The sequence below is a fragment of the Schistocerca gregaria genome, chromosome 6 (genome assembly GCF_023897955.1).
Source record: "Schistocerca gregaria isolate iqSchGreg1 chromosome 6, iqSchGreg1.2, whole genome shotgun sequence".
Taxonomy (NCBI): domain Eukaryota; kingdom Metazoa; phylum Arthropoda; class Insecta; order Orthoptera; family Acrididae; genus Schistocerca; species Schistocerca gregaria.
Genome location: NC_064925.1, coordinates 94,780,333 through 94,852,421, shown reverse-complemented (window position 1 = coordinate 94,852,421; position 72,089 = coordinate 94,780,333). Strand labels below are relative to the sequence as shown.

The window sequence follows — 72,089 nt, the reverse complement described above, 5'->3', positions numbered from 1 at the left end:
CTGCCACCTAACTTCACTAATTCCCACTATATCTAACTTTAACCTATCCATTTCCCTTTTTAAATTTTCTAACGTACCTGCCCGATTAAGGGATCTGACATTCCACGCTCCGATCCGTAGAACGCCTGTTTTCTTTCTCCTGATAACGACATCCTCTTGAGTAGTCACCGCCCGGAGATCCAAATGGGGGACTATTTTACCTCCGGAATATTTTACCCAAGAGGACGCCATCATAATTTAATCATACAGTAAAGCTGCATGCCCTCGGGAAAAGTTACAGCTGTAGTTTCCCCTCGCTTTCAGCCGTTCGTAGTACGAGCACAGCAAGGCTGTATTGGTTATTGTTACAATGCCAGATCAGTCAGTCATCCAGACTGTTGCCGCTGCAACTACTGAAAAGTCTGCTGCCCTCTTCAGGAACCATACGTTTGTCTGGGCTCTCAACAGATACCCCTCCGTTGTGGTTGCACCTACAGTACGGCTATCTGTATCGCTGAGGCACGCAAGCCTCCCCACCAACGGCAAGGTCCATGGTTCATTGGGGGGGGGGGGTTCCTAACTAAAAGGAATAATAATCAATAGTTCACTTTTCCTTATTCGATCGTATAAATTACAGAACATCTATATTAAAAATGGAAGAAACGGGATTTTTCCTCACTAAACGAAGAATGTAGATCGGCTAAATAATTACCTATAAGATCATAATGCTTTCCTAGATTCAAAGAGAACTACACAATTGAATGGTGATGTTAGTGTGAATCCATTCAATGTTATTGAGAAAAATCCTATCTACACTCCTGGAAATTGAAATATGAACACCGTGAATTCATTGTCCCAGGAAGGGGAAACTTTATTGACACATTCCTGGGGTCAGATACATCGCATGATCACACTGACAGAACCACAGGCACATAGACACAGGCAACAGAGCATGCACAATGTCGGCACTAGTACAGTGTATATCCACCTTTCGCAGCAATGCAGGCTGCTATTCTCCCATGGAGACCATCGTAGAGATTCTGGATGTAGTCCTGAGGAACGGCTTGCCATGCCATTTCCACCTGGCACCTCAGTTGGACCAGCGTTCGTGCTGGACGTGCAGACCGCGTGACACGACGCTTCATCCAGTCCCAAACATGCTCAATGGGGGACAGATCCGGAGATCTTGGTGGCCAGGGTAGTTGACTTACACCTTCTAGAGCACGTTAGGTAGCACGGGATACATGCGGACGTGCATTGTCCTGTTGGAACAGCAAGTTCGCTTGCCGGTCTAGGAATGGTAGAACGATGGGTTCGATGACGGTTTGGATGTACCGTGCATTATTCAGTGTCCCCTCGACGATCACCAGAGGTGTACGGCCAGTGTAGGAGATCGCTCCCCACACCATGATGCCGGGTGTTGGCCCTGTGAGCCTCGGTCGTATGCAGTCCTGATTGTGGCGCTCACCTGTACGGCGCCAAACACGCATACGACCATCATTGGCACCAAGGCAGAAGCAACTCTCATCGCTGAAGATGACACGTCTCCATTCGTCCCTCCATTCACGCCTGTCGCGACACCACTGGAGGCGGGCTGCACGATGTTGGGGCGTGAGCGGAAGACGGCCTAACGGTGTGCGGGACCGTAGCCCAGCTTCATGGAGACGGTTGCGAATGGTCCTCGCTGATACCCCAGGAGCATCAGTGTCCCTAATTTGCTGGGAAGTGGCGGTGCGGTCCCCTGCGGCACTGCTTAGGATCCTACGGTCTTGGCGTGCATCCGTGCGTCTCTGCGGTCCGGTCCCAGGTCGACGGGGATGTGCACATTCCCCCGATCAATGGCGACAACATCGATGTACTGTGGAGACCTCACGCCCCACGTGTTGAGCAATTCGGCGGTACGTCCACCCGGCCTCCCGCATGCCCACTATACGCCCTCCCTCAAAGTCCGTCAACTGCACATACGGTTCACGTCCACGCTGTCGCGGCATGCTACCAGTGTTAAAGACTGCGATGGAGCTCCGTATGCCACGGCAAACTGGCTGACACTGACGGCGGCGGTGCACAAATGCTGCGCAGCTAGCGCCATTAGACAGCCAACACCGCGGTTCCTGGTGTGTCCGCTGTGCCGTGCGTGTGATCATTGCTTGTACAGCCCTCTCGCAGTGTCCGGAGCAAGTATGGTGGGTCTGACACACCGGTGTCAATGAGTTCTTTTTTCCATTTCCAGTAGTGTATATAATAAATACGTCTAGAAGAATGATTGTGCTATCTACTTGAGAAAACAACAATGAAGTTAGTGCAATCTATAATGAAATAATTCCGAAAGATACACTTATGTTTGTAGTAATGTACGGCAAAAAGAATTTGCGATATGATTCGCTGCATAGAATTTGGAGTGAAAATTTTTGAAATTTTTATTTTGGTGGGATTGTTAGTTTGAATCCGTTTATAAAATGTGTTAGGAAGTAGGTGGCTAGTGTGTTCAGCCAAGCCGTATATAAGAAAATAAAAAATATCGTTAAATTATCTGCAAGTGCACTCAACCTACTCACTTACAACTGTAATCCCCGCATCCTGACATTAACAATGCGACACGGAAATTGCATCGCGATTGAATAATAGAGAATTCATGGTGGCTTCACTTCAAGCAACCAACGTGGCTCAGGTCACTATAAGGAACTTCTCCTGGAAATCAAGTAGCTTGTTTTCGATTCACCTCAGACAGTTTACTTTAAGCCTCGCACCTTCACAGTGATGATGCACCACATAAATTCCGTTGCGATTGCATAATACAGGCTTGATGTTGGCTTCTCCAGAGCAACTGGGCTACGATTACCATAAATAACTTCTCCCGGTAGTCAAAAATCTTGTTCCCAATGAACCACTGACAATCTACTTAATTCTCGCGCCCTCACTTGGGCGCCAACACAGAAATTTGGTCGCGACTGAATCTTACAGACTCCACAGCAACTTCATTCTAAGCGACTAAAGCACAAACGGGCACTGTATGTAACTTCTCCTGGGAGTCAAAAAGCTTGTTTCCGATGCACCACTTTCAGTTCACTGTAACACCCACACCCTCAGAAAGTGCGTCGTGATTTCATAACACAGGCTTGATGTAGGCGTCTCCCAAGCGACTAATGGGGCTACAGTCACCATAAGGAACGTCTTCTGGGACTCAAATATTTCGTTTCCGATGAACTTTTGATAGTTTACAGTACCTCTCGCACCCTAACATTTACGACGAAACAGAGAAATTGCGTCGTGATTGAATAACAAAGGCTTCAAGCTGCCTTCTCTCCAAGCTACTAACGCAGCTACGGTTCGTGTACGGATTCTCTCGTGGCAGTCAAGCAGCATGTTTGCGATGTACCACTGACAGTTTACTGTAACCCCTGCACCATCACATTGACGATGCATCACAGAAATTGTGTTGCGATTGAATACTACAGGCTCCCAGACGATTTCTCTCCAATCTACTAAAGCGGCCAAGCGTCTTCTTCTGGGAGACAAGTAGCTTGTATCGGATGCACCGCTACTAGTCCGCACATTCACTTTAACGATGGAACCAGATATTGCGCCGCGATTTTATATTACAGCTTCTATGCCCACTTCATTCGTAGCGACTACCAAACAGTGGTCCCCGTATTGAAATTCTCCTTGGAGTCAAAAAGCTTGTTTCCGACGCACCACTGCCAGTTTACTGTAACTCTCGCACCCTTACATTTACGAGGCAACATAGAAACTGCGTCGTCATTGAGTACCACAAGGTCCATGCCGACTTGTCTCCAAGCAACTTACGTTTCAGGGGTCATCGTATGGAACTCCTCCTGGGAGTTAAGTAGCCCGTTTCCAAGCACGACTGACAGTTTTCTGAAACCCTTGCACCCTCACTTCCTTGATGCAACGCATGAATAGCGTCAAGATTGAATAATACAGGTTCCAAGCCGGCTCCTCTTCAAGTGACGAACGCTGCATATTTAACCGTAAGGAGGATCTCCTGAGAGTCAAGTAGCTTGAATCCGATGCACCACTACCGGCTTACTGTAACCTTCGCACCCTCACATTTACGATGTAACACAGAAATTTCGTCGCCATTGAATACCACTGGCTCCATGACGTCTTCTGTTCAGGCGACATACGCGGCAGAGGTGACTGTATGGAAGTCTCCTGCAAGTCAAGTAGCTTGATTCTGAATCACCACTGACAATTTACTGTAACCCTCTCACCCTCATCGAGGATGCAACACAACATTCCGTCGCTCATTAATAATACAGGCTTCACGCCGGCTTCTCACCAAGCGTCTAACATGGCTCAGGTCACCGCAAGGAACCTCAAGTACCAATTTTCCGATGCTCCACAGCCAGTTTGCTGTAAGGCCTCTCACCCTTAAATTGACGATGCCACACACAAATTTCGTCGTGATTGCTTGATATAAGCTTCTTGCCGGCTTCTCCAAAGCGTATAACGGGGCTACCATTACCGTAGTTAACCTCTCCTGGGAGTCAAGTAACTTGTTTCCCTTGCACCACTGCCAGTTTACTGTAACACTCGCACCCTCACATTGGCGATGGAACACAGATACTGCGTTGTGACTGAGTACCACAGGATCTATACCCTCTTCTCTTGAAGCCAATTACGTTTCAGCGGTCTTCGTATGGAACTTCTACTGGGAGTCAAGTAGCTTGTTTCCAATTCACTACTGACAGTTTACTGTGACCCTCACACACTCACACTGACGATGCAACACAAAAACTACGTCACGATTAAATATTACTATCTCCTTGATAACTTTTCACTAAGCGACTAATGCAACTGTGGATCTTCTAATGCGAGTAAAAAAACTTGATTCCGATGCGCACCACTGACAGTTTATTGTTATCCTTGCACTCTCACAGTGATTATGCAACACAGAAATTGCGTCGCTATTACTACATCCTCCATGGTAACTTTTCTCCAATTGACTGAAGCAGTATCGGTCCCCGTAAAGAACTTCCCCTGGGAGTCCAAAATTTTTTTCCGATGAACCACTGACAGTTCACTGTAACTCTCGCACCCTCGTATCCGCGATGCAGAACGGAAACTGCGTCTTGGTTAAACATTGAGATGCATCGAAAACAAGCTACTTGACTTCCAGGAGAAGTTCCTTATGGTGACCTGAGCCACGTTGGTTGCTTGGAGTGAAGGCATAATGAATTCTGTATTATTCAATCGCGATGCAATTTCCGTGTCGCATTGTTAATGTCAGTATGCGGGGATTACAGTTGTAAGTGAGTAGGTTGAGTGCACTTGCAGATAATTTAACGATACTTTTTATTTTCTTATATACGGCTTGGCTGAACACACTAGCCACCTACTTACTAACACATTTTATAAACGGATTCAAACTAACAATCCCACCAAAATAAAAATGTAATGTTCAACTTATCTACAAGCAACTAAAGCAGCTACGGTCAAAATATGGAACTCCATCTGAAACTCAAAAAAGTTTATTTCCGATGCATTTTACTTAAACTTTCTCACCCTCACATTGACAACGCATCACAGCAAGTGCGTCGCGACTTAATATTACAGGCTGCATGGTGACTGCTCACCAAGCGACTAACGCAGCTACGATCACCATATGTAAGCTTCCCTGTTAGTCAGCAAGCTTGTTTCAGATGAAGCACTGACTGTTCACTGTTACCCTCGAACCCTCACATTGACGTTGGAACACAGAAATTGCGAGTTAATATTACATCCACCACGGCGCGATTTCTCCAAGTGACAAACACAGATACAGTCACCATGTGGAACATATCAGGGAGTGAAAAGCTTGTTTCCGAAGCACCACTTCCATTTTAATGTAACCCTCGACCCTCACATTGACAATGCCTCACAGAAACGCGTCACTGTTAATATCACAGAATTTATGCCAGCTTCTCTGCAAGAGACTCACGCAGCTCAAATGAGTGTAAGGAACTTCTACTGAGAGCCAAGAGCTTTGTTCGATGCACTGCTGCCAGCTTACTGTAACGCTAACGCCCTCACATTGACGATTTATCAAAGAAATTGCGTCCGACTTAATAATACGGGCTCCATGGAGAATTCTCTAGAAGCTACTAAAGAAGCTACGTTCACCATATGGAACTTATCCTGGTAGTCTAAAAGGTTGTTTCCGATGTACGACTTCCCGTTTACTGTAACCCTCATACCTTCATATTGCCAATGCACCACAGAACTTCCGTCGCTATTGAATCCACTGCTTTGATCCCAGCTTCTCTCCAAGTCGCTGTAAGGTACTTCTATAAGGAATCAAAGAGCTTGTTTCGGATGCACCACTGAAATTCTACTGTTACCCTCGCACCCTAACATTTACGATGCAACACAGAAATTGCTTCGTGGTTGAATACCGAAGGATCCATGCCGACTTCTCTCCAAGTAACTTACACTTTCAAATTCTAAAGGTGGCAGGGGTAAAATACAGGAAGGAAAAGGCTATTTACAATTTGTACAGAAACCAGATGGCAGTTATAAGAGTCGAGGGGCACGAAAGGGAAGCAGTGGTTGGGAAGGGAGTGAGACAAGGTTGTAGTCTCTGCCCGATGTTATTCAATCTGGATGTTGAGCAAGCAGTATAGGAAACAAAAGAAAAATTCGGAGTAGGCATAAAAATCCATGGAGAAGAAATACAAAATTTGATGTTCGCCGATGACATTGTAATTCTGCAAAGACAGCAAAGGACTTGGAAGATCAGTTGAACGGCAAGGACAGTGTCTTGAAAGGAGGATATAAGATCAACATCAACAAAAGCAAAACGAGGATAATGGAATGTGGTTGAATTAAATTGGGTGATGCTGAGGGAATTGGATTAGAAAATGAGACACTTGAAGTAGTGTTTGGGCACCAAAATAACTGATGATGGTCGATGTAGAGAGGATATAAAATGTAGACTGGCTATGGCAAGGAAAGCGTTTCTGTAGAAGAGAAATTTGATAACATCTAGTATAGATTTAATTGTCAGAAGGTCGTTTCTGAAAGTATTTGTATGGAGTGTAGCCATGTTTGGAAGTGAAATATGGACGATAAATAGTATGGCCAAGATGAGAAACAGAAGCTTTTGAAATGTGGTGCTACAGAAAAATGCTGAAGATTAGATGGGTAGATCACATAACTAATGAGGAGGTATTGAACAGAATAGGGGAGAAGAGGAGTTTGTGGCACAACTTGACTAGACGAAGGGACCGGTTGGTAGGACACGTTCTGAGGCATCAAGGGATCACAAATTTAGCATTGGAGGGCAGCGTGGAGGGTAAAAGTTGTAGAGGGAAACCAAGAGGTAAATACACTAAGCAGACTCAGAAGGATGTAGGTTGTAGTAAGTACTGGGAGATGAAGAAGCTTGCACAGGATAGAGTAGCATGGAGAGCTGCAGTCTCAGGACTGAAGACCACAACAACAAAAACTTACACAGCAGCGGTCACCATATGGAACGTCTTCTGGGAGTCAGCAACTTGTTTCCGACGAACCACTGACAGTTACTTTAACCCTTGACCCTAACATTCACAATACATTACAGAAATTACTTGACTATTGAATACCACAGGCTGCATGCCAACTTCCCTCCAAGCGACGAACGCGGCTCTTGCGACTGTAACGAATTCGTATTGCTATCAAGCAGCTTCTTTATGATCAACCTCTCACAGCTTACTGTAACCCTTGAAACCTCACATTTTCGATGCAACACAAAAATTGCGTCGTTACTCAATACTACAGGCTATATGCCTTCTTATCTCCAAGTGACTAACGTGGATTGGTCTCTCTACAGATCGTCTCCTGGCAGTCAAGTAGCTTGTTCTCGACGAACAACTGACTGTTTACTGTAACACTCGCACCCTCACACTGACGATGCAGCACACAATTTGTGTTGCGATTGAACACTACAGCTTCCATGACGATTTTTCTCAAAGCTTCTAATTCGGCTAAGGTCGCCCATTGGATCTTCTCCGTGGAGTCAAGTAGCTTGCTTCTGTTGCACCACTGCTAGCGTACTTTAATCCTCATACTCTCACATTCGCGACGCAACACAGTAATTGCGTCGCGATTGGATATTACAGACTTCATGGGAACCGCTCTCCATATGACTAACACTGCTACGGTCACTGTATGGAACTTCTCCTGGGAATCAAAAAGCTTATTTCCGATGCACCACTTCCTTTTCACTGCAACACTAGCCCCACCACATTGAAGATGCAACACAGAAATAGTGTCGCGATTGCATAATATCGGCTTCATGCCAGCTTCTCTCCAAGCGAAAAACACGACTTTTCCTGGGAATCTCGTAGCCTGCTTCTGATGAACCACTGACAGTTTACTGTAACCCTCGACCACCACACTCACGACGATACACAGAAATTCCGTCGAGACTGAAATTTGTAGGCTCCATAGGGACCTTTATCCAAGCAACTAACGCAGCTATGGTCAGCGTATGGAACTTCTACTCGGAAAGAGTAAGGTAGTTTCCGATGCACCACTTCTTGTTTACTGTAACCTTTGCACTCTCATATTTACGATGCATCACAGAAATTGCATCGTGATTGATTACCACAGGCTCCATGCCGAATTCTTTCCAGCGACTTACGCGGCAGTGGTCACTGTATGGAATACTAGTTGGAGTCAAGTAGCATTTTGTCGATGCACCACTGACGGTTACTGTAACTCCCGACCCTCACATTGACGACGCAACACAGAAATTGGTCGCTATTGAACACCACAGGCTCATGCCAGCTTCCCTCCAAGCGACTAACGCTTCTCAGGTGCTCATAGCGAATGGCTCCTGAAAGCCAAAAGCTTTTTTTCGATGCACCGCTGGCAGTTTTCTGTAACCCTAGCACCTTCAAATTGACGACGCATCCCAAAAAATGCGTCGCGATTGTATAATACAGGCTTGATGCCAGATTCTCCAAAGGGACTAACGGGCTACAGTGACCACAAGGAACATCTCCTGGGAGTCAAAAAACCTGTTTTCGATGAACCACGGACAGTTTACTGTAACTCTGGAAAGCTAACATTGACGATGCAACACAGAAATTGCGTCGCGATTAAATAATACGTGCTTCATGCCGGCTTCTCTCAAAGTGACCAACGCGACTACTGTCTCTGTAAGGATCTTCTACTTGGAGTCAAGTAGCTTGTTTCCGATGAACCACTGACAGTTTACTGTAAACGCTGCACCCTCTCATTGACGATGAAATAAAGAATTTGCGTTGCGACTTAATATTGCAGGCTCCATGGCGACTTTTCTCCAAGCAATTGACGAAGCTACGGTCACCAAGTGGAACTTATCCTTGTTGTTATAAAGCTTGTTTCCGACGCACCACTTACAGTTTATTGTAACCCTCGAACCCTCATATTGACAATGCATCACAGTAATTACGTCGTTATTGAATTCCGCTGGTTTCATGCTTTCTTCTCTCCAAGTGAGTACTGCGTCAATGGTCACTGTAAAATACATCTCTTGGGAATAAAGGAGCACCACTGCAATTTTACTGTTACCCATGCACTCTCTCCGTTTCGATGTAACACAGAAATTACGTCTCGATTGTATATTACAGGCCTCATGCCGACTTCTCACCAAGAGACTAACTCGGGTGCTTTCACCATCTCCTGGGAGTCAAGTACCTTTTCTCCGATGTACCACAGCCAGTTTACTTTAGCCCTCGCACCCTCGCATTAACGATGCAACACAGAAATTGCGTCGAGAATACCTAATACAGGCTCCATGCCTACTGCACTCCAACTAATGATTAAGTTCCTTTAACTGCGGTACTTCTACCGCCTGTCATTTTTTGTGTATGATGTATGTTGCCGTGCAGACAGCCTTGACATGCCACCTCACTGCTACTGCTACATCTAGGTTAAGTAAAACAACGGACATGTATTGACAATGTCCCGTCAACATTGCGCTACTATTGGACTGCTTGACGTGGGAAGTGACTGAACACGGCGAGGATCTGCGCCGAGAAATGTTAGCTTCCATTAGATCAATGATCCGATTGACACAGCAGTGAAAGTGCATCATCTGGGATTTGACATGGTTCCTCTTCCCCATTATCCTCTTGGCTAAGCCTCAACTTACTTTCTCCTTTGATCTAACATGAAATGAAAACATCATTAAAAAAAATTTGTATCAGACAAACAAGTGACAACTGTCGTGAACAATAATTTTTTGAAAAGCTTTGAAAACCAACATCTCTGTGGGGGATGAGTAGCGTTTAAGAAAACTGGGGTGAAGATGCAGCCACTCAAAGTGACTATACTAAAGTAAGTTCTTGATGTACTATCATACATTAGTGTTCAGTCATAAAAATCATTCTATGCTCCTATCAACATCTGAAGGTCCCACTAGTGGCAGTAGACAACGTGTGTCGTTATCATTGGAATTTCTAATCTTTCAATTTGGGTTGTAGCCCCTTACTGGTCTCACTGTTGAATTACCTACCGCAAATAAGGAAATATCCCCCACATTACTCTCCAAGAAGAACGTAAGTCCTTGCAGATCAATAAGACATATTATTGTTTGGCACGAATTCCATTTTCTGTGCAAATATCATAATCTCAAAGTAGCACCTGTAACTTAGGTCGTCAGTTACTTGTTTTATGTATTCCACTCTATGTATTCCTCTGCAGTTTGCACCCTCTAGAGCTCCCTTATCCTGTCCCTCCTTCTTGTCAGTGTTTTCAATATATTCCTTTCTTCGCAGATTCTGCGGCGCATCTCATTTCTTACCTTATCAGTGCACATAATTTTCAATATTCTTTTCTTCCACCACATATCAAAAGTTCGATTTTGTTCTATTCCGGTTTTGCCAGTCTATAATCAAATGTTCAATAGGCTCCGAGCACTATGGGACTTAACATTTGAGGTCATCCAGTCCTCTAGAACTACTTAAATGTAACTAACCTACACACATCCATGCCCGAGGCAGGATTCGAACATGCGACCGTAGTGATCGCGCGGTTCCAGACTGAAGCTCCTAGAACCGCTCGGCCACACCGGCCGGCTCAGTCTATGATTGATTGTCATACCGAACTGTGCCAGAAATGCTCGTTATCTGAATAGAGAATCGATTCCTGACGTTAACGTCGTAGGGCTGCTAGTAGCTATCAGGCGCGAGGTTTCCGGACCAATCATTAACTTCACTGATCCCAAAGTTGTTACAACGTCAGTGACTACTAGTGTTACAAGACATGTTAAGAAAGATAGAACAACAACTAAAAGACCCTAGCTTCTCATATCAAACAGTACTGATGAGGGCATCGGTGATCATAAGGCTGTTACAGCAGCAATGACTGCCCTGTTACAGGGAATGTTAAGAAAGACAGAGCACCACTTTTGCTTTGTTAGGTTGATGAAGATGTTTACCCATAAATAAAGGTCTTCAGGTCGACGCCGTGTTCCTTGATTTCTAGAAGTCTTACTTATAGTTCCGCAGTGCTTTCCAGTGAACTCAATACGAGGATACATAGTATCAGACCGGGTAACAGAGACCTAAGGCTTGTCGAAACACAGAATCAGTCCAGTCGCGTGGTACGATTTCACATTCAGTTATGTACATCTGCCCTCACAGTGAAAATCCTCCATCTAGACAATAAATAATGTAAAGCATCGAATGCGTCTCTTTTAGCAACAGAGTAACTATAGTTCTATTTGAAAAACAAACGGTTCTGTACGAACACAATTAAGTGTAAAGATAGTTAGTTTATATGTTTTGATGCGCTAGTATGCAAGTATGAAATCTGTGACATAAATCGCCTTTTTTCTCTTCTACAGTTGACATAGACGCTCAAATGACTTGCACTGCCAAAGAACGGTAAACCGCAATGTCTGACATAAATTTCAAGTTCATACTCCTATCGATTTGTGAGCAAAAGGGGGTCTGTATAACGAACAGACAGAGAGATGGGCAAGGGTTTCGTTTTTATCCGCTGAGGGACGGCACCCTAAAAATCGAAGTTTATATCGACATCTGCCTGGTTAATATAGGTGTGAGATGCGGGTACAAGTCGTTTAATCAGGAATTCCTCACAGTTCATATGAATGGAAACGGAACTAGGATATCTTAACGGGGTGCGGAAATATTTGAGGTGAACAGCTTTTCATTATTAAGGAGTAGGTTCTTGGGGATTCTACTCAAAGTCTGACTCCAATAAATCACCTCGGTGCAATCAACTGCCCTCTAGATCAACAAACTATGTATTTCTTATATTTTCTGCATGCAAAGTTGTGATGAATAAACACACAGTTTAGCAGATCTCCACTTGGTGGTATGTTACAAAGAGTATTTGAATTCGTGAAATGAGTTCTGTTTGAATCGATTTGAGCATTTCATCAAAAGTATTAAATACTCGTCTTTTGGAAAAACAACCACATCTAAAGAGGTGTGTGAGTTAATTTACCCTCGAAATGAAACAGTCAACCACTTCTTACGATTTTATTATTACGGATACTGTTCTCCTTTCTGCAACAACCAATTATTTTTGGTCAAAGCTATGCTAATAAACAGTCTGTTACCATAGGAGTTCTAGCAGTCTTTTACATATCACATCAAGTATCACACACAAATACATCTATACACCGGATCAGTGATCTTCCCTTACATTCATGTTCCGCCAGATATAATAGAACACAGTTGAGACAGGGTTTAAGGATTCATTACAGGTGACCAAGTCTCCCACTAACAATATATAGTCCGTGGTACAAAGCCTTCATGTTCAGAAGAGTAGAAAAGTCACTCAATACAGTGACACTGCCGACAATTTACAATTCACATACAAAGAATTTTGATTTTCAGCTGGGACAAAAAAGAACGTTCTCCATGAAAAAATATAAAATAGCCTCAGTCCACAGAATACAAGCAACATTTCTGAGAGGTTTCCCTTGGCTGTCTAGCAAAAACCTTGATTGGAGAGCCCCTCCCCTCTATTCCTACGGTATCCTCCAGATATCGAAACTACACTCCTGGAAATGGAAATAAGAACACATTGACACCGGTGTGTCAGACCCACCATACTTGCTCCGGACACTGCGAGAGGGCTGTACAAGCAATGATCACACGCACGGCACAGCGGACATACCAGGAACCGCGGTGTTGGCCGTCGAATGGCGCTAGCTGCGCAGCATTTGTGCACCCCCGCCGTCAGTGTCAGCAAGTTTGCCGTGGCATACGGAGCTCCATCGCAGTCTTTAACATTGATAGCATGCCGCGACAGCGTGGACGTGAACCGTATGTGCAGTTGACGGACTTTGAGCGAGGGCGTATAGTGGGCATGCGGGAGGCCGGGTGGACGTACCGCCGAATTGCTCAACACGTGGGGCGTGAGGTCTCCACAGTACATCGATGTTGTCGCCAGTGGTCGGCGGAAGGTGCACGTGCCCGTCGACCTGGGACGGGACCGCAGCGACGCACGGATGCACGCCAAGATCGTAGGATCCTACTCAGTGCCGTAGGGGACCGCACCGCAACTTCCCAGCAAATTAGGGACACTGTTGCTCCTGGGGTATCGGCGAGGACCATTCGCAACCGTCTCCATGAAGCTGGGCTACGGTCCCGCACACCGTTAGGCCGTCTTCCGCTCACGCCCCAACATCGTGCAGCCCGCCTCCAGTGGTGTCACGACAGGCGTGAATGGAGGGACGAATGGAGACGTGTCGTCTTCAGCGATGAGAGTCGCTTCTGCCTTGGTGCCAATGATGGTCGTATGCGTGTTTGGCGCCGTGCAGGTGAGCGCCACAATCAGGACTGCATACGACCGAGGCACACAAGGCCAACACCCGGCATCATGGTGTGGGGAGCGATCTCTTACAATGGCCGTACACCTCTGGTGATCGTCGAGGGGACACTGAATAGTGCACGGTACATCCAAACCGTCATCGAACCCATCGTTGTACCATGCATAGACCGGCAAGGGAACTTGCTGTTCCAACAGGACAATGCACGTCCGCATGTATCCCGTGCCACCTAATGTGCTCTAGAAGGTGTAAGTCAACTACCCTGGCCAGCAAGATCTCCAGATCTGTCATCCATTGACCATGTTTGGGACTGGATGAAGCGTCGTCTCACGCGGTCTGCACGTCCAGCACGAACGCTGGTCCAACTGAGGCGCCAGGTGGAAATGGCATGGCAAGCCGTTCCACAGGACTACATCCAGCCTCTCTACGATCGTCTCCATGGGAGAATAGCAGCCTGCATTTCTGCGAGAAGTGGATATACACTGTACTAGTGCCGACATTGTGCATGCTCTGTTGCCTGTGTCTATGTGCCTGTGGTTCTGTCAGTGTGATCATGTGATGTATCTGACCCCAGGAATGTGTCAATAAAGTTTCCCCTTCCTGGGACAATGAATTCACGGTGTTCTTATTTCAATTTCCAGGAGTGTATTTTCGGAGTGTTTTCCCTACACCCCGTCGACAAAGAGATAATGTACGACTACGGATGTCGATGGCAGGAAACAAAAGAAATGTACTTTTCATAGAGAAAATATGTTCCATAGAGTATATACTAGTCCATCTCAGAGAACATCGGCTTCGTATCAAGTCATGTTTCCTCAGGTTGGATTGCAATACAAATACTCTAAGATGCGACAGGCCACCAGCCACGTTTCCAGACACTCCAGATTATCTTTGATATAGTAAAAATAGTTTAAAATATATAAATATAATAAGTAATATAAATAATAATTTAAATAATATAAACATGTAGATAATATAAAGAAATAGCGTAAAACAATGACGAATACGTACTGAAAAAGTGAAATATTGATACGCAATTACGAATATATCACAGATAATTTAGTAATCAAAACATCTGCTGCATACTTTATGGAAATTTATGCCTCTAAATGCTAGAAATAGCTGGTTTAGTAGACAACTAAAACGATAATGAAACGAGGTATCACAGCCCTGACGTAAACTCGTTTCCTCTTCTTTAGCAGCCAGGATAGGCTTCCTGTTAAGGAGTCAAGAACTACAGCCCGTTAATCATTTCACGCACCCATCAGAGAAGTGAAATTTTCATTGCTGACACGTCAAAGGTGCAACATAAGTGTTATTTGAAATTCATTTCTGACATAATAAATGATTCTTCTACTGGCTTTACTGTAGAACAGCATATAAATTTATCACTGGCCTTTCAGTACCCTGCATTCTCTCCTTCCAGTCGAACTCCCTAGCATCCTGTAAGCTGTTCAGAGCGTGGTGTAACTGATTGTAAACTGAATTATCTGAAGTACTTTCTCTGTGGCTCGAAATCAGCACCACTGATCATAGTTGCCACCAAACAAGTTGAACTGCTCCTATCATGAGCATTACAGAGCTGAAACACAGAAGTAAAAACCTCAACAGTGAAGATCGCTAATTGCAATTTTTACACGACCCATTTCAGAAAATGTAGTTTCCTACCACCAGATCTGTAAAGCGTACAGCTCGGAAATTGCAAGCATAATCAGGTCACATATAATAAGCTGACGTACATACTTTCACAAAACGGATGTACACAACATCCCTTTTGCAGATGCATCCAAATTAACCTCCATCATAAGTACAATATGTAACGTCAAGTCGTAATACGCTATTCAAGGAATATGACCATGGTGATGCATCGGCATTTCAGTAGCAGAACAAGTTTTGCATAAGACACTATGCACGTTTCACAGACTGCACAAGTTCCTGTCCACAGAACAGATAAAAGAAGACTGAGGATCACAAGTCAAAAGCAAAGATAGTACTGACTATCAGCAGCAACTCAGTCGTTGAACCACGTAGAAATACAATCGTAGAATATAAATCAAAAGAGAGAAGTTAAATCCAAGAAGTACATAAACAATGCAACATATACAATTCTCATGTAATAAATAACACATGTAATCCAAAATAGAGTATACTGGAATAAAAAGTTCTTGTCTTTTTTTTAATTATTAATTTTTATAAAATATTGGATTTCTTTTAATTAGATTCGTAAAAGCACGTAATCAGGTATATCATTTGTACTACTCTGCAGCATCTATAGTCATAACAGTTATAAGGCAAGTAAAGTATGGACAATACATTGTCACTGAATAAGATTAGGGTGTAAGCAGACAGCTCTTACGGGATAAGAATACAGAAACAATGAAGGAAGTACATGTCGTAATGTATGCAAGTAACAACTAAAATATTGCATTCTTAAAATACCATACACACACTACAGCGTTATAGACAAAAACCAGCACAAGCTCTACGTGCTAACGCAACATGGTACTCACAATTACGTTTGGTGTAATAAGCATCTAGCATTACCTAGACCTCGAGTGATCTTCTGTACGTTCATTCAATGTCGAAATACTTTTCAAAAGGAAGTGGGGGTTTTGTTATTACAATATAGCCTGTTGTGGTCTACTTGTGTAATAGAATTACGTAGAAAAGGTGTTCCTTCATCTGTTGTGTAAAGAAGTGCTTGTGCAGTCAGTGTATCATTCATGATATTTTATGTAGGACTTGTTTTACTACTGACATGCCGATCCATCACGTTCTTCATGTTCGACTTACTACTATGTATTGTACATGTGATGCAGATTACTGAGGTGTGTTTACATTAGGTAAGTTGTACCTACAAGTTTTGTTCAAATATTTGCCCCACTTTATTTTACCTGGTCTGATTGTGTATGCTTTACATATCCGTTTATTGGAACTTGGATTCGCCGAAAAAATTGTAATAAATAATATTGGTTATTGAAGGTTTTCTTTCTGTATTTCATGTTACTCTAGACCGATCCCGCACATAAGTGTTCATCAAACTCCAGTGGCAGCAGCTACAACAGAGTAGTTTACTGTTGAGATTCCGAACACGTACGTTCCTTTAAGACCCTTGATGACGTACAATTACTGAATATAGCAGGAAACTGGCCGAAGTGGGTCGAGATGGTGGTGTCATGAGAAGAACCCTCCGCGACATAAGCAACTGCAGATGGCTTGCTAAATATAGATATGTATGTGGGAGTCTCCGCCAGTCATATTTTCGTTCAACCGCTGTATAAGAAGAGGACACATGGATGCTGCCTAGCGGTGTATTAAAGAAAACTGCAGAAAAGAGGAGCACTTACACGAATATTGAGAACTGAGATGACAAGCCAATTCTAAGCAAACAGGGAAATTTGAAAAATGTGTAGCAGAACTATACAAGGGAAATGATCTGTAATGCAGTATTATAGAGTGAGAAGAGGAAATATATGAAGGCGAAATAAGAGGTATGATACTGCAAGGGAAAGTTGACAGAGCGCTGAAACGTGTAAGATGATACAAGGCCCTTAGCACATGGTCATGATAAAGCTATTTCACCTTGTGTGCAAGGCATATGGTATTGGTAAAATAATCGAAGACTTGAAGACGGATGAAATAATTCCAATTTCAAAGAACACTGGTGCTGAAAGCAGTGAGTAAGACCAAGCTATTAGTTTAGCAGATTACTCTGTCAAAAAACTGACACGAGCTGTTAGAATGCAAAACTGGCAGAAACAAACCTCGGGAAAGGTTGGCTTGGATTCCACAGAGAAGTAGAAATACATCAGCCCATACTGACTCTACGACTGTCCTAGAAGAGAGACTGGAAAATCAAACCTGCGTTTTTGGCATTTGTAGATTGTTGTTGTTGTTGTCTTCAGTCCTGAGACTGGTTTGATGCAGCTTTCCATGCATTTGTAGATTAAGAGAAAACTTTTGAATATATATACTAGAATACACTCTTTGAAATTCTGAAGGTACCAGGGGTAAAATACTGGAAGCGAAAGGCTGTTAACAATTTGTACAGAACGAAAGTGGAGTTACTATATAACATTGGATTGTCGTGACAGAGGAGCAGTGGTCAAGAACCCAGACACATTTTGGACCCTATCGAACCCGTTATTCAATCTGGACGTTGGGCAAGCAGAAAATGTAATAAGGAGAAATTTATGACAGGACTTAAATTTCTGCAAGATCATTGATAGTGGCTGATGACACTGTCACTCTGTCAGAAACTCAGAGGGCATGCAAGAGCAGTTGAACGAAACAGATAGTGTCTGCCAAAGTGGCTACAAGTTCGATATGAACAAAAGTAAGACAAGGATAATAGAATGAATTAGAATTTAACAACGTGATTCTGATAAAATTAGATTAGGAAACAACACACTAAATGTAGTCGATGTGCTGTGCTATTTGGGCAGCAAAGTAACTGATGACAGCCGAAGTAGAAAGGTCACATAATTCACACCTGCTATCAGAAAAAAGCATCTGTGAAATACATTAATTTGTTAACATCTAATATACATTCAAGTATTAGCAAGGCCTTTATGAAGGTATTTACACGAAGAGCAGCCTTGTACGGAAGTGAAACGTGGACAATAAGCTGTTGAGACAAGAAGAGAATAGAAGCTTTTGATATAAGGTGATACACAGGAATGCTGAAGAATAGTAGGAATATGAGTAACGAATGAGGAGATGGCGTATCGAACTTAAGATATTTGTGGTGTAACTTGATTAAATCCAGAAATCGGTTGATGAAACACAAACATGAGGCATAAATGCAACGCAGATTTTGTAGTGGATGGAAGTGAGGTGATGAGGGTGGTGGTGGTGGAGATTGTAGAGGGAGACCAAGAATCGAATACAGTAAGGAGGTTCGAGTGGACGCAGGTTGCTGTAACTACGCAGAAATGATGAGGCTTGCACTGGATAGATCAGCGTAGACAGATGCGTAAAACCATTCTGCTGACTGAAGATCACTTCAGGAACAATAACAACGCGCAAATCCCTTTTGTAATATAAAATACTTTTCATTTAAAATATGCCACCTTAGAAGCGAGAGACTTTACAGAACTTCGCTATGGCGACTAAGGATGGGCGTTATAAAGCTATCTTTCAGCCAGATGAAAGCTAAATATTAAGCATGCGCGATAACCCACAACCTGATGACATAATACTTTTATAAAACCCCTGGTAGATTAAAACTGTGTGCCGGACCGAGACTGGAACTCGAAACCATTGCCTTTCTAGGGAAAGTGCTCTACCAACTGAGCTACCCAACCACGAATCACGACCCGTCCCCACAACTTCATTTCCTCCAGTACATCGTCTCCTACCTTCCAGACTGTGGCTAAGCAATGTCTCCGCAATATCCTTTCTTCCATGAGTGCTAGTTTTGCAAGGTTAGCATGAGAGCTTCTGTGAACTTTGGAAGGTAGGAGACGAGGTACTGGCGGAATTGAAGCTGTGAGGACGGATCATGAGTCGTGTTTGGTACCTCAGTTGATAAAGCATTAGTCTGCGAAAGGCAATGGTCCCGTGTTCGAGTCGCGGTCCGGCACACAGTTTAAATCTGCCAGTAAGTTTCATATCAGTGAACAATCCGCTGCAGAGTGAGAATTTCATTCTGGAAATAGTGATATAACGATAAGAAAGGGCCTTAGAAGTCTGCAGTTAATTCACGTGTATGTACGGTATTTGACAAAAGGTTTTGGTAATATGAAGGAAAGGTTGGGAGGGCAGTATAACGACATTAGTGAGTAAAAATACTCTGTTGATACAAATATAAACAAGGACGACATGTTTACATTTAACGAAGGTGTTGAACATGCTGTTTATAAACTGAACACGGTGGTTTAACAGAATTAAGTGTTCTAGTACTTTTCAAGGCAAAATTAAAAGAAGAGAAGCACTATTAATAATATTTTCAGAGCCTAAATTGAAATAATCGCGTATTAACTAAAACGACTGTAGTCATAGTTCTTAGTTCCGGGTTATTACCAGAAAGATATATTGACAGCTTGCGAAAATTTAAATAGTGCATGCAGGACTACGCTAGGAAAGTAGAATGATGACATTTGTAGGAAATTATTTTGAGACTACGTATTTGTTGCTAAAAAGATTCTCTGAGCTTCTCCCATTTTGCACTAGTAATACCTACTGTATTGCTAATGCAGTCACAGTGCGGTGGAAGTGCATCAGGAAATCCCGGTGTTTGAATTGCATACGGCAGAGAGATATCAGGCACCTGGATAAGCGAACATTACAAAATGTACGGTAACAGACTGAACACAACAATTAAATCTTCCGCTTAGAAGGGATGAGACACTTGACAGTCCTCTTCCCATTGCTGAAAGGCATTCAGTGTGGCCAATTGGTACTATACAGAGAGTGAAAGAATGAGGTAGATGAAAGTTTCAGATTTTGTGGTATCTTTAGCTAGAATATGGACTTCTTTATTATGGATTTTCCCGCTATGTGATGTAACTCACAGGAATTCTGTCGTCTGCCTCTAGATTTCACAGTAGATGCATTGAAAAATGATTGCTTAGATGAAGTTGCTGGTTCTTATTCCTTAGAGATCGTAAAACCGACATACACTACTGGAAATGGAAATAAGAACACCGTGAACTCATTGTGCCAGGAAGGGGAAACTTTATTGACTCATTCCTGGGGTCAGATACATCACATGATCACACTGACAGAACCACAGGGACATAGACACAGGCAACAGAGCATTCACAATGTCGGCACTAGTACAGTCTATATCCACCTTTCGCAGCAATGCAGGCTGCTATTCTCCCATGGAGACGATCGTAGAGATGCTGGATGTAGTCCTGTGGAACGGCTTGCCATGCCATTTCCACCTGGCGCCTCAGTTGGACCAGCGTTCGTGCTGGACGTGCAGACCGCGTGAGACGACGCTTCATCCAGTCCCAAACATGCTCAATGGGGGACAGATCCGGAGATCTTGGTGGCCAGGGTAGTTGACTTACACCTTCTAGAGCACGTTGGGTGGCACGGGATACATGCGGACGTGCATTGTCCTGTTGGAACAGCAAGTTCCCTTGCCGGTCTAGGAATGGTAGAACGATGGGTTCGATGACGGTTTGGATGTACCGTGCACTATTCAGTGTCCCCTCGACGATCACCAGAGGTGTACGGCCAGTGTAGGAGATCGCTCCCCACACCATGATGCCGGGTGTTGGCCCTGTGTGCCTCGGTCGTATGCAGTCCTGATTGTGGCGCTCACCTGCACGGCGCCAAACTCGCATACGACCATCATTGTTACCAAGGCAGAAGCGACTCTCATCGCTGATGACGACACGTCTCCATTCGTCCCTCCACTCACGCCTGTCGGGACACCACTGGAGGCGGGCTGCACGATGTTGGGGCGTGAGCGGAAGACGGCCTAACGGTGTGCGGGACCGTAGTCCAGCTTCATAGAGACGGTTGCGAATGGTCCTCGCCGATACCCCAGGAGCAACAGTGTCCCTAATTTGCTGGGAAGTGGCGGTGCGGTACCCTACGGCACTGCGTAGGATCCTACGGTCTTGGCGTGCATCCGTGCGTCGTTGCGGTCCGGTCCCAGGTTGACAGGCACGTGCACCTTCCGCCGACCACTGGCGACAACACCGATGTACTGTGGAGACCTCACGCCCCACGTGTTGAGCAATTCGGCGGTACGTCCACCCGGCCTCCCGCATGCCCACTATACGCCCTCGCTCAAAGTCCGTCAACTGCACATACGGTTCACGTCCACGCTGTCGTGGCATGCTACCAGTGTTAAAGACTGCGATGGAGCTCCGTATGCCACGGCAAACTGGCTGACACTGACGGCGGCGGTGCACAAATGCTGCGCAGCTAGCGCCATTCGACGGCCAACACCGCGGTTCCTGGTGTGTCCGCTGTGCCGTGCGTGTGATCATTGCTTGTACAGCCCTCTCGCAGTGTCCGGAGCAAGTATGGTGGGTCTGACACACCGGTGTCAATGTGTTCTTTTTTCCATTTCCAGGAGTGTAGAATTCGGAAAAATGAGCACTTTGGAAACCTAAATGGAGCAGACTTTTATTAACACGTCTAGTATAGCCACAGCTTTCAGGGGAAGAATCGAAGTTTCCTTCTGCATTTGAAACATTTTTGAGACTTGTATCTACATCTACATCCATAATCCGCAAGCCACCTGACGGTGTGTGGCGGAGGGTACCCTGAGTACCTCTATCGGTTCTCTTTTCTAGTCCAGTCTCGTATTGTTCGTAGAAAGAAGGATTGTCGGTATGCTTCTGTGTGTGCTCTAATCTCTCTGATTTTATTCTCATAGTCTCTTCGCGAGGTATACGTAGGAGGGAGCAATATATTGCTTCAGTCTTCGGTGAAGGTATGTTCTCGAAACTTTAACAAAAGCCCGTACCGAGCTACTGAGCGTCTCTCCTGCAGAGTCTTCCACTGGAGTTTATCTATCATCTCCGTAACGCTTTCGCGATTACTAAATGATCCTGTAACAAAGCGTGCTGCTCTCCGTTGGATCTTCTCTATCTCTTCTATTAACCCTATCTAGTACAGATCCCACACTGTTGAGCAGTACTCAAGCAGTGGGCGAACAAATGTACTGTAACCTACTTCCTTTGTTATCGGACTGCATTTCCTTAGGATTCTTTCAATGAATCTCAGTCTGGCATCTGCTTTACCGACGATCAACTTTATATGATCATTCCATTTTAAATCACTCCTAATGCGTACTCCCAGATAATTTATGGAATTAACTGCTTCCAGTTGCTGACCTGCTATTTTGTAGCTAAATGATAAGGGATCTAGCTTTCTGTGTATTCGCAGCATATTACACTTGTCTACATTGAGATCCAATTGCCATTCACTGCACCATTCGTCAATTCGCTGCAGATCCTCCTGCATTTCAGTACAATTTTTCATTGTTGCAACCTCTCGATACACCACAGCATCATCTGCAAAAAGCCTCAGTGAACTTCCGATGTCATCCACCAGGTCATTTATGTTTACTGTGAATAGCAATGGTCCTACGACACTCCCCTGCTCCACACCTGAAATCACTCTTACTTCGGAAGAATTCTTACCATTGAGAATGACATGCTGCGTTCTGTTATCTAGTAACTCCTCAATCCAATCACACAATTGGTCTGATAGTCCATATGCTCTTACTTTGTTCATTAAACGACTGTGGGGAACTGTATCAAACGCCTTGCGGAAGTCAAGAAACACGGCATCTACCTGTGAACCCGTGTCTATGGCCTTCTGAGTCTCGTGGACGAATAGCGCGAGCTGGGTTTCACACGACCGTCTTTTTCGAAACCCATGCTGATTTGTTGACAGAGACATGAACATCCCAAATTTTCTCTTTCTTTTAATTTGGAGCCGTTGGCATACATGTATAGAGTGTGTGGCTGCTTTTTGGTAAACGAGGGACATTGTATCACAACAGACGAATGGATTTTTCTGTTAGTGATGTGACGTCTAAAAGTATGCACCCTTCATCTGTGAGGACTAAATAACTGTATTGATACGGAGCGAATATTTGCTGAGAACTTACGTCAATAGTTGATACCATGAAACTTCCTGGTAGATTAAAACTGTGTGCCGGACAAAAGTTTCAGTTCAGGATCTTGCTTTTCGCAGGCAAGTGCTCTACCGACTGAGCCACCCATGTACGACTCACGTCCCGTCCTCAAAGATTTGTTCCTACAGTACCTCATCTCCCTTCTTCCACACTTCACAAAGTTCTGCGAGACTTCTGCGTCTAACACCTCTGGAACAAACAATGTTGGGGAGACATGGCTCAGCCACAGCCTGGAGTATGGTTCCATAATTAAATTTTCACTATACAGCGGATTGTGCGGTGATACAAAACTTCATAGTAGATTAAAATTTTGTGCCTGACTGACACACGAATGGGAACCTTGGCATACTTGAGTGGCTCAGTTGGTAGAGCACTTGCTCGCCAAAAGCAAAAATAAAGAGTTTAACCATTGGTCCGGCACACAGAACGTTATTCTCCCAGGGAGTTTCATATCAGCGCAAACACCACTGGACGGTGAAAAATTACTTCTGGTTGACTCCATATTCAACGGCTAATCACCAGAGCAAGGGGCATGCGCTAAGGAGAACATTCTTATTAATGAAAAGGAGGGCCTTCAATTCAGAATGCAAAGGATGACTTCCGTAGAAATGTGTCTGCCAGCAGTTGCCTTCTGATATGTCAGGGTATTTCATGAAATTCAATTGATAGTGTTCCTAGGGGTAGTGCCCGTAGTGCTAAACCACTGTCGAATACACATAAACTTAAATTCGATCAGTTTCCTCAGCTTGTCCTTTCGCATGGTATGGAACGCCACACTACCGCCTTCATAGAATTAGAGCTTTGTGCAGCGTCAATGAAGGGTGGTATCAGAGCCCCATAAAAGTCGGCAGACTGATCGAATAATATTTAATGCTGTTCATCAGTGATTTCTAACATGTTTAATGTAAGAGACCCATGGAAACCGAGAACCAAAGGACGTGAAGACTTAAGACTTCAGTGACACTTGGTAACGTTCAAAATCAAAGATAATTCTGCAGGGTATCCTTGTAATGTTTCGAAAATGCAAAATGATGTAATTTATCAGCTGAGCTTCCGTACTTTGGAGTCAGCTTTTCACATGGGATATGGCACAGGAAAGTGGAGCTTCACATTTCACAGAAGAAGTGGAGTGACAATACGACAAAATATCGTGTCCGTCCTGAAGTATTTGAGTCGACGTGAGAAGAGCTGCTTTCAGATCCAGAGGGTACACGGCATGTAGCAGGGTACTGATTATTCCGTCTGATGGGAAGCTAGTTGAAACACTGCATGGTTCCTCATTTTGCCCTAAAAAATGGAACCATTTTTCGTAGAACACCTATAGCTCTCAGTTTGAGGAGCAACAGATGTATGTTTACATGTCTTTGCTCCCCCGATAACTAGAAACATAACTGGCGTCTTTTCGTTCTTCTAAACGGCGACATAGATACACGTTCAAATATGATTGTTTGTGTATAGGACTACGGCATATTATAACTTCTGGCGCATCAGGTAGGGCTTAGGAATACTATTTCAAATGTGTGTACTTCCCCACGTTTTTGTAGAAACAACCACGGATCCGTCAGAGAGTTTCGCATTTCAATCCTCCCAGCTGCTGCTTACTTCCCAAGGCCTGAATAGAAGCGTCGGTCATTCACACTTCGTATAGATAAACACCCTCATTCACGGCAAATAATGAACTAACTCGCTGGTGGGGAAAATCACAATATCAAAAAATAAATAATGTAGAATAATAATTTAGGATCATATTCCTGTAGGTAACATATTTCAGTATCCAACTTTGAAAGATTACAAGTTAATGTATTTGCGAGATAAGCCATTGGAAAGGTGGGGTTGGGTTGTTTGTGGGAAGAGACCAAACAGCGAGGTCATCGGTCTCATCGGATTAGGGAAGGAAGTCGGCCGTGCCCTTTCAAAGGAACCATCCCGCCCTTTGCCTGGAGCGATTTAGGGAAACCACGGAAAACCTAAATCAGTATGGCCGGACGCGGGATTGAACCGTCGATCTCCCGAATGCGAGTCCAGTGTGATAACCACTTCGCCACCTCGCCCGGTTTGCAAAAGTGAAATGCTAGTACATTAATAACCGGTTTAACAACCAGAGCGATGACTGCAAGCATGCAAACTTGCATCCGTTGTGTTATCGGGTACTGGATTTCACTTTGTGGGATTGGAGTTCCATCCCTGTTGGACTTGGTCGTTCAATACAGGGATGGTTGATGCTGTTCGTGACAATCGAGCTGCCGTCCGATGAGTTCCCGTAAGTGATCGAATGCAAGGCAACATGTCGACACTCTGTAGAAGATGCTCGGTTACAACAGCAGCATGAGGTCGAGCGTTATCCTGTTGGAAAACACCCCCTGTAATGCTGTACATGAATGGCAGCACAATAGATCGAATCAGTTCCCGGTCGTTTCGCATTCAGGGTGCGTGTGATAGCCAGAAGAATACTCCGGCCGCGATTCTAAATCACACCACACAGCACAACTCCAGGTGTAGGTCTTGCGTGTCTAGCTCGCAGACAATTTCGTTGCAGCCTCTCAGATGCCATCACTGGCACCGAGGCAGAACCGGTATTTATCAGAAAACGCAACAGACCTCCATCCTGCATTCCTATTAACTCTCGCCTGACACCGTTGAAATCTTAAATGATTGTGGTTTGGGGTCAGTAGAATGTATACTACAGAGCGTCTGGCTCACAGCTGTCCTTGCAGTAAGGTACCTGTAACAGTTCGTTGTGTCACTGTGGTGGCAACAGCTGCTCAAATTGCTGCTGCAGATGCAGAACAATCCGCTAGGGCCATGCGCCAAACGCGATGGTCTTCCCTCTCGGCTGTGCCACGTGGCTATCTGGATCCCTACCTTGTGCTGCCAGCAATCAGGTACAGTGGCAACATTCCTGCCTAGTCTTTCAGCAGTGTCGTATAATGAACACCCATCTTCTCCTAGCCCTATTACACGATTTCGTTCAAACTCATTAAGGTGTTCATAACTGCGTCCTTTTCACCTTAAAAGCTTTCTTGAGTAAAATCAATTCGCCATGTGCAACCTCAAAGGTAACTAACGCTCACGAACGTTCGAGCGCGTATTTAAAACAGACTTGAATTTTGTTGTGTGAAAATGGTGTCCCGTAACCGCCGTTTTGACTCTTGGAAATAGAAAAAGTCGCATGGAGCGATATCTGGTGAACAAGGTGACTGTGGTAGTAATGAAATTTGTTTTGACATTAAAAATTGCTGTACTGACACAGAACTATGGGATGGCGCATTACGAGCCTTTTTTTCACAAGTCTATCTTATACCAAGATCTTCAGTTATTATTAGACGAACCACTTCTTGGTTGATGTTCAGTTCTTCTACAATCATTTTCACAGAAAATCTTCTATCAGATCGTTCGAGTTCAGGCACCCTGGCCAAGTTGTTATCCGTTCGTGAGGTTGACGGTCGTCAACTGCGGTCTTAATCTTCAACATTCTTTCTGCCTTCACTAAACGTTTTATGCCGACGAAAAAATTGAGCTCTTGACATAACCACCTCTCCAAAAGCCTTCTGAAGTTTAATGTAAGACGGCTGTTGTGTCCAAGCAGTTCTAGGCCCTTCAGTCTGGAACTACGCGATCGCTACGGTCGCAGGTTCGAATCCTGCCACGTGCATGGATTTGTGTGATGACCTTAGGTTAGTTAGGTTAAAGTAGTTCTAAGTTCTAGGGGACAGGTGACCTCAGATGTTAAGGAATGTATGTGTGAAATCTTATGGGACTTAACTGCTAAGGTCATTAGTCCCTAAGCTTACTCATTACTTAACCTAAATTATCCTAAGGACAAACACACACACCCATGCCCGAGGGAGCACTCGAACCTCCGCCGGGACCAGCCGCACAGACCATGACTGGAGCGCCTTAGACCGCTCGGCTAATCCCGTGCAGCTGTCAGATGTTAAGTCCCATTGTGCTCAGAGCCATTGGCTACCATAAGTTGTTATCGCGTTTTAACCAAATTTAATGCAAAAAGAAATGGCGTTACGCTTGCGCAATATTATGCAGTTCCATTTCCGTGACGAGAGACACAAACACGTGCGAACTTATTACGGCACAACTAACGACTGAGCAGTTGCATCGATGTGCTGCTTGGACTAGAAGCAGCTGATAGACCAAGGACGAACACATTGTACCTACGCAAGCATGCAGGGTTGCCACGTCTAGCAAAAAAAAAAATAAAACAGTCTCATTACTTTATTGTCGCACCTCGTACATTGTACTCTTGGAAGTTGGAATCACAGAGAATACATTTTTAATAAACTAAACATTTTATTCGCAGAGACTAACGACTTGTCACCCATGCAACAATTACCTCTTTTCAAGAAACGTAGTTTTACACTTCAGAAAGTGTCCAATCTCCAGCATTCCGCTCAGTCCAATGGTCGGGAAGCTTTCCAAACAGTATTTGCGTCGCTGTATGGGGAGACTAAGCTGGGCAACCGTCGTGTTGGAACGACATACCACTGTCGCTTGTCTGGTGGTAATTCTCCTAGGAGCGCAGATAGAGTGTTCGTAAGACAGTGCGTATACGTATTTCCGCTTTACATGCCTGTGGTGAAGTGAGGTCTCGCAATGGAATTTCCTGTGATGCATCACTATACGTTTACATTTTATGGTCCTTGGTGCTGTATCTATGTCAACGTGGATTTTCAGCTGCCTCGTAGTGAAGGTTATGTGAACTGACAATTTCGTGTTACGGTATGTTGATATTTATTACTTTGGCACCATCTCACCACCATGAACGCATCACAGTTTTCGTGTCATATACGATTCGCATCTATCCTTTGCAAGGCATCTCCAGTAGGAGACTACGTGGATGATAACCTACACGTTTTATAGGAACTCCTTTGTTATAGCTCTTCCTCTGCTGATAACTGCATTTTTAAATTTCGTTTTTATACTAGACCGCACTAGGAACTGAACACACTGAAGATGCCTTGCAGAGAGTAAAGGCCAAACGCGTACGTAAAGAAATATGTGTGTTATACAACTGCGATTATTCTTTCCCTAAAGTAATAATCATCAACATACCACAATATTCTACGCAACAGAGGACGAAATGAAGGTAAAACTCGAAGAAGTCACACAGCCGTTGTTCGAAATCGTTAACGTCATCGGTAAGGAGAACACACGTAGCGTTGTCTCGTCGTCGCTGCAGAGGGAACTGACATAATTGTTTACGAAGATGGAAATCATGTCCACTGGTTGCCTGGTGTGATGACAGGTGATACGAGTGCAGTAATGTCGAGGCAGAATGCGAGAGACACTCGTCTGGCTGATGCGACACATCTTCGCAATACTTCCCCTGACACAATGAGGAACAACTTCTTTATCTGGTCTGTAATTTGCAGTCCTCGTCCTGTTCCTCTGTCTGACGTTGAAGCATCCTGTCCTTACTAGCGACCTATTAATTCGTGCAAGTGCCTGGCGCATCGGATAGTCACAATCAGGATAGACATCCCTATACCGCCATACGGTTCCGAATACAATGCTTTAGCGTTTGCAGCATAAAAGCAGAACGTCTAACTACTCCTCACTGGTGTACACATCTGCATGCAAGAAATGTTGAAGGAAACACAACCTACCGACAAACGACATAATTCCTGCTAGTTCTGCAGTGCACGCAAGTAAATACTAAAAAGGTTTAATACTAGGATGTAGCCCTGCAATAGTGTGTTTACAACGCAATAAATGTGTCTCGGACTACTTAGTGAAGGGTTTCAAACCCAAAACTAACTACTTTTTTTTATCACTGTGCTCGTCTGTTAAAGGGATTTTGGATGACGTTAATAAATTAAATATTTCTAGTGTATTACTATTAATCGAAAACTTCCTTTCGATACCTGATTCCGTCCACGAAGTAAAAGGAGTGATCTGTCTTAGATGGCTCCCCAACTATGAATAGCATTGTGAACAGGGATAATGTGATGTTTCCCAGTTCCAAACACAAAACAAAGGAGTAGTTCTCCTTTTGGGTCGACGAGTCACCTAGGTGGGGTTCAAAAATTCTTCCTGGCCCGTATGTGATTTTTAATTTTTTTTTATTGATTCATATGAAAGCTATTAACAGTAGGACTTTTGTTTCATTATTTTGACGACACTTGTATCTGCAGAATAGATTTTTTTCGTAATGTAGTGTATATGAACCAGATCAACTGGATGCTGTGATGCTTTATGTGTTAATGAACTGTTCATCTTACAAAAGGAAATACAAATGAAGCAATATATGATTTTGGTGTCGAACTGTGAAAATGGTGACATCATTGTTAATCGATGAGTGTTGATTTTGGTAGCTTAGTTAGATACGCAACATTCAGGTAATCAGAAAATGGAAACGAAGGCATGGCGTCAATGGCCGGGAGTTCCCAGACAAGACGTTCGGCCGCCAAGTGTAGTTTTTATGGATTACGACGCCACATTGGGCGACTTGTGCATCGACAATGAGAATGAAATGATGATGAGGACAGCACAACACCCACTCCCTGAGGGGAGGAACTCTCCCTCCCCAGCTGGGAATCGAACCCGGGCCCCATAGCGTGGCAATCCAACGCGCTGACCATTCCGTTAAGGGGCGGACCAGGTTATCAGAGCAAGGTGCAGTCACAGTCTGCACGTAGTGCCATTCCGCATAATGCTGTGATCTCTGGACATAACAGGTCGGGTTGGGTTACGTGAAAGACGTCGTGTGTAACTTGCCTGTACGTGACCTTGCCGATCTCCGAAAAAGAACTGTGAACCCAACACGCTCCATCACCTCAGACATGATTGAGCACACTTTTACTGAGGTAGAGATTCGACATTTCATTCATTTGTTTTTTTTTTTTTTTACTTAGTTACTACTGAAGGGGATCTTGTTAAAGTCATCAGATCTTCCCTTACACTGATCCCGGGTTTCTCACGTACATACATTTTTTAGATCATAGGTATCTAAGAAATAACAATTTTAATATGACAGCTAGTATTAAAATGATTTGAGTGTGCGAAGTGGCAGTATGAGTTAATTATGCTGACTATGACCTAATAAAGTTAATACTAGCACCACTTGTCCGACTGAAACTGATGCCACTAATAGTGAAAATAGTAATAGCAATAATAATAATAACCTGAATGATAGTGGCAGATACAAGAAACATTTATAAGTTTACAAAATAACGTTTTCTGGCACAGTGACTTCTGAGGATACGAAATTTAAGAAGGCTACATGGTTTAGAACACTGGGAAATGAGGTCGATCAGATGGGAAAGAAGAATGTACAAGAGTAACGAGTGTGTACAGGTACAACAGTAACATTGTCGGGTTAGTAGATGTTTCATTAGTGTCCTCTGAAGCTGGAAATATTATTCGGTTCGCTAGTGTAATGCAAGAGGTGATTTCAGTGTCAGGTTCCTGGTACTGAGAAGCACATTGAGAAAGTGGCTGAAACATGTATTGGGATAAAAAAGGTTTTAACCCTGACAGATATGGGTGTTTGTGCCATGTTGCTCAAGCCAGAGCAATAAGATTGAGGAGAGATATGAGAGGCTATCCAAGATAGCGGCCGTGACGGCTAATGACACATGTTCTGTTATCCAAGATAGCGGCTTTGGCGGGAAGTTTGAATTTTGGTGGGAAGATAGGTGAATTGGGCTACCACCACTAACCTAAACCCCCCTCCCCAGATAATTGCGGTAAGTTCAAATTACATTAGGACAATGAAACACACCATGGCTTCCGCTATTAACCTAAGAAAATAGGGGAAAAATCGGTCACTTGGGCTACCTCCACTAACCTAAGTCATCCAGACGCCACCTCTTCCTAGGAACTGGTTATTATTTTACATAGCCATGTGACATCAGTATACCATTGAGAACCTTTTTGGATGGACTTGTGATGGTTCGTAGCTACTGTGACGGTACGTCACATAAATATTGACATTTTTATCGATTGTAAACCGTAATTAAGTATTTTGTGAATACAATTAGTGTAAAATATATAGTTAATGTTCTTGAAACAACTGATATGTAGTTGTTAATTAAAGAGTAGCATATTTATTTAATGTCTATGAAAATAAAAAAAAGGATCAAAAGAGACACGATTGTACGGCCGAGGAGGAAGGACGTATTTTGTGGGACACACACTGTTTTGTTTCGCTATACGGAAGGCAGCCATTGAACAGCTACTCATATTTTATGTAAGTTATTCGTATTTATTGCTGAAATAAACTTGTTATTATTATTACAAAATGAATTTCTTTGTAATAGTCGACTCCTCAAATGCTCGCAGTTGCTAAGTGTTTTTAATAAGCATTTTTCAGTAGTTTGGGCTTTGAGAAGCTCATCTTCCGATGCAGCCTCTGGTCGGCCATTACGGGCCAAAGTATTCATAATTTCCCAGTATTAACAGTAACTGTAAATGCGAGAGATTTCGTTATAATAACCTTTTTAAATTGCAACAGATAACTAATTTACGTTAAAGTTCATGTTTTTAAACTATACAGATTCCATGAGTTCAGTAAGTTTTATCTTGGCCGCTCCACGGCAACAATCGAAATTCTCTTAAGGCTTGCTTTGCAATCAATAAATAGAAATGAACAAAATTACATTCAATTCAGTTAAAGGCAACTATATTTTAGTCATCACGTTCAAAATCTAAAGTTAGTACGTGAAAAACTGAGACCCTTCAAGAACCCGTTTCACATTTACTTACCCACGTAAGTAAAAATGATAAGAAAAGACAATATCTCTGCGAGAAAGAATCATGCAGATAAATTAAAAATAAAAATCAAATATAAAATATGTACATGTAATTTCCTTTGTATATGACGTAACGAATCCCAAACAGACGTCACACTACGCACGCGCATTTTGTGACAACGCATCAGTCTCCCTGAGCTGGTAAGCAAGCGTGTATGCCTAGATGCAGTTCTAATGTCCTGTTAGGATCGAGAGGAAGAGAAAGCAGCCTGTGCTATTCTGGGAAGCAATGAAACAGATCTCTTCAGCATTTGCGAGGTGAGTGAGGTCGCGTCAGCAATGGTGCCTAGGTGAACACATATTTCGAGAGTAATTTCTCAGGTGTCGAGTATGAAAGGGATGTCGCCGCCTCATGCTCAGGCTAGGCAGCTGACGGTCGCATCACCACTACCTGGGCATTGCCAGTGCATCCCAACTTCTGGTAGTGCATACAGGTGCATCCTGCGCTGTCAAGTGTCAGGGGGTGGTGGCTGGTGTGTGTGTGCAGTATTTGCTAGTCTGTTGCATTATTTCGTGAGCAGATCTGTAGGCTTTTGCTGTGCATTATTTGGACAGTTTACGAGTAGTGAGCATGTCGGCAGAGCGTTTTTCATGCGTTATTTTGATAATTTAGGAGTTGTTTTCGTGACTACACTTCAGTTCACATAATTATTTCATGATTTAGGAGTAGTTTACAGGTCTGTATGCTGTGTGCTGCATTATTTCGGTAATTTACGATTTGTTTGCATGTTTCTACACAAGTGTACTGCATTATTTATGAGTAGTTAGTAGGTCTGCATATTGTGTATTGTGACCCTAAGCATGTCAGAGTGAGTGTCTTGTATCAGTGTAATAAATAAACTAAGTGAAATCCGTCCCTAGGTAAAGTGTTACAAAATAAATAAAGTACACTCCTTTCTCTCTCGAGCAGCCCAGCACCTAAAAGGTCATTTTCCTGCCGTTTTCCCTACCCCAGACCGCCAGCTTGGATTACGCCACAAGAGGGATGACAGTGTCCTCTGGTGACAGGACTGTGTACTTGGTCAGTTTGTCTCCGGATCCCATGGTGAGCACACTGTATGGAGGTACTGCCTCAAACTAGTTAAATAAAGACACATGTCTAGCACAGTGTGAGCCCTTTTCCTGCTATTTTCCCCCAGCCTAGACCGACATCTTGGATCATCTCATGGAAGGGAAGACAGCGCCTTCTGGTGGCAGTGCTATGTACTAGATCAGTTGGACTCCAGACCCCATGGTGATGACACTAGATGGAGAACTGCCCCAAACTGTTTAAATAAATACTGCATGCAAAATAAAGATTTATGTCCAGCGCAGGCCGTGTCCTTTTCCTTCCAGTTCCTAGGAAGAGGTGGCGGTCGGGTAACTTAGATTAGTGGAGGTAGCCAAAGTGACCCATTTTCCCGCCATTTTCTTAGGTTAGTAGAGGTAGCCATGGTGTGTTGTATTTTCCTGACTGAATTTGAACTTCCCGCCACTTTCTGGGGGAGGGGACTTAGGTTCGTGGAGGTAGCCCAATTGATCTGATATATCTTCCCACCAAAATTCAAACCTCTCGCCAAAAGCCAATATCTTGAATAATGGTACTTGTGTCATCAGCTGTCACGACCGCCATCTTTGATGACGTCATCAGATGACTTATGGCCGCCATGTTGGATTACGTCAACGCCGCCATCTGCCCCCTACTCTAGTCTGCACGCAGCTGTGCATATGATAGTGAAATGTAATCAAAGAGTCGAACATCACAGATGTAATGGACACAGTTGCCCATAAACAGTTCCAGGCCTGTGAGGATAGGCTTGCAGGATAACATCCCTGTAATAAATAATTGGAAGCAGAAGTATGTAAACAAGTTTTATTTTGGGGCCATAAAGGAAGAGCTCCTTACATTTTTGTGGCGCACGTAAAGATGCTAATAACTTCGTGCACATTGCAGTTACGCGCTGAGTCCAATTTAGATTTTCATTACTTATTACTCCTAGACACTTCGCTGAAGGAGGAAAGTTGGAATTGCTCCCATGTAGGGTTCAAGATGGTAGGGACTCCGGATTGTTGTTGGGTTGTTTGGGGGAAAGAGACCAAACAGCGAGGTCATCAGTCTCATCGGATTAGAGAAGGATGAAGAAGAAATTCGCCCGTGCCCTTTCAAAGGAACCGTCCCGACATTTGCCTGGAGCGATTTAGGGATATCACGGAAGACCTAAATCAGGACGGCCGGACACGGAGATCAACCGTCGTCCTCCCGCATGCGAGTCTAGTGTGCTAACCACTGCGCCACCTCTTTCGGTCCGATATTTCGGACTAACAAGCCTAGATAGACCAACAAGTACCTCTTGAGTTTTGGAAGGGTTGTGTTTTATCCCTATATCCTGCGCCTATTTTGAGTGCACGTATAGGTCGTTGTTGAGATTCTCGAAAGCTTTTTATTGCTTTTTGGACTTAGGTACCACTGGAGGCAATCAACGTGGATGTGTTATTTGCAGTAGCATAAAACTGAACAGAAAGCTGATGAGAATGTTGGACCTCAATGTTGAGGATATCGCTTGTTTGTGTCCTGGTACTTCTGTTGAAATTAAAGGGAAAAAGAAGCGATGGAAGTAGCGGCAGCATAGAATACCTCACGTCACATATATATGAGTTGTATCTCGAACATCAGTCGAGCTCTGTTGGTTAACTGCAGAACGGCATACAAATCTAACGTACGTCGATTTCTTCGTTTTAGTTAGCATTAGTATTCTGTTGTTCAGCTGAACTATATAGATCAACTGATGTAAGGCATAGAAATTTTACATGTGTAGATTCTTTCATTCTTTCACCTCCGCTACTACCTATAGAATGTTCTTACATAGATAGTAGTTCTACCAGATGCGGAAAGGTCTACGTACATAGTATTTGTATTCCATTCTTCAATTTATATATATATATATATATATATATATATATATATATATATATATATATATATATATACTCCTGGAAATTGAAATAAGAACACCGTGAATTCACTGTCCCAGGAAGGGGAAACTTTATGGCACATTCCTGGGGTCAGATACACCACATGATCACACTGACACAACCACAGGCACATAGACACAGGCAACAGAGCATGCACAATGTCGGCACTAGTACAGTGTATATCCACCTTTCGCAGCAATGCAGGCTGCTATTCTCCCATGGAGACGATCGTAGAGATGCTGCACGTAGTCCTGTGGAACGGCTTGCCATGCCATTTCCACCTGGCGCCTCAGTTGGACCAGCGTTCGTGCTGGACGTGCAGACCACGTGAGACGACGCTTCATCCAGTCCCAAACATGCTCAATGGGGGACAGATCCGGAGATCTTGCTGGCCAGGGTAGTTGACTTACACCTTCTAGAGCACGTTGGGTGGCACGGGATGCATGCGGACGTGCATTGTCCCGTTGGAACAGCAAGTTCCCTTGCCGGTCTAGGAATGGTAGAACGATGGGTTCGATGACGGTTTGGATGTACCGTGCACTATTCAGTGTCCCCTCGACGATCACCAGAGGTGTACGGCCAGTGTAGGAGATCGCTCCCCACACCATGATGCCGGGTGTTGGCCCTGTGTGCCTCGGTCGTATGCAGTCATGATTGTGGCGCTCACCTGCACGGCGCCAAACACGCATACGACCATCATTGGCACCAAGGCAGAAGCGACTCTCATCGCTGAAGACGACATATCTCCATTCGTCCCTCCATTCACGCCTGTCGCGACACCACTGGAGGCGGGCTGCACGATGTTGGGGCGTGAGCGGAAGACGGCCTAACGGTGTGCGGGACCGTAGCCCAGCTTCATGGAGACGGTTGCGAATGGTCCTCGTCGATACCCCAGGAGCAACAGTGTCCCTAATTTGCTGGGAAGTGGCGGTGCGGTCCCCTACGGCACTGCGTAGTATCCTACGGTCTTGGCGTGCATCCGTGCGTCGCTGCGCTCCGGTCCCAGGTCGACGGGCACGTGCACCTTCCGCCGACCACTGGCGACAACATCGATGTACTGCGGAGACCTCACGCCCCACGTGTTGAGCAATTCGGCGGTACGTCCACCCGGCCTCCCGCATGCCCACTATACGCCCTCGCTCAAAGTCCGTCAACTGCACATACGGTTCACGTCCACGCTGTCACGGCATGCTACCAGTGTAAAAGACTGCGATGGAGCTCCGTATGCCACGGCAAACTGGCTGACACTGACGGCGGCGGTGCATAAATGCTGCGCAGCTAGCGCCATTCGACGGCCAACACCGCGGTTCCTGGTGTGTCCGCTGTGCCGTGCGTGTGATCATTGCTTGTGCAGTCTTCTCGCAGTGTCCGGAGCAAGTATGGTGGGTCTGACACACCGGTGTCAATGTGTTCTTTTTTCCATTTCCAGGAGTATATATATATATATATATATATATATATATATATATATATATATATATATATATATTGACGTGCTTCACATTGTACTTCACTTGAACTACGGAAGTCGCAAGAAGAATGGGATACAATTTTTTTTGTTTTTTTTTATTTCTTATTTTTTTGCCTTGGATGCTAATATTATCGAGTGAAAGTTATAGTCCATACGACAAGAAAACCAGCAGCAGTGAAATTTGTATTCCATTCTTTAGTTTAGCTATATAGGTCAACTGAAGAATAGAAGCCGGCCGCTATGACAGAGCGGTTGTAGGTGCTTCAGTCTGGATCCACACTGCTGCTACGGTCGCAGGTTCGAATCCTGCATCGGCCATGGATGTGTGTGTTGTCCTTATATTAGTTAGCTTTAAGTCCCATAGTGCTTACTGCAATTTGAACCATTTGAAGAATAGATAAATGGTACTAGCGAATGGGAGATAACGACATTTATAACATGGGTGTTCTGTACTTCAATGGACCTATGTATGTCAATTGAAGAATACGATACTAGTGCTACGGAAGACGAAAAATAGCGCCGTACATAACATTTGTATCCTGCTCTTCACTGGACTAGTGTATAAAGATCTGAATTCAATATTGTGATTAACAACATGATGCTGATAACCTCTATTCCCCAAATCCGTATGTGAAGAAAAACCATCTGAAATCACTACGGAACTCTGCACAACATGATCTTAAATAGATGTAACCAAAACTTCCTTCCTTTCGATTAGGAACTACTTTAAAAACTATTTCGTCACATTCTTGACCTGAAACAACAGCCCCCCAAACCCATAATTGTACAGGAGCTTCCCCTGTTGTACTTCCTTTTGCCAAAATGCGACTCGTCGATTTCGACTATAATACCTGGCCCCCCAACGGTCCCCTATACGTTAAATATTCCCCACAAACGTCCCTACAAAAAGTGTACCAATCTACAACTGTACGCACACTCACACGACATTCACGAATGCACAGCGACAAAGGATACGCCAAAAACCAACAATATGTAATTTTTATGGTATATCTCAAGGCGAGCTTAGATATCTCGATCCATGTTCCTCGTCTAATGGACCGCCACAACCAGTCTTTGCTGCAGCGCCATACGAATAAGTTGTGAGTACGGCGAGCAGACGCACTTGTCAGGCGCATATGTTCACCACGATCACGACATCGAACTTAACCGGCAACAAGACCACACATTTGTAAAAATTTAAAAGTAGCCATCATGTCTACACCCACAGCCTCCTTTAAATCATCCAGATTCATTGGAATAGACAAATCAAGTAACACGCTTCAGATAGAATTTTTCAGTGGCGGCAGTCGTTTAAACGTGAGAAGTAGTCAGTGAGTCTCTGTTTCGTTTGTGGTTCAGTTGTGGTTGTAGGTAATGCGAACTATCGGTTCAATTCATGTGCTGAAGCAATGGAATCAGTTGCAGCATTCATTTTGAATACACCAAGACCACGGAGGTAATTTCATATGATAGGTGATCACTTCTGCTAACGGTTAATGCGTGCGCACACCTGAGTTCTACATTTCTCACAGCTTGAATGACTCTGATCCTCTTCAGTTTGTAAGTAATGTGATGTTCGGGGATGGGGCGTAGATTGCATTTCAGATGTGCAGGAACTCTACTATGTACCGCTACGAAAGGAGCCACTGTAGAGGCGATTCATCTTTGTTTTTTGTTCAATATGTTCGGCTTGCCTTACTCGATACCTAAAGTCGCAAGTAATTAGGTTAATAGCTTTATACACATTAAATTTGGGAATCAGCAAGGCATAAAGTGGAAACCTTGTCTGTTATAATCAGACAGTAGATTTGTACACGAAAGCAATAGCGTGATTGACATGATATGTACAGTTGGAATACGACAGAATGGTGGGATTGTAAGAGTTACAGCCCCCTATATTTCTCACCATGCAGTATGCGCAGCATCTCAGGAAAAAGACATCGACGGACCAGGCAGTGGAAGTTTGTAGGTAGTTACAGCATTTACTGTCTGGAGTATATGCAAAACTGTTGCGAGTACACCCAGTAATGTGTATTTTCAGTGGCTGAAACGTTTTACGATATGTATTATTTGGAATTTTAACGTGCAGAAGGAAGGATTTTTGGATTCATATGCATAATTGTTTGAATCTTACTTACTGCGACTTCGGCATGACCATATGAGCACAGAAGATGTGTGCAACTCACTCTAAATCGCAATAAATGAACTTTATCATATCAGTTGTTTCTAGTATATACTATTGAGTGTGGTGGGGGTTGGCAGAATAAAGTTCTTGTACAACTACGGAAGTTCTTGTTGTTTTGATGATAATATGCAGCACTCGTCAAATTTTGCTGGTGACACAAACTCTTGCTCCACAAAACTGATACAAATGGCTCCGTTGATATACCTACTAACAACTCAAAAAAAAAAAAAAAAAAAAAAAAAAAGAAAAAAGTAAAGAAAGTGCTGCTACCGAGTATCCAATCTAGACACACAGCAAGATAGTTTCTGCTTTATTTTCATTCAAAACGTGATCGATCTGTATAACTGTAATCCTGTGCGCCATTTTCCAATAACTCAGTGCAATCATAGCCATGAAAGGGATTTTTATCTGTTGGCACAGTAGTCATAATGCTCCATTCGTGCCTCTCACTTCTAAATAAGAACGCTTTCTTTTCACGTCAACTAACACTGCAGTAAAATTTGCATCTAGAAAATTAGGATGAATTGTAATGTACTATAATTATGTAAGGTTATATATTACTGATTACATTAAAATTTGTCCACACACGTATTTATCGTGTATCCACACTCATACATCAGCATAGTTAGGAATAGACTCAGTATATAACACATAAAATTTCGTTTTTATTTAATCAAAAGTGTAATAAGAACAAATGATATATTCCACTGAAATTTAGAATCTTGCGATGCGAATCATGTTGTAGCTGGCAGCAGGACTGGTGAATGGATGCATGCCGTATCCGGCAACAGGGCTGGTGACAGAACGCGTGTTGTATATGGCAGCAGGACTGGTGGCACAGCGTGTGCTGTATCTGGCAACAGGATTGGTGCCTTGATGGGTGTTGTATCTGGCAACTGGATTGTTGCCTTGATGGGTGTTGTATCTGGCAACAGGATTGGTGCCTTGATGGGTGTTGTATCTGGCAATAGGACTGGTCCCATGTTGGGTGTTGTACCTGGCAACAGGATTGGTTCCTTGATGGGTGTTGTATCTGGCAACAGGTTTGGTGCCTTGATGGGTGTTGTATCTGGCAACAGGATTGGTGCCTTGATGGGTGATGTATCTGGCAACAGGATTGGTGATAGAATGCATGCCGTAGCAGGCAATGGGGATGGCGGATGCTATTCGTGTTGGGGCTGACGACGATGCTTTGGACAGCGCCTGTCTTAAAGGTATGGAGGCTACACGTTTTGTGGTTAGATGGGCTGCTGGTGATGTTTTGCCTGTCGATGAGGCTCGAAGAACTGCTCTTGGTTTGGGTGGCAACGCAACTTCAATTGAAGGTGCCGACGTCACTTGTGTCATGCCTGATGAGACATGTGTCGTAGATGGGGACGTGGCGGGAGATGCCACGTGTGTACCAGCTGCTGGTGCAAGTTGTGTTGTGGATGGCAATATGGCTCTAGATTCCAGCTGTGTTGTGGCCTCCTCGGCCACTCCTGTTGTGGCTGGTGCTGCGGCTGGAGCAACCACTTGTGGTGCAGCTGGTCGTTCAGCTGGTACTGTGGATGGTGACGCAGGTGGAGACGCCTCTTCTCTTGTGGCTCCTGCTGGCTCTCCTCCTGTGTCCGGCAACGTGGCTGGCGACAACTGCAGCGTTGCAGTGGCCGACGTGGCTGGTGACGCCGCTGTAGTCGCTGATGCTGGCTCCTGTAAGAAAAAGATATAATAGATGATGTTAAGACGTTGCTAAATGTGTTCCATGTGATACAAATTGAGAGAAGATCTATTCACAATAATTTAGATCATTAAAGTAACGTTAAATATTGCCAGTTCTTTGGTACATCTATTCAGTACATATTTTAACAGCCCATATAGTGACATTATAAATACTGTGAGATTATATTGGTGTATAAATTATTCTCGTGGAGTTTATTTGTCCGGGATGGATCTTTAAGAGCTTGTTATTCTGCGTATTAATTTAAACATTAGCAAAAGACTATCACTGCTCGATATTTCATACAATGAGACAGTCTCATTCACAACATGAGGTTGTGATAACTCTCAATCGCTTGATATGGACCATGCCTGCAAGCTCACATCTGCACTTACGAGAAGAGAGGGGAGCATGCACATATCCACCTTGCAGGGTTTCATTGTGGTCTGTGTCCTACAAACTTATACTGGCGGTACAAAATAATATGACCGAATATTTAATATGGTTTTGGGCCGCCTCAAGGACACAATACACAATAGGTTCTGGATGTCGCGGATTAGGCCTTTGTGCCTGTACCAGCAATCTGCTCTGTCGTCACATCTGCCACTGTTAACCTTCAATCCTGCTCTACAGTCCGCAAATGATTCCGACCATTACTTACCGTGATGAGGAGATGACATCCAAGGTCTTATCGCCTACTGCAGGTTTCACCGTCATTCAGCCTCCTTTCATAGCTCTCGACAGCCAAAGAATTTAACCATTTATGAAAGATTGTCCCTAAGCACCTGACACATCAGACTACCCGTTCTCAGAGACACTGAAGTTAGTGCATTTCCGCATTATCGACCCGTATCGTCGCTAGAATGATTCTTCATTTATTTCTTCTCCGTTGCCATACCTTCATTAGCGCACCACCTGTTCCCAATCCCACGAGCGAGCTTTCAGTGTTGAGGTACACAATGGGCATAATGTTTACGCTAATTAGAATAAAGCCACTATTTAATGTCCTGCGGAGATATTTTCCTCATAATTTCCGCATAATAATTTTAGTAAATAGTTCCTTAAGCCATTGGTAAATATAGAAATACGTTTGACGCCTTATGCGAGTGCCACTTTTGAGTCCCATCGATGTATAAGGATTAACCAGTAAACTGGAGAAAGTGACATTTCTTGACTCTTACAAATAATGGAAGCAGTAATTCTGAACATCATTTTTTATGCCACCCACTTGCTAAGAAAGATTGACAAGTTTCACAAAACTGCTTCTAGTGAGTGCACATGCGATAGATGAAAATAGCGCTTTTAAATCAAGTAGGCTGCTCCGTCGCTGCCTCTCAGAAGGCAGGCACCACGGCGGCCCTCACCTCCGTGCTGTCCAGTGGGTGGCCAGGGGCGGTCTTCTCCGGCGGGTCGTCTGCCTCTCTCCCCTCCCCAGAGGCACAGCAGGGCAACCACCGGCGAAACCGGCGAAACATCTTCTGCAGGATAGAAACACACTAAATATTGTCTGATATTGTGTGTGAATGCGCTGCTCTGTGAACGCATCACACTTGGAATAGACAATAACGCAAAGTTGTAACGGTTGTAACGTACCAGTCCAATTAGACAGTTACATGGATCGATGAATAATTATTCTGTTACGTAGCACGAAACAGTATTATGTGAACTTTAACTGGGATTTGGTTAAAGAAGGTATCTCCGAAAGAGAATAACAGTTAGTGGACAGGACTAGGTTCAGGAAAAATGTATGAAATCTTGATATAGCTTGATAATCCTTGATTAATTCTGCAGGAGAATCAGCTTGTTAAGTGCTCTTAAATATATAAAAAATCATACACGTCTGAGCTAATCTGGATTGCGAGAACCTTGACAGGGAACTGAACAAATATCGATTGAGTCACGGAATGTCAGCAACGGCATTTCGTTTAGAATTAAATTTTAAAAAGAGAAACACACGAAAAAACGTGTATTTAATAGGAAAGCCTTAATTTACCCTGGACTGTTAGTACTGAATATAGTCGGTAAAACCGACTCAAAAGCATATATGAGTCGCACGATCATTTTAAATCAGGAGTGCCGTGGAAGATATGGATTACGCACACACAAATATTACGACTAACCATTCATACACAGAAACAACTTGCTCAATACTGTTATAAATGAAACATCTAAGTTGGTTTAGAGAGAGAACAGCCAAGATGGCCGAATACTTAAATAGAAAATTATTCCAAAATTAATAAAAAATTCGCTAGACGGTTATGGAAACAATGAATCCGAACTACTTTCTATGTTTTTCAAACGAGTGTGATGTATCGGCCTACCTCTATGAGCAAATGTTTTGTCTGAAAGCATAATGTGTGTATCTTGTACTTTTTCTTAAGCGGTTGTAGCAGCTTTATGTGCAAATTCGGACTACTTAATGTAATTCGCTCCTGTGTGTACGAGATTGATGTCTGTCTAACGGCGGACAAGGACAGAAAGGACCACTTATTACATACCTGTTCCGAAGAACTGGTGTCCGGATGCAAAAAATGGACGTTTAGGCTTCTTCTCAGATGGTAATACGAAGCTTTCACAACTCACTTATTTAAGTTAACTGTTAGATATGGATTACGCACACACACATATTAAGAATAACTATTCATACACAGAAACAAGTCGCTCTAGAATTTAATAAATGAAACATCTAAATTGGGTTTGAGAGAGAACAGTGAAAATGGTCGAATACTTTAATAGAAAATTATTCCGAAATTAATACAAAATTCGCTAGTCGGCAATGAAAACAATGAATCCGAACTACGATCTATGTTTTTCAAACTAGTATGATGTATAAGCCTACCTCTATGAGCAACTGTTTTGTCTGAAAGCATATCGTGTGTGTCTTGTATTATTGTGTGTTTCTTGTACTATTCCCTAAGCAGTTGTAACAGCTTTATGTGTAATTTTGGACTACTTAATGTAGTTCCATCCTGTGTGTGCGAAATTGATGTCTGTCTAACGGCTGACGAGAACAGCAAGGAGCACTTATTACATACCTGTTCCGAAGAACTGGTGTCCGGCTGAAAAAATGGACGTTTAGGCTTCTTCTCAGATGGTAATACGAAGCTTTCACAACTCTCTTCTTTAAGTTAACTGTTAAGTTATGGTTTTTTCAGAACACCTCGAGACAATACTAGAGCGCACGAGAACTATACGAACTCGCAATGTTACTTAGCAACGGCACAGATCGCTTCAAGCGACACTGCATTGTTGACAGACAACCCAGGTACCGATAGATGCGCTGTTAACTGACTGGTCCTACAGATGCTACACAGTATTTCAGTGTCGATATATTACAGCATTTTCATAAGCGTGTCTTTTTTGTACATATGTGTAAATTAAGGAGTGAAATATCTAAAGGCAAAAACTATTGCTTCAAATACGAAATATGTCAAACTGATTTCCGAATATACATCTACATCATACTCCGCAAGTCACCTAATGGTGTGTAGCGGAGGGTACTTTCGGTACCACTATCTGAGCCGTCCCAACTCTTTTCCACTCGCGAATAGAGCTTGAAAAATTTCATTCTTTCACATACTGACCCACTGAACAACTCTTACGTGACTTTAAGTAGTCCCATTCATGACCATTTAAATATTTTGGTTAATTTTTTGTACTAACGTATTGCCTTATGCTATTAAATGATTGCTGAGACGTGCACGGCTCGTGTTCCTGCCTTCATGAATTTTACACCCTGTTGTTAACGTATTTCCACCTCACTACGTTAATTTAAATTACTACTGTCGCTGAGTTGCTACTTTTCCTGACCGTGAGCGGTGGCAGTGTTAGCAGCGCGTATCTATACAGGGTGAGTCACCCAACGTTACCGCTGCATATATTTCGTAAACCACATCAAATACTGACGAACAGATTCCACAGACCGAACGTGAGGAGAGGAGCTAGTGTAATTGTTTAATACAAACCATAAAAAATGCACGGAAGTATGTTCTTTAACACAAACCTACGTTTTTTTTTAAATGGAACCACGTTAGTTTTGCTAGTCCATCAGAACATATAAACAAGTACGTAATCAGTGCCGTTTATTGCATTGTAAAATGTTAATTACATCCGGAGATATTGTAACCTAAAGTTGACGCTTGAAACCTCCGACGTGCAGTTGCGTGTTAAACAAACACGGGCCACGGTCGGCGAGCAGCATCTGCAGGGACATGTTTACGATGACGACCGTGTTTACGAGTGTGGCTGTAGTGCACTGTTGTGGTTTGGTCTACCTGTCGCAGTGTCCGCATGTAGCGCTTGTTGCTATTGTTATTCTGCATTCGTTTTCGTACGCAGACCAACTGTAGTACACCGTGTTACCAGACGTGTGTGGTAGTGTAGTGTTGTAGGAACTGTGACCATGGTGTATTCGAACCCTGAAAAGGCGGAGATGATACTCATCTATGGGGAGTTACGAAGAAATGTAGCTGAATCCGTCAGGGTGCATGCAGAACGGTACCCGGACAGAGAGCATCCAACGTGCTGCACATTACAAAACATCTACCGACAACTGTAAGCAACAGGTATGGTCGTAGCACGCAAACGGGTACGTAAAAGGCCCGTCACAGAAGAATCAGGTGCACTTGGTGTGTTAGCTGCTGTTGCCATGAACCCACACATGAGTACACGGGACATTGTGAGAGCAGGTGGACTGAGTTGAGTCAAAGTAGTGTCATGCGCATACTGCATCGTAATCTGTTTCACCCATTTCATGTGTCGCTACATCAGTAGTTACATGGTGATGACTTTAATCATCGAGTACAATTCTGTCAATGGGCATTAACAGAGAATTCGTTGCAATTCTACCTGTTTACCGATGAAGCGGGTTTCACAAACCACGGGACAGTGAATCTACGGAACATGGGTTACTGGTCCGTGGACAATCCTCGCTGGCTCAGACATGTAGAGCGACAGCGACCGTGGACTGTAAATGTATGGTGCGGAATCATTGGCGACCACCTCATTGGTCCTCACTTCGTTGCAGGGGCCCAAACAGCTGCAACATACATCGCGTTTTTACAGAATGATCTGCCAACGTTGTTCGAAAATGTCCCACGAGAAACGCGTCGGCGTATGTGGTAGCAGCATGGTAGTGCACCTGCACATTCCGCAATCAACACTAGGCCGGCCCTTGACAGGATGTTCGACGAGCGTTTCATAGGACGTGGAGGACGCATAAATTGTCCAGCCTGTTCTCCTAATCTTACACCTATGGAGTTCTTTCTGTGGAGTACGTTAAGGGATGACGTGTACCGTGATGTGCCTACAACCCCAGAGGATGTGAAACAACGTATTGTGGCAGCCTGCGGCGACATTACACCTGATGTACTGCGTCGTGTACGACATTCATTACGCCTGAAATTTCAATTGTGTGCAGCAAATGATGGCCACCACATTGAACATCTATTGGCCTGACATGTCGGGACACACTCTATTCCACTCCGTAATTGAAACCGGAAACCACGTGTGTGCGTGTACCTCACCCCTCATGGTAATGTACATGTGCGTCAGTGAAAAAGACCAATAAAAAGGTGATAGCTTGTGGACGTAATGTGCTGTTCCAGTCTCTTCTGTACCTAAGGTCCATCACCGTTCCCTTTGGATCCCTACGTAATTCGGTGATCTCCGATACACACGATCGAACAGCGGAGGAGTGGTACTCAAGCGCCAACTTTAAGTTACAATATCTCCGGATGTAATGAACATTTTACAATGCAACAAACGGCACTGATTACGTATTTGTTTATATATTCAGATGTGCTAACACAACTAACGGGGTTCCATTGAAAAAACACGTAGGTTTGTGTTAAAAAACATACTTCCGTGCATTTTTTTTATGGCTTGTATTAACCAATTACACTAGCTTCTCTCCTCACGTTCGACCTGTGGAATCGATTTGTCAGTATTTGATGTGGTTTACGAAATATATCCAGAGGTAATGTTAGGTGACTCACCCTGTATACTGGGTGATCAAAAAGTCAGTATAAATTTGAACACTTCATAATAATCTTTTAGGCCTTAGTAAAACTTTACACATCTAGAATGCAGTCTAGAATCATAATTGAATATACGGCCAGAGTGTTGTAAGTTTGAAAATATCTGATAAGTAGATTTACAGTCTACCACCTAAAATTCAACCACTTACTGCAAAAATGATTATTCTCAACAAACCATAAGGACATAGGTACTTTATACTTTCTATTTGGAGCATGAGCAGGAATAATAGGAACATCAATAAGAATACTTATTCGTGGTGAACTAGGTCAACCAGGATCTCTAATTGGAGATGGCCAGATTTATAATGTTATTATTACATTCACACATTTGTAATAATTTTCTTCATAGTAATACCTATTATAATTGGTGGATTTGGTAATTGGCTTGTACCATTAATAATTGGTGCAACAGATATAGCATTCGCACGAATAAATAATATAAGTTTTTGATTACTACCACCCTCATAACTCTTCTTCTTACATCTTCTATAGTAGATAATGGTGCTGGTACAGGATGAACAGTTTACCCCCCTGTAGCAAGAGCTATTACACACGGGGTTGCATCTGTAGATCTAGCCATTTTTTCAGTACACTTGGCAGGTGTATCATGAATTCTTGGTGCAGTAAACTTCATTACAACAGAATTAATATACGATCAGATAGCGCAACTTAAGACCAAACACCATCATTTGTTTGATCTGTAGCTGTTACAGCCCTTTTTCTTCTACTTTCATTTCTAGTTTTAGCAGGAGCTATTACTATATTATTAACAGACCGACACCTAAATACATCATTCTTTGACCCTGCGGGAGCAGGAGACCCAATTCTAGATCAACACCTATTCTGAATTTTTGGGCACCCAGAAGTTTACATTCTAATTCTACCCGGATTTGGTATTATTTCACACATTGCACGTCAAGAAAGAGCAAAAATCGAATCATCTGGAACGTTGCGTATAATTTACGCCATATTACCAATTGGAGTAATAGGATTTATTGTATGAGAACACCATATATTTACAGTAGGAATGGATGTTGAAAGACGAGCATACTTCACATCAGCGACAATAATTATTGCTGTAGCTACAGGAATTAAGGTATTCGGATCTAAATTCAAGTTTAACCCACCATTATTACGTACTCCAGGATTTATTTTCCTACTTACAATTGGTGGATTAACAAGATTAGTACTAGAAAACTCATCACTTTATATTGTATTACATGACACATATTATGTAGTAGCACACTTCTATTATGTTCTATCTATGGGAGCAGTATTTTCAATTACAGGAGGTGTTATTCAATGATACCCACTATTTACACGATTAACTTTAAACAATACATGATTAAAAATCCAGTTCACAATTATATTTATTGGAGTAAACTTAACATTCTTCCCTCAACACTTCTTAGGATTCTCAGGAATACCACGACGATATTCAGACTACCCAGACACACATACATCATGAAATGTAGTATCAAGAATAGGGTCTACAATCTCTATTATAGGAATTATAATGTTCATTGTAATCATATGAGAAAGAATGGTTACAAAAACCGAGAAATTATATTCAGAGCTAATATAAGAAGATCAACAAAATGACTACAAAATAACCCACCTGCAGAACGCAGTTACTCAGAATTACCGTTAATCTCTAAATTCTAATATGGCAGATTAGTGCAGTAGATTTAAGCTTTACACATAAAGGTTTGACACACCGACGTATAACTTGCATCGTGTTCCTAGGAAGACGAGTTATGACTTGGCACTACATAATTGTACATACGGGGCGTTCAAAAAGTCCCTCCGCAGTGCCGCATTATTGTTAGCCACGCGTGCCGTATGCTGCAATGAACATACCGAAATGAAACTCAGTGAAGTACAAGTTATTAATTTATTCAATATTCGTTTTTACTTACAGATTTTCACATTAAATGTTGAAAGTGTCCCTCCTGTTGTTGAATACACAATTCATCGTCTAATGATGTTTCCAAACACAAGCTATAACATTTCTTCTGTAACAAAAATGTTCAAATGTGTTTGAAACCTTATGGGACCTAACTGATACGGTCATCAGTCCCTAAGCTTACACACTACATAGCCTAAATTATCCTAAGGACAAACACACACACCCATGACCGAAGGAGGACTCGAACCTCTGCCAGGACCCTTCTGTAACAGAAGCAATGAAAGTGGACATTGCAGTTTTCAATTCATCGATGGATTTTGGACGGTTTTTATAGACAATTGCTTTCGCTGCACACCAGAAGAAAAAGTCAGGTGGTGTTATGTCAGGCGATCATGGAGGCAAAAGTCCATGTGAAATTGTGCGATCACCAAAAACAACCCTAAGCAGTGACATTGAAACACGAGCTGTATGCCCGGATGCACCATCTTGTTGAAACTAACCATTCAGTATTTCACGTAACCCAAGTTCTCTATGAATGGGTACAGAATGTCACTGCAGTATCTTTGTGCGTTTGTTGTTTCGTTGATAAATACGGGACGCACAATCTGACGTCTAGAAATTGCAATCCAAACTCCTGTTTTTACAGATTGAAGTGGTTCCTCGTGAATACACAATGGATTTGCAGTATTCCACACACGAGATTTTTGCGAGTTCATGTACCCGGATAAATGAAACCACGTCTCATCAGTGAAAAACGTTTAATGATGAATATCGCTTCCATTCTGCTGAACGAAATTTTTGAACCATTGATAATAATGCAGTCTCGTACCACGATCAGTATTTTTCAGTTCTTGCGCGACTGTCACCTTGTAAGAGAAAAGTTCTATTTTTTTCGTTACAGCTGTATGGGCCGTTCCGACACTAACATCGATTTCTTGGGATAGTTTCCTTACTGACTCGATCGGACTCATGGACATTTTATCGGAAATATCAAGTGGTTTATCCTCAGACAAAACGCTAGGACGATCAGTTCTCGCTGCATCTGTCGCTGAACCCGTACTTCGAAATTTGTTAATCAAATCTCGCTCAGTATCGCGATGTGGGAGTGTTGTCTCCAGGAAAACTGAATTAAATGTTTGAAGAACTGAAACTGTGTACTTACTGCCAGCTTTGAACACCTGTTGGACTGAAGACACACGTTCTTCAATGTTTAGCATTTTAACAGTGACAAAAACGAAACAAACGAACAAAGGAACTGAACTTAAACGTTCACGTCAACACGTAACGACACACACTAACGATACTACTGAGGCTGGCTGAGATAAACGAAACAGTGGAATGTTGGGAGAGTCCACTTGAAGGGAAGCAACCCAGGCAGGCGAACAATCATACGGCACGCGCTGCTAACAATCGATGGCAATGCAGAGCGATTTTTTGAACACCCGGTATGATGGAGATTTATTGAGGTGTATTTACATAAGTTGTACATACCCATTTTGTTAAAAAAATGTACCCCATTTCGTTATATGTGGCCTGATTATGTAGGCTTTACATATCCCTGTATAGAAACTGAGATTCGGCGAAAAAAAAAGCGATCTCCTCTGTTGAAGTTTTTCTTTCTTTATTTCATGTTACTGTAGATCGGCCTCGTACATGATTGACGTAGAGGATATTCATTGCGGAACTGTTCAACACACTCCAGTGCCAGAAGCTAAAACAGAGAAGTTTGCTGTTGAGATACCGAAAACGTACGTTCGTGTAAGGACCATGACGACGTACGATTATTGAATGATGCAGGAGAACAGGGCGTGGGTGTCGGAGGGGGGACAGTGGTGTAACGAGAAAAAGCATCCACCACGTAAGCTACTGAAGTTGAGCTTGCGAAATATAGATATATACTTTGGAGTCCCCGCACGTCATAGTTTGTCCAACCCCTGAACAAGCAGAGGACAGATAGATGTTGCCTAAAGGGATATTAAAGAAAACTTGTGAAAAGCGAAGCAGCTTAGTAGCTTCATGAGTATTGAGAGCCGAGATGACAAGCCAGTTCTAAGCAAAGAAGGTAAAACCGAGGAATGTATAGGAGGACTATACAATAGAAAAGAACTCTAAGGCAGTATTATAGAAAGAGAAGAGGAAGTAGGTGAAGATGAAATAAGAGATACGATGCTGCAAGGGGAATCTGACATAGCACTGAAAGGTCCATTTCGAAACAAGGCCCCTGAGAGAGACAGCGATGGTAAAGCTATTCCACTTGCTATGCAGGGTATATGAGGCTTGCAAAATAATCACAGACTTGAAAACGGGTGTAATAATTCCAATTCCGAAGAATGCTGGTGCTGATAGGTGTATTACCAAGGTCTTAGTTTAGTAGGTCACGCCTGAAAAACGCTGACACAAACTGTTAGAACGAAAAAACTGTTAGAAGCAAATATCGAAAAAGATTGGTTTGAATTCCGCAGAGAAGCAGAAATACGCCAACCCATACTGACTCTACGACATATCTTCGAAGATTATTATTATTATGTAGTATTCTAGCTAGTGGCAGGTCCATGTCTTCCTACGGAGAATTTCTGATTCCTCTGTTTCCTGTCTTCAGTTTCTTCCTTCAGTCTGCTGTATCGTCTTCCATCGCTCATGTCGTCCAGATGTTGAGTTCTTCTTCTTCTTCCAAGTCGTGCGTTTCCTCCTAATTTCCCTTCGATCACATGATGTACGAGTCCCTCGTGTCTAAGTACATGTCCAATCCAGTTGGCCTTTTTCTGAAGAACTGTACGCAGAATACTTCTCTTCTCTCCTACTCTTCGCAGTACATCGTCATTTTTTATGCACTCTGTCCACTTGATCTCTTCCATTCTCCTCCAGCACCACATTTCAAAGCTCTGTAAGTGGTCCGTGTCTCTGCTCCATACAGTGCAATTCTCAATATGTAGCACTTTATCAGTCTTTCCTCAATGCCAAACTCAACTTGCTGGTCAGCAGAGTACTCTTCTTGTCGAAAGCAGCTTTGGCCATGGCGATTCTTGCTCGGATTTCGTTGGTGCAGTGGCCATCCTTTGTGATAAAACTTCCCAGGTACTTAAACTGATTCACAATTTCCTGTTCCCCATTTCCAACAGTTATCTTCAAGTGTTTCTCACGTTTTGATATGCGCATCACTTTTGATTTTCCGATGTTGATTTCCATGCCGTATTTTCTTCCCGTTTCCACCAAAGTGTTCATCATGTGTTGCAACTGTCTCTGATTTTTGGCGAGCACTACCAGGTCGTCTTCATACTTGACGGTGTTGATGAGACGTCCTCCTACTTTGAAGTTTCCGCATCTTTTCAGCGCTTCTCTCGCCAGCATTTCTCCATACAGGTTGAAGAGACTTGGCGACAGACAACATCCTTGTCTCACTCCCCTCCCTACTTCCACCCTGTTCGTTTCTCCATAGTTCAGTCGTACCTTTACCCTTTGTCTCACGTACAAGTTCCTTATAAGTCTCCGATCCCTCCAGTTGATTCCTATTTCCTTGAGGGTGTTCATCAATATATTCCAATTGACTCTGTCGAAGGCCTTCTGCCAGTCTATAAAACAAGTGCAAACTTCATCGTTAACGGCCAAAACACTCTCTGACAATATCCTCATCATGCCAATGGCGTCTCTGGTCCCTTTTCCTTTCCTGAAACTGAACTGGTCTTCTCCCATCACTTCTTCAGTTCTTTTTCCCAACCGTCTATTTAGTATTCTTGCAATGATCTTTGCCACATGCGACATCAGAGTAATTGTTCTATAATCACTACACTTCTTGGCTTGCTTTTTCATCTCAAGAGTAACCATTGGGTAGTCCAAAAAGTGTTCAGGCCGTTCTCCAGTTTCATAGATTTTGTTTATGAGTTGTGTCAGAACTTTCAAACTTTCATTTCCTATTTCTTTAAGCCAATACACTGGTATGTCGTCATCCATTGTAGCTTCCCTATTCTTCATATCCTTTATCGCCTTCTCTACTTCCCTTGTCAGTATACTGGGCGCTTTTTCATCTTCGTCTATAGCTTCCTCTGGCTCTATGTCGATATCATCTGGCCGATATTTTGTATCATATGGTTTCCTTATACATTCTTTTCATGTTTTCAGCACTTCCACTTGTTCAGTAACCACTTGTCCTCTAGAATCTTCTACTCCGAACGTCCTTACACTTTTGTTCTCACCTTCTCCCAGTTCCTCCATTTTCTGGTATATGAGGTCGTACCTTCCTCTTCTTTGTAGTTCTTCTATTTCGTCACGCATTTCTACTAAGTTCTTTTCCTTCGCTGTGTCTGTTTCCCTCCTGAGGGCGTTGTTAAGTCTTCTATATTCATCTTCATTAACATTTTTACAATTCCTCCTTTCCTCTATCTTCCGAAACGTCTCATTGGTGATACAGGGTTTTCTCGCTCTCTTTGTTTCCATCACAACTTGACTCTTCAGAGCATTTAACAAAACCATTTGAACAATTTGCCACTGATCTTCCGCACTTGCACTTGTATTTTTGTGTCTCATTTCGTTAAATTATTTCTCTAAAGATTCTCTTACTGCCACCTTATTCTCTCTTAGCTTTTCCAAATCCCATCCCTGTTTTCTCCTCCCATGCTGTCGGATCTTCTTCAGCCTTGTGTTGATATCTGCAAACAAAAGGTTGTGATCCGAGTCGATGCCGGCAGCCGGCGTAGTCTTGGCGTCCTTCGCACTGCCCCTAAACCTCTGTTTGACGAGTATGCAGTCTACCTGATATCTGTTCATATCTCCTGGGCTCTTCCATGTGTACAGTTTACTCATACTTCTCTTGAACTAAGTGTTCATCACCACCACATTATTTCGGTGACAGAATTCCACTAGCATTCCTCCTCTGTTATTTCTTTTTTCTAATCCATATTGTCCAACAATGTTTTTAATTCATTGCATTGTCCAACCACACTATTCCAGTCACCCATGATTATGGTATTTACTTTTCCTGTTCCTTCAGACTGAATGATGTCTTCTATTTCATCACACATTTTCTCCGCTTCTTCGTAATAGTGATCTGACTTTGGCATGTACACTTGGATGTCTACTGGTTTTGCACTTATTTTCACAAACATTAAACGGTCACTATGACACATGACCTCATTCACACTTTGCACTAATTGATTTCCCATAACTATTGATAGGCCACATTCAAAACTTTTACCACCGGAATAAAACATTGTGAAATTTGCTGATACTATTTCGCCACAATCTGTCCACCTCACTTCACTTAAACACATTATGTTCACTTCACATTTGTCCACTTCTCTCTTCAGATTTTCCAGTTTTCCTCCTCTTTGAAGTGTTCTCACGTTTCATGTCCCAATCCAGAAATTAAAATGTTCATCTCTTTTGATGACACCACCCGAAATCCCCCCCACCCGGTGATCCGATAGGGGGAGTAGTTTATCTGCGGAATATTTTACTCTAGGAAACGCCATCATTATCCTTCATCTTCCAACATTCAGGAAATATAATAATGTGGTAGTCTTTCCATTTCCTTTTCACATAGCAGCCTCATGGTTGACTAAGGTTGCTTTCCCCCATGAGTCATCGATCTTGACCCATCCGAAGCATCATATGCTCTGTGCATCAATTCCATGCTGGTGGTCGCTGCTGCCCTGTACCAGAGGAAGTATAGGATTGGGAAAAGAAAGACCCCTAGCCCTCGAAACCTAATAGCGCCAGGGTCGGAAAAACAAGAGATGGCCAGACAGGAAAGGTAACAGTGAGGAGCCTGGCATAAGTAAGTGGAAACATTTCCAGGACTCAGCTCGGGGCCCCGTGGTTGCCAGCCACGTACTCAGTAGGTGCGAGTCCCCTGGAGAAATTCGAAGATAGACTGGATTAAGCAAACCTGCGTTTGTAGCATTTGTAGATTAAGAGAAAACGTTTGAACATATGGACTGGAATACACTATTTGAAATTCTGAAGGTACCAGCGTGAAACGCTAGAAAAGAAAGGCTATTTACAAAAATGGTTCAAATGGCTCTGAGCACTATGGGACATAACTTCTCGAACTTAGAACTACTTAAACCTAACTAAACTAAGGACATCACACGCATCCATGCCCGAGGCAGGATTCGAACCTGCGAACGTAGCGGTCGCGCGGTTCCAGACGGTAGCGCCTAGAAGCGCTCGGCCACTTCGGCCGGAGGCTATTTTCAGTTTTTAAAGAAAGGAAAGTCCAGTTGGTGGACGGTCGTGATGGGGGAGCAGTGATCGACAATCCAGAGAACTTTGGAGCCTATCGAACGTTATTCAATCTGCACATTGGGGAAGCAGATAATATAACCAAGGAGAAATTTGTAAGAGGAGTTAGATTGCAGCTAGAAGAAATGAAAACGTCGATGTTTGCTAATGACAGTGTAATTCTGTTGGAAACTCAGTTGGCGTGCAAGAGCAGTTGAAAGAAAGAGATTGAGTCTGTAAAAAAGGGGGTGTAAGTTCGATTTCAATAAAAGTAAAAAAAAAGGATAATAGAGTGTAGGAGAAATTAATAATGTGATTCTGATAAAATTAGATCAGGATCGACACACTAAATGTAGTCGGGGAGCTTTTCAATTTTGGCACAAAATAACTGATGACGGTCGAAGTAGAGAGGTTATAAAATTCAGACAGGCTACAACAAAGAAAGCGTCTCTGAAGCAAAGGAATTTGTTAACATCTAATATAAGTTTAAATGAAGTCCTTTGTGAACAATAGCCTTGTACGAAGGTGAAACGTGGAGAATAAACAGATCAGACAAGAAGGAAATGGAAACTTTTGATGTATCGTGCTACACTACAATGCTGAAAATTAGACAGGAAGGTCGAGAAACTAATGAGGACGTAGTGTATCGAACTTCAGACATTCATGGTATAACTTGACTAAATGCAGAAACCGGTTGACGAATTACAAACTTGAGGCGTCAATGAAGGGCGAATTTTGTCATGGAGGGATTTGGGGGTTATAGTGGTGATGGCGGTGGAGATTGTAGAGGGAGACCAAGAAGCGAATGCCGTGAGCTGGTCCTAATCAATGTAGGTTGCAGGTGGCTATTCAGAAATGGTGAGGCTTGCACTAGGTCTAACAGCATAGCCAGATGCGTTAAACCAGTGTTGGGACTGAAGTCCACTTCAGCGACAGTAACAACGCGTAAATGCATTTTGTGATATAAAATGCTGTTCGTTTAAAATAACCACTTTAGAAAGGTGAAATGTTACTAAACTTCGCCATACCGAGTAAGTATGGACGTTATTAGCTGTTTTTCAGCCTTTGCTGAATTCTTTCTATGAATCCATCTGTCGTGTCTCGTTTCGCATTTTATTGATATCTTAGCACACCAGGTAGTAATTCAGACATTTATTTACTTGTTTATTTGGCCTCCGGAAGTTAAGGACCGTTAAGCCAGCAGAAAGCTAAATAATAACATACGGTGTGACACAATAATGACTTGATAGTGTTATAACTATAACAAAGGGCCTTAGAAGCCTGCAGTTGATTTACATGCGTGTAAGATATGTCACCATATGTTTTAGTAATGGAAAAGATAGGAGGGCAATATAACAACATCAATGACTAAAAATACTGTACTGGTGCAAATATAAACAAATGTGAACTTTCACATTTAACGAAACCGTTGACCATACTGTGTATAAACTGTAGTCGGTAGTTTAACAGAGTTAAGTGTTCTAGCACAAAACTAAAAAAATAGCAAAATTTTCGAAGCCTAAGCTGAAATAATTATTAATACAAAATAAATGTTAACATGAAAAGAGAGTGAACATAATCCCGGAGCTGCGTTATTACCCGAAACATATTTCGGTAGTATGTAAAAATTTAAATACTACATTCAGCATTAATCAAGAAAAGTAGAATGGTGATATTCGTAGAAAACACTATTTTCAGACGACGTATTTGTTGCTAAAAAGACTGTCTGTGCGTCTCCCATTTTGCAAAAACAATAGCTTCTGTATTCTTAGTTCAGTCACAAAAGGGGTTGGAGTAATTCCAGCGCGTTGTGAGTGCATCAGAAAACTTTCAAGATTCAACTGCACACGGCAGAGAGATATCCGCAATCTAGGTAAGAGAACGTGACAAAACCAGAGTCACACAGGATAAGAGACTGAGCACAGACATAAAATATTCCATAATAATGTGTGCAACCGTTTGGCTGACTATAACATTTTATGTAATTGCATACACGGTTGCTGAGCTCACAGCCACAAAATGACTAAAATATCACCCGGTAATGTCTTAATTATCTGCCACTGTAACAGACGAGCATCAATTCAGCGGCTGCAGCTCGTGGTCGTGCGGTAGCGTTCACGATTCCTACGCCCGGGTTCCGGAGTTCGATACCCGGCGGAATCAGTGATTGTCTCTGCCTCTTGATGACTGGGTGTTGTGTGATGTCCTTAGGTTAGTTAGGTTTAAGTAGTTCTAAGTTCTAGGGGACTGATGACCATAGATGTCAAGTCCAATAGTGCTCAGAGCCATTTGACAAATTTCACAACATCAAAATATCGTCTCAGACAGAAAGTTGGCTTAAATTTGACTTGGTTCTCCCAGAGCCAGATGTGGACTCCAGATTTAGTGAGCAGCACCGTACTTATTTTCAGCTTAAGCGGTATCAGGTACACAGTAATAGTATATGATGTAATTATTTAATTTAGTGTGTTGATCGTATTGAAATGTGGTGATATATCTGTCCGTTTTATGTCGTATGGAGAAGATCCTGGCAGGTCATTTATCATTGTTCTACCGACGCAGAAAGTCCGCAGTACTAGTCACTAATGACAAGAGCTTTGACGGTCCGCGACGGCGAGAACATCGGATCAGCATTATCAGCATCTACTCTATATATTATTGCAAATTTGTGTTCGAAATGAATACATGACAATATATCAGTTTATAAGAAGGTGTCGTGCTTGTATTCACGCCAACGTACTGGAAGTAAAATGACTCTTATTTAAATGTGTGTTAACTACTACGGCTATTGAGTAACGTAGTAACTGTACCAATCAACAAGACTAAGATGGTAGCAATTTCACTTAGTTAGAGACACCGTTGATAATAAGTAATTGATCCATTTGAAGGATGGATAGGTCTTGAAGCCAACCTCATCCTGATCAGTAAACACTACTGTGAAAGCTGTAATGGTCACATTATTTCAGAATACATGTAAATACGTCGGAATAGGTACCAAAATTTCAACTATCTACTCTGATGCGTCAGAATTAATGTCTTGGAAAATCTGGAAAAGGAAAAACTTCTTTTAATCTAACGAATTTTGAAAAATGCAGCATCATACATTCTTTTCGTTACTTGGGATGTAAATTTGATCTTGATAGTCGTTTAAAAGTAATCACAGACCTACAGGAGTACTCGTACATTACTCCCGCAATGGAATCTGTGAACATTACTTATTATCAGTTTCAGATAAGAGATGTGTATGATTCTAAAGTGGGCATAGAAATTTGGAAGAGCCACAATTATTACATTTTCATGTCATACATTAATTGACATTTAAGAAGAAAACAGTTTAAAATGATGTATTCCGTTATTACGCAACAAACCTCTTAAAGAATATCTATGGCCGATCGAATTTTATCAAGTTGATTTTCCATCGTTTTCGTGGAATGAAAAATGTTATTCTCGCGTGGAGACTAAGATTTATTGGAAACTTAAAAGGCAGTTCCTTCCGAACTAGGCCGACTAAATAGAAACTGAAATACATTTCATATTGAAAAATATACAAAATTACTTCGTACGTGGTGTGATCCCCTAGATTAAAACAGTCATTTATACTAACGAAAAGTTTCTTTCAAGAATATTAATTAAAATGTGGTACATCAAAATGAAGAGTAGAGCGTTTTGTCATATTCAGAACACACTGACGAAGCTCTAGCATTCAGAATCCTCATGATATACTAGCTACACAGCTCACATAACCGATGGAAGAAAGCATCATGCATGCACAAGAAGGGGGATCTCAAACATCCAAATTGTTTTAACGATTTCCACGATATCCGTAATTCTCTGTAGCCAGGGGGACACTCACACTGGGATAGACATCGAACGAGCTGGAAGCACCTGATCTTCAAAGATGACTATCAAGATGTCAGTACCAAATACAAAGAGCAGATCCATTTCCCAAGATCATGAGAGAGTAAGAGAGAGAGAGAGAGAGAGAGAGAGAGAGAGAGAGAGAGAGAGAGAGAGAACGCTGGGGGGAGAGGGGGGGCGAGAGAGAGAGCAACAAATTTAAAGGATCTCTTCCTCGAAAGACCGCAATTATTTCATTGTGTCCCAGTGTGAGGTGTAAGTTTTAAATCTGCCTCAAAGGTATCTAGAGACTTCCTCTGTGATGGTAAGAAAGCATTGCGCCTTGTGGCGTCACCCTCGGAGTTGCGACGATTCAAGCAACAAGATTCAGCCATACGAAGGAAGCTTACGTGAGTTATAAGGTCAGCTGATGATATCACACAGGCACCAAATTTCACCACAAGTCTGCCCAACGCCGCAGTGAAACCTTAAATAACAACTATGTCGTTATTTGTTGAGGATTCTGACTTTCATGGAAAAAATATTTAACTGTTGTATATAACATATTTTCGTTGCGTAATACGTGAAAGAGTAATCGACAAAAATCAAAATGGGCAAAACCCTTGAAAAATAATAATATCTCAGGATATATACACTCCTGGAAATGGAAAAAAGAACACATTGACACCGGTGTGTCAGACCCACCATACTTGCACCGGACACTGCGAGAGGGCTGTACAAGCAATGATCACACGCACGGCACAGCGGACACACCAGGAACCGCGGTGTTGGCCGTCGAATGGCGCTAGCTGCGCAGCATTTGTGCACCGCCGCCGTCAGTGTCAGCCAGTTTGCCGTGGCATACGGAGCTCCATCGAAGTCTTTAACACTGGTAGCATGCCGCGACAGCGTGGACGTGAACCGTATGTGCAGTTGACGGACTTTGAGCGAGGGCGTATAGTGGCCATGCGGGAGGCCGGGTGGACGTACCACCGAATTGATCAACACGTGGGGCGTGAGGTCTCCACAGTACATCGAATGTTGTCGCCAGTGGTCGGCAGAAGGTGCACGTGCCCGTCGACCTGGGACCGGACCGCAGCGACGCACGGATGCACGCCAAGACCGTAGGATCCTACGCAGTGCCGTAGGGGACCGCACCGCCACTTCCCAGCAAATTAGGGACACTGTTGCTCCTGGAGTATCGGCGAGGACCATTCGCAACCGTCTCCATGAAGCTGGGCTATGGTCCCGCACACCGTTAGGCCGTCTTCCGCTCACGCCCCAACATCGTGCAGCCCGCCTCCAGTGGTGTCGCGACAGGCGTGAGTGGAGGGACGAATGGAGACGTGACGTCTTCAGCGATGAGAGTCGCTTCTGCCTTGGTACCAATGATGGTCGTATGCGAGTTTGGCGCCGTGCAGGTGAGCGCCACAATCAGGACTGCATATATATATATATATATATATATATATATATATATATATATATATATATATATATATATATATATATGTATATATATACGATTTTGATGCAAGGTGACTAGAAAGGCTATTATTCAAAGCCTTTATTGAGAAACCTGTATTTTATTGCTAACGAGCTTTGATCTTCAGAACATACTAAATTACATTGACCACATTATGGTGTAATTCCTTTCACATTTCCTGCATCTTATTACAGGTAACTGAAAGCCATAATAAAAGTACCGGTACACAAAAAAAAATCAGGTAAAGACCTCCATTAGTCAAATATACATCCCACTTCGTCCTCCTCAGTGGAACGGTCCACAGAATCTGCACCTCCATCGTCGCTGTCACGGGTATATTTAATTTATTACCACAGCAGGTGGTCCTCATCTCATGCATTTGGTACTCAGCACTTTATACAACTGTCCAAAACTCAAGCACTAGATATGTGTGTGCTAGCAGTCTAAACCAAACTTCAGTTAAAAATATTGAATGCTTCATCGACAATCTAGTATGGGTCAGGGCTTGATAAACCTGAAGTAATCTATGCAGCGGAATAAGGTGGTCTTTAAATGGCTTATTCTCAACCGCATCAAACACTTGTAGCTGCGAAGTCATATCTCCTGGGATGGCTAAGCGATTTGTTTTTATTTCCAAAATATCTGCCTCCACAGCTGGAATCTGTTGCCACTGGAAAGCATTAACGATCAACACACTATGATTATTTAGAAGATCAGCTCGCAAGGCCTCCTGATCCAAACTGAATGGAACCAATCTCTAACCAGTCTGTAAGCAACTCACTGGTCACCCATCCTTCTCCGTTGCAACGAAATATGGCACCAAGCAGCAGCTCTTCCTCTGCCATAGTTTTACGGTTGAAGTTAAAGCAGGATCGCATCTTTGTTCCATCGGAAAGCACTCACATCACGACGATTCACGAACGTAGGTCGACGGGACATTTGCTAGAGTCTTGATGCACGACTTTGCAAGTGTCACATTATGTGACATAAATGGCCGCTTCATTTTATTGCAATGACTTGGAAGTTTATATTTATTGCATTGCCAAGCGTCGATAGACGTGAGTATGTGACATTAATTCCAACTTGATACGTCAACACGTTCCTGAGAAAAATGGTCCTAACTGTCGGACGGACAGACAGACAGTCGGATAACAAATGACCAAAAACAAATTCTTGTGAGATAAAATCAAATAAATTATCTTGGGATTTTTCTCTATAGTCGTATTAAGAAACGTTGCTTCTTGCAAAATTTCAAGACTCCAGGGTAACAGAAAGCTCCTTACAGGTTTTAATGCATCAGTTTACGAGTATGGAAATATGTGACATAAATGGCGTATCGTTTGATTGCATTTACTTAGTAATTTACGTTTATTACATAAACAAGAGATCATAGACCTTAGTGCGTAACACACATTTCAACACGATACTTCTTCCTATTCTTGATGATATGGGTTTTTAACAGTCTAGCAGATATGCGCACAACTAAGCATTGTTGAGTCAGGAAACCCTAAAAATTATTCCGTTTATTTAAGTTATTAATCTTCAAACGGAGAACATGACTGTGACTCTCATTCACACTAATACGAGGGTTATTTTTGTTTCAGGGAGCAATCAGATGCGAAATTAAAACCACAGTGAAAATACAATGAAGCTTTCCGCAGATGCGGTTCACAGTGTCTCTACTTTGTCCGATGATCTCTTCACTTCGCACTTTTTAGTCCTGAGCGCACAGTCAGCATGTGAAGATGCCTAGCCGGCCGCTGTAACCGAGCGGTTCTAGGTGCTTCAGTCTGGAACAGCACGACCGCTACGGTCGCAGGTTCGAATCCTGCCTCGGGCATGGATGTGTGTGATGTCCTTACGTTAGTTATGTTTAAATAGTTCTAAGTTCTAGGGGACTGGTGACCGCAGATGTTAAGCCCCATAGTGCTCAGCCATTTGAACCATTTTGAAGATGCCTAGAACAACATACTTTCCTTCCAAATGTTTAGTGGGTGCCCTCATCATATTTCTTCGTGTTGAGGGGTGCTGGGCCACTTCATGCAGCTCGCATTATGTAATTCTTACATGCTACAGCAAATCACAGCAATGGTTCAGGAGCGTACAAACGTTCACGATGCAGGCCGTTGTACACGATGGAGGTGTTGTTCTCGTAATTGGCCATCTTTGACGGGATGTATCCAATGCAAGAGCTCCGACCACGGAAACTCCCTAGTTCTTCATTGATGCTGACGTTACTACCGAGAATGAAACTGTCCTGGCCGTTAAAGTTGAACAAATCAAAGACTTCGTGGATTGGGGTGAGTCTGACCTGTACACTACGAATCTGTCGAACACTGAGATGGTCAAACGTGACAACACAACAGGAATGACATGGAGAAGATCTCAACACCAGTCCTGTCGGTGGTCCAGAAGGTTTCCAGGTTCGTTCTTCCCGCTTTCAACCTTCACATTAGATAGAGAAGCCCCAGGAAGGACACGGCTTCAGGTTTGTCTGTCTTTCCGTACAAGGCTTCCGTCTTGTTCTCGCATCTTTTACTATATTTCTTGATCTTCTCGTTGGTCAACGACGATCTGAACAGTTTCTGGGGTAGTGGAAAGACTGAGGGTATCCTCGGAGGTATTCCCAGGCTTTGTCTTCCTCGTCGTCCAGGAGCAAGTCTGAGGATGTTCCACGACCTGCTATTGACCCTGTGCGTGCCTGGGCTTTTCTTCATCCACTTGGTGACCCTCCCCCCACTTTACGAGGTACATCTCTGGCCTTTGGTTTCATTCTCAGTGGCATCCTCACTTGACTGAGTGTCGTCCTCGCCCCCATCATCAGGTCGTGGTTCATTCTTTGGGCCTCCCTCCAAATTCCTGTCAGCCTCCTCCTCTTCCCGCACTCGTTTCCCAGTACGTAGACCACATCTGAAAGACAATATAATTACAACATAACGTAATACAATAATTTATTTGGGGGGCGTCATCAGTCTTCTGACTGGTTAGATGCGGCCCACCACGAATTCCTCTCCTGTGCTAACCTTTTCATCTCAAAGTAGCGCTTGCAACCTACATCCACTATTATTTGCTGGATGTATTCCAATCTCTGTCTTCTTCTACAGCTTTTGCCTACTACAGCTGCCTCTAGTAGCATGGAAGTCATTCCCTCATGTCTTTACAGATGTCCTACCATCCTGTAGCTTTCCCTTATCAGTATTTTCCACATACATCTTTCCTCTTAGATTCTGCGCAGAACCTCCTCATTCCTTACCTCATCAGTCCACATAATTTTCTACAATCGTCTGTAGCACCACATCTCCAATGCTTCGATTCTCTGCTGTTCCTGTTTTCCCACAGTCCATGTTTCACTACTACACAATGATGTACTGCAGAAGTACATCCTCAGAAATTTCTTCCTCAAGCTAAGGCCGATATTTGATATGAGTTGACTTTTCTTGGCTAGGTATGCCCTTTTTGCCATTGCTAGTCTGCCTTTGATGTCCTCCTCGCTCCGTCTGTCACTCGTTATTTGGCTGCCTAGGTAGCAGGATTCCTTAACTTCTTGTCCAGCTATATTGATGTTAAATTTCTTGCTGTTCTCATTTCTACTGGTTCTCGTTACCTTCGTCTTTCTTCGATTTACATAATTATAATATAAAAAATAGATGTACACGTAGATGACAAGATATGGGATAGCGATATGCACATATACTTATAAGGGTCGTATCGCGTACACAGGGCATAAAGGGGCAGTCTATTGATGGAGCTGTCATTTGTACTCAGATGATTCATGTGGACAGGTTTATGGCCGCACGATGGGAATTAACAGAGTTTGTACGCGCAATGGCGGTTGGAGCTAGACAAATGGGGCATTCCGTTTCGGGAATCGTTAGAAAAATCAAAATTCCGTGATCCACAATGTCAAGAGCGTGTCGAAAATACCAAAATTCAGGCATTACCTGTAGCCTCGGAGAACGCAGTGGCGGAAGGCCTCGTTCTGAACTCATGGCTCAATCATCAAAAATGTAGCTAGTGATGATTCCAAGCTCGGATGCAAAGAGGCCTAGGTGTTATTCTGCGATATTCAAAAGTTTTATGGATGTGTTTTATAAACCATTCTTGAAGATTAAACTTGTGCAAGTCAGGACGATGATGATGTAAAAAAGTTATCACCACTTTGAATTTAAGTTACACTTCTTTTTTATTACTTTTGTTGCAGTATCACGTAACTCGTTCCAAAACACCATTTCACAATATAAAACATATTTGAAAATATCTTCCTCACTGTTAAAGTTCACATTTCATAAACTGACTAAAATTTGCGTCTTTTTAACATGACAACGAAAGCTTGACTCTCTAATAACCGCTTACGCGGTCAAAAATCAGAGTTACAAGGAAGTGAAAGATCATAGTGACAAAAGAAAGAATACCCATAAGAATAATATCATTGCAATATATACATACCGATGTATCGAAGTACCTCTACATTAATGAAATCAAATCTGAATGTTGTCACAGTAATATTTTAACTATTTTACAGAAACACAGTAGGATATTGCTGGTATCGAGAGGTTGAGGTGAGGTGCCGTAATGGTTACGCAATTGAAGTACCATTACAATCTGAGGTCATCAGTCCCCTAGCCTGACAGGCATGGCTGTAACGGATCGTGCAGGCAAGTGTCTATACCTGAGTCAACAGATGGGAACGTTTGCAAGACAACAACCATCTGCACGAACAGTTAGCCGACGTTTGCAGCAGCATGGACTATCAGCTCGGAGACCATGGCTGCGGTTACCATTGACGCTGCATCACAGAGAGGAGCGCCTGCGATGGTGTTCAAAAATGGCTCTGAGCACTCTGGGACTCAACTGCTGTGGTCATTTGTCCCTTAGAACTTAGAACTATTTTAGCCTAGATAGCATGAGGACATCACACACATCCATGCCCGAGGCAGGATTCGAAACTGCGACCGTAGCAGTCGCGCGGTTCCGGACTGAAGCGCCTTGAAATGCTCGGCGACCGCGGCCAGCAGAATCTGTCACTTAAGACAGGTGCCACATTGGTAAAAATCTAGAAAACACTCTTAGAAAAGTGAGATATGATTAAACCTGCTCCAGAAACGAGCACAAAAAGGTAGGGTGAGTTAAGCTAGAATGGAGAGAACGTACGTCTTTACCCGTCAAGCACTAGTGAATGAGGCAACCTCCTGAAGCACATGGGAGTAATTAACAAGGACAACAATTGTCGATCTCAGCAGTACCTGTGGTTCACCTAGGTGTTGTAAACTACAGTAAAATCCCCCTGCAGCATTGTGTGTGTGTGTGAAATCCTATGGGACTTAACTGCTAAGGTCATCAGTCCCTCAGCTTACACACTGCTTAACCTAAATTATCCTAAGGACAAACACACACGCCCATGCCCGAGGGAGGACTCGAACCACAGTCGCAATCAGCCGCACTGTCCATGACTTCAGCGCCTGAGACCGCTCGGCTAATCCCGCGTGGCCCTGTAGCCTTGCACGCCACCTTTCTAACGGAGTGATTAAGGAGGGCGGCTAATATTTCGTTCGGCGAACTTGCAAGTGACGCTTGCGTACCAGTGACGGACCGTCAGCGTCCGTGAGACGCCACGCTGTGGCCCCCCAGGTTTCTGCGCGCCGCGGCTGGCGCGACACGGCAAGTGCCCCAGCAGACACGGCGCGCTGGCACCCCGCCAGCTGACGCGAAACCCGCTGGCGGTCGCCGCGGTGCGCTCCCACGCGCCACTTCACACGGCGCTACGAATCCACTCTAAACTGTGAGGTCTCCCAGTTAACAAGCGTGTGTCTGCTTCCTGCACACGTAAATAATGTTTTTACATTTTGGAGTACACACCTAGCTAGCTCCTTCGTCATTTTTAGTTTTTGGTCCTCCCCTAGCTGGTGCAACATCCTAGATATCTGGTACTTCTAATGCAAGTAAGTGAAAAGATGTTTCTGTTATGCCATAAGAGTCTAGTTTCTTTTTATTCCTGAAGCATCCTCAGTGATCTGTATCTTCTGTGCCTATACTTCAAACTTTTTGGAGCTCGATTATCAATAAATCTGTGGAAATAAGATTGTCTGACAAGAGACTCTCATCAATCGAGATAGCGGTTATCAGCTGAACTATGCTTGGAATCCTGTTATAGAGAAACTTCGTAGTCGACGCAGTTATCTGCATAAAGATGGAAATTTTCCTGACACCGATACGCCAGGCTTTCACAGTGGAGGGCGCGAGGCGCAGCGCACGGAGCCGTTATGAACGCACACACTGAGCAGCGCATGCGCAGTGTCACCTCAGAAGGCTATAAATAGCGGAGCTCACCGCGTGCTCGCCAGTACTACTACAGTGGCACTCACCTGAAGATGGCCAGAAGACTCTGCGCCGAAATATCGTGGCAGGAAGTTTCTGATATGCGGCAGTTCTCCCGCGTTTTTATGGGACAATCAGTACGCCGGGAAAGCTTTAAACATCACATCAAGCTACTCTACAGGGAGGAAGTGATGGAATGTATTCGAAGATTCGAGAAGTTACGTGAAAAAAGAGCGAGGCTGCTGAACTCGTTGATATTCTTATTAAGTTGCAGAGACAAGGGCATTATTCCAACGTTTGCCAAAATTGTGCATTTCATAAATACCAATGCTGCAAACAACATCAAACGTAAAGCAAGCATGGCTTTGGTGGTGGTGGTGGTTAGTGTTTAACTTCCCGTCGACAACGAGGTGATTAGAGACGGAGCGCAAGCTCGGGTTAGGGAAGGATTGGGAAGGAAATCGGCCATGCCCTTTCAAAGGAACCATCCCGGCATTTGCCTGAAACGATTTAGGGAAATCACGGAAAACCTAAATCAGGATGGCCGGAGACGGGATTGATCCGTCGTCCTCCCGAATGCGAGTCCAGTGTGCTAACCACTGCGCCACCTCGCTCGGTATGGCTTTGGTGAGAGAAAGGATTCGTTTTACTTGGCGTGAATTGGATTCTGTATCAAAGGACATGTTCCACATACATTTAGAATTAGCATCAAGACTATCTTTTCTGTCGTGGGATTGGGTGGATGGTGTGACATGGGCTAAGGCAAACTGGAGCCATGATAAAGCTGTGACGAGGCAAACGGCCAAGAAAGAGAGACTTTCGAAACAGATGCAGCATGAAGTTCCAACTCGACGGTCTGTTGTTAATTTGACAGAGAAAACTTTAGATGACGCGACTGTGTCTGTGCTAGCAAAAGAACTGAATTTTGCTCCTACACCTGTTGCACCGCCACTAGTGGATTTCATCAGTTCCACCGAGGAAGCTGTACGCCGTCTTGATACAGATGAAGCGGAGGAAGTTCTTCGAGAGTGTTGCCGTTTATTAACCAGGGGTGCAACAATGAAGAATAACATCTCGCCCATGGAGAGGATAGCCCTCCGTAACTTACGAGCAGATGTGGATACAGTAGTCTTAAAATCTGACAAAGGAAACGCTACTGTCCTCATACCAAGGGATGAATATGTTAATAAGATCAATGTTTTATTATGTGACTCAACGTATCGCAAAATCGATAAGGATCCCACGACCCGAGTAGTGCGAAAAACAGCAGAACTTTTATCAAATAGTTCTCTACCGAAGGAGGTCATCAAGAGACTGAAACCAAACAGTTCAGTTCCACCTAGGCTATATGGACTGCCCAAGATCCACAAGGAAAATGTGCCATTACGTCCAACTGTGAGTAACATTGGAGCAGCCACCTACGACCTAGCAAACGTCTTGGCATCTTTGCTCAAACCAACGATAGGCAAGTGTGCACATCACATAAAGAATTCTGGTGATTTTATCAGTCGACGTCAGTCACTACAACTGAAAAGTAGTGATTTATTAGTCAGTTTTGATGTGGTTTCACTGTTCACAAAGGTGCCTCTGGTGGACTCACTGCACCTCATTGGCAATATGTTTGGTGCAGCGCATTACAGCGTTGTTTGAGCACACCCTTTCCTCTACATATTTTATATTTAACAACGAATTTTACGAACAATCTGATGGTGTCGCCATGGGGAGTCCTTTGTCTCCCTGGTAACCAATCCTTTTATGGAGGATTTTGAGGACAGAGCACTTGACACTGCCACTTTTAAACTGACAGTATTTTGGCGGTACGTTGACGACACTTTTATAGCGTGGCCTCATGGTCTGGACCGTCTCCAAGAATTTTTACGTCACATGAACTCCATACATGAAAACATAAAGTTTACCATGGAGATAGAGAGAGATGGTTGTCTGCCATTTTTAGACGCTTGGTGCGACGGAAGAGTGACGGAACACTTGGTCACTCGGTGTACAGAAAGCCCACTCATACAGACCTGTATCTACAAGCTACTAGTGGCCACCATCCAGCACAAACAATGGGCGTCCTCAAAACCTTGGTTCACCGTGCCCATACTATCTCTGACACCGACAGTCTTCGAGCGGAACTGGAACACCGGCAAAAAGTATTTTTGAAGAATGGCTTTTCACCTAGGCAAGTGAACAGAGCGATGAAGACCTACAAACGACGGAACAAGGATGAGGAAGAGGCTTTCAGGTCGACTGTTTATCTACCATTTATTCGGAATATTTCTTCACAGATAGGCAGAATATTGAGAAAGTATCAAGTGAGAGTCATCTTTCGCCCTCCTTCCTAAATTTCATCGCTGGTGGGATCCGTTAAAGACGATCTGGGCCTGCGTAAACCAGGTGGTTACAAAATACCGCATGAATGCGGCAAATCGTGTATTGGGCAAACAACACGAACTGTGCTGGAACGCATTGTGGAACACCAACGGCATACTCGCCTTCTCCAACCCACCAAGTCCGCAATTACCGAACATTGTATTTCCATTGACCATTCCATGAATTACAACGACACAAAAATTTTGGCCCATACATCAAAGTTTTGGAGTTCGATTATCAACGGATCTGTGGAAATAAGATTGTCTGACAACGAGACTCTCATCAATCGAGATAGCGGTTACCAGCTGAACCCTGCTTGTAATCCTGTTATAGAGAAACTTCATAGTCGACGCAGTTATCTGCATGAAGATGGAAATTTTCCTAACACCGATACGCCAGGCTTTCACAGTGGAGGGCGCGAGGCGGAGCCGTTATGAACTCGCACGCTGAGCAGCGCATGCGCAATGACACCTCTGAAGGCTATAAATAGCGGAGCTCACCACGTACTCGCCAGTGCTACTACAGTGGCACTCACCTGAAGGTGGCCAGAAGACTCTGCGCCGAAATATCGTGGCAGAAAGTTACTGATATCCGGCTGTTCTCCCGTGTTTTTATGGAAAAAGTTTGCTTTTGTTTATAATATTAGCTTTATATTATAAGTACAAATTTGTTATAACAGTTAATTTGTCTTTCTTTTGTTGTTAGGTGAGAAAAGATTTTGTAGCACAACTTTAGTACATCAATACGGGGTGCTCCATTGATCGTGACCGGCCCAAAAATCTCACGAAATAAGCGTCAAATGGAAAAACTATAAAGAACGAAACTTGTCTAGCTTGAAGTGCGAAACCAGATGGCTCTATGGTTGGCCCGCTAGATGGCGTTGCCATAGGTCAAACGGATATCAACTGCGTTTTTTTTAAATAGGAACCCCCTATTTTTTATTACATATTCGTGTAGTACGTAAATAAATATTAATGTTTTAGTTGGACCACTTTATTCGCTTTGTGATAGATGGCGCTGTAATAATCACAAACATATGGCTCACTATTTTAGACAAATAATTGGTAACAGGTATGTTTCTTAAATTAAAATACAGAACGTAGGTACGTTTGTACAGTTTATTTCGGTTGTTCCAGTGTGAGACATGTACCTTTGTGAACTTATCATTTCTGCGAAAGTATGCTGTTACAGTGTGATTACTTGTAAATACCACATTAATGCAAGAAATGCTTAAAATGATGTCCGTCAACCTCAATGCATTTCGCAATACGTTTAACGACATACCTCTCAACAGCGAGTAGTTCGCCTTCCGTAATGTTCGCTCGTGCATTGACAATGCGCTGATGCATGTTGTCAGGCGTTGTCGGTGAATCACGATAGCAAATATCCTTCAGCTTTCCCCTCAGAAACAAATCCGGGGAGGTCAGATCCGGTGAACGTGCAGGCCATGGTATGGTGCTTCGACGACCAATCCACCTGACATGCAATATACTATTCAGTACCGCTTCAACCTCACAAGAGTTATGTGCCGGACTTCCATCATGTTGCAAGTACATCGCCATTCTGTCTTGCAGTGAAACATCATGTAGTAACATCGGTAGAACATTACGTAGGAAATGAGCATACATTGCACCATTTAGATTGCCATCGATAAAATGGGGGCCAATTGTCCTTCCTCCCCTAATGCCGCACCATACATTAACCCGCCAAGGTCACTGATGTTCCACTTGTCGCAGCCGTCGTGGATTTTCCGTTGTCGAATGGTGCATTTTATGCCGGTTTACGTTACCACTGTAGGTGAATTACACTTCGTCGCTAAATAGAACGCGTGCAAAAAATTCGTCATCGTCCCGCAATTTCTCTTGTGCCCAGTGGCAGAGCTGTACACGACGTTCAAAGTCGTCACCATGCAATTCCTGGTTCATAGAAATATGGTGCGTGTGCAATCGGTGTTGATGTAGCATTCTCAACACCGACGATTTTGTGATTCCCGATTCTGGAGCAATTTGTGTGCTACTGATGTGCAGCCGCGACAGCAGCTAAAGCACCTACTTGGGCATCATCATTTGTTGCAGATCGTGATTGACGTTTCATACGTGGCTGAACACTTCCGTTTTCCTTAAATAACGTAACTGTCCGGCGAAGGGATCGTACACTTGGATGATGTCGTCCAGGATACCGAGCAGCATACATAGCACACACCCGTAGTGAGCCATATGTTTGTGATTATTACAGCGCCATCTATCACTACACGAATATGTAATAAAAATGGGGGTTCCTATTTTTATAAAAAACGCAATTGATATCCGTTTTTCCTATGGCAACGCCATCTAGCAGGCTAACCATGGCGCCATTTGGTTTCCCCCCTTCAAGCTAGACAAGTTTCGTTCTTTGTTGTTTTTCGTTTGATGCTTATTTCGTGAGATACTTGGCCCGGTTACTATCAGTGGACCACCCTCTATATGTTTTCACTTATGAGTTGTGATATTATTAGTGCGTTTGTGCCGTTCTGGAGTTTTAAATATTGTATGGTAGGCATATCCAGGATTTTCGATTTTCGGCGTATTACGTACGCTTTTCGACTTAACACCTCACTTCCACTGATCATTCGATTTTGGTCTGGTTTCTTTATCATATGTTGTGGTGGCAATTGTCACCCCGTTTTTTCATTCGTATTTTATTTGTGTTGTGACGTCTATATGTAGTTTAATATTGTTGTGTGTGTGTGTGTGTGTGTGTGTGTGTGTGTGTGTATACGATGTTTCTTGTGGGTATGTTCTATATCTATGTTTGCCATTGTTTTAATGGCTTATACTATCAGAGCGTTGTTATTTATATTAATTTCTGCAATTATTACCTTCTTTTTCATTTCAAGGGCTCATTCTACGTGGAAGTTTTTCATGTCTTGTATCATTTTAGGTACTTCATGTCAGTCTTTTATTGGGAGTTCTGCAAGGGTACTTTCATATTTGGAGCTCCTTTTGCATTCTGCAGGCTTTTAATGATGGTACGAGAAATGGTTCAAATGGCTCTGAGCACTAAGGGACTTAACTTCTGACTTCATCAGTCGCCTAGAACTTAGAACTAATTAAACCTAAATAACCTAAGGACATCACACACATCCATGCCTGAGGCAGAATTCGAACCTGCGCCGGAGCGGTCGCTCAACTCCAGACTGTAGCGCCTAGAACCGCACGGCCACTCTTGCCAGCGCATATGGAGAAATTGAGAGAAGTTGGGAAGCAGAATTTGGACCAATTACACGTGAAGAAATGGAAGTAGCTCTGAAGAACATGAATGGGGGGAAATCACCAGGGCCTGATGAAGTATCAGTGGACATGATAAGAGCAGCAGCCCCAGTGGGAATGCAGTGGCTGCATTGAGTACTGTCAAGTTTGTGGAGAAATTGTACAATACCTGAGGATTGGAGAAGAGGAGACATTGTTCCTATCTTCAAAAAGGCAATAAAAGACT

General features: G+C 43.2%; 1 protein-coding gene across 1 annotated transcript; it reads left to right on the top strand.

Moving 5' to 3' along the window:
• The first annotated feature begins 39,889 nt into the window (after nt 1–39,889).
• Nucleotides 39,890–65,710, top strand: LOC126278737 (circumsporozoite protein-like). The gene is made up of 2 exons (XM_049979014.1): nt 39,890–40,436; nt 65,556–65,710. Exons 1-2 carry the CDS (start codon nt 39,890–39,892, stop codon nt 65,708–65,710), a joined length of 702 nt encoding a protein of 233 aa, XP_049834971.1.
• The last annotated feature ends 6,379 nt before the right edge of the window (nt 65,711–72,089 follow it).

What these genes read in the sequence shown, in the direction of transcription:
- LOC126278737 (XM_049979014.1), top strand. Translation starts at nt 39,890, where the DNA reads ATGGGGATGGCGGATGCTATTCGTGTTGGGGCTGACGACGATGCTTTG. An exon ending in AGTCGCTGATGCTGGCTCCT is followed by an intron (nt 40,437 to 65,555) that starts GTAAGAAAAAGA and finishes GTGGCCCCCCAG; the next exon opens with GTTTCTGCGCGCCGCGGCTG.